The sequence below is a fragment of the Saccostrea echinata genome, unplaced genomic scaffold, assembly GCF_033153115.1.
Source record: "Saccostrea echinata isolate AGI-Se365-2 ecotype Australia unplaced genomic scaffold, CSIRO_AGI_Sech_v1 ptg000012l, whole genome shotgun sequence".
NCBI classification, from domain to species: Eukaryota; Metazoa; Mollusca; class Bivalvia; order Ostreida; family Ostreidae; genus Saccostrea; species Saccostrea echinata.
In genome coordinates, this window is record NW_026889761.1 from 19,723,471 (window position 1) to 19,795,559 (window position 72,089).

Sequence of the window (72,089 nt, forward strand, 5' to 3'; positions counted from 1 at the left end):
TTGGACACAATTGGAAATCTTTCAAACTTTAATCATAGTGCTTATTTTCAAAAAGCCAGGGCAGAAGTGCTTACATCACTTGGCATGTCATTAAAATCAAAAAGTTTATTCAAGACCAAAAATAAACTTAATTACAAAATTTACAGGTCAATATTGTACATGCTTACCCTAGTTTCAAAAATGGGTTTTGCATCGGACATACTTTATCTAGCATTGTATCTGTATGACAGTGGTAGATATCAAAGAGCATCCATGGTCCTTAACATAGCCAGACAGAAGCTCTCACAACCCTTTGTCATGTATAATGGTAAAGTGGACAAGCAGATGTATTGTGCGTTGATGGAAGGGAAATCCCTGTCAACAAAGATGAGAAATGCGTGGGCAAGAAATGTTAAGTTGTACTCATACTTTACCTACATGGATGAACTAAAATTAGAGCAGTGGGTCAGTCAGAAAAATAATGTACCTATCCTTCATGTCCCTCCTTTAGTGTTGACACACATGTTATCTGTACTATGTCACCACAGATTAGGTAATAGGTCTTTGAGTCAACAGTCATTGAGAGACCTACAAGCCCTTCTGCTTTCTGATGATGAGAAAAATATACCTCAGACTCTCAGAGACATATCCTGGCAGATACTTGGGATTTGTCAGCAGGAAGTTGGGGACTTGCATGGTTCTTTACATTCTTACCAGCAAGCACTTGGTGGAATAATGAATGTCGATTTAGTCACTGCAGTTGTGGGGAACTTACTTGAACCTTTGATGTTACAACTTTTAACGTCACTTAAGGATATTAAGGTACTCAACAGAATACAGGAAGCTACAGAGAGGAGAATAGATTTAGTGCATAAGCAACTGACTTCGTAAAGTCATTGATCTGTTCATTTCACTTTTTTGTTCAGCAAATGCAAATACGACCTAAGGCTTTATAACTTGGGGCTAATGAAATATGGAGATAACGAACAGTATTCAAGCTCAAAATCCATTTACACAATACAAATCTGGAGCAGAGCAAACACGAACCTCCAAAAACATCAGAGGTAGGATCAGGTGCTATGGAAAAGTGAGCATTCCCCGCCGACCGGTCATGCCCACCGTGTGCTCCTTGTCATGATTAGGAAATAAGGGAAAAATCCGTAGACAATTTAGTGTGTAAATAATGTTCTAACAATAAGTATGAAAAATGTCAGCCAGCATTTGACTTAATGATAGATTGTATTTGCTTACAAGGTCATTGTATAGACCATAGAACTTACGAAATGATGGCTTTAAAGGAGACTAAGTCTACTGATATACTTGTTCCGTCAACTTGTTTGTCTCGTATTAGAAATTATTCATGCGTAGAGCATGTTCTTGCGTATCGAATCAACTGGGAAACAAAAACCCCATATGCAGGTGATAAGGGTACATAGCTACAAAAATAAGGGAAGTTGACGATTGAAAAATTGAAGTCATCACGTTTATTATAAAGCTTTGATGTTAGATTACCATTAAAGTCTTTTTGCTAGTAAAAATATCCAAATATGAAACGGATGTGTCAGACTCTGTGGTATCTTTTATTTCAAGCTCACTGGATCATATCGAGTCGACATATGGATGGAAGTAACTATTGTTAATTGATAAAACGCCGTTGATATATCTAAATGTCGAGTTGAAGGCCACAGTAAGTGTTTCTTTTCAAGTAGAAGTTTTTGAATAAATTCTGCTTCATACGAATACAAAAATAGGTCTGCTAACAAGGGGGCGCAATTGGTACCTATGGAAATTCCAACAGATTGGTGAAAGACCTGATCTCCAAAAACTACATAGATATTGTCAATCAGAAACTCAAGCATCTTTTTAATATCAACTTCAGAGTACTTGTGTGTACAATCAGAATGCTTTTTAACAAATGATTTTGCAAATGACTAATGACAAGGTAATTATATATTTAAGAGTTCCATTTTTTATTGAAAAAGCAGCTGTCTATGATGTCAAAAGCCTGGACTTTAATTTATAGTGGGGAATGGTTGTATAAGTGTTGAAAAGTTGTACGTTTTGATGTTAAAATTTTGTGATTCCAAATTAATTATCAGTAAGTATTCTTCAACAAAATAAGATTTTACTAACAGACATTGTATTCTTGTTTTAACAAACAATTGTAATAAATACTTGGAATGTGCAAAAAAAGGTGCAGATGTCACTAACTGTAATATGAAAGAAAGTATGAGACCTTTCTAAAGTATTATCTCCATGGACCCAAATGCCAATATTGTCAGGTAATCAAAAATGGTGAAGATATTAAAAGTAATCGATTACAAGCTGATTACAGCCATATTTTAAAATAATCAATTACACCTGATTCCTTTTCCATCATGTTATCATGTTTGCTAATGATTACTTTGGATTACGTTATTTTTTTTTAAAGCTTTTGTCTTAAAAAGTGTTTTGTTTAATGTTCCGGAAAGAAAGAGATTTTTTTTTAACAGGACATTATATTCACTGAATAACATCCCAAGCCATGGTTTTATGTACTTCCTTTTTACCATTGTAATCATAAAGTAATCAAAAAGTAATCATGATTACAAGACTTTGATTAAATTACAATTACTTGTAATCATAAAAATGCATGATTACATATATGGAAAAGAGTATGTTTTGTTGTAGTAGTATATAGTAGTATTATGCAGTGATTTAAACCAACCGAGGAAAATTATTTTGAACCAAAAATTTTGTTCTAAGCCAAACACTATGAAGTTTTGTGAAGTCATGTGCCAAAATGATGTTGATTCTTTGAAAAAATTATGTATATTTATTACTAAAATTAATAGTATGGTCTGTTCTCCCTAGCTAGCTTAATTAATCTCACCTTTTGCTTGACCCACTGTATTATATGTATATATGTTTTATATGTTTATGCACCTCATGTACCATTTACCTGGTTTTGAGTGAATAAATTGAAAAAAAGGTAGTTATATTTATTACATTTTTAATAAAAGAAATACTTTAAATACTTCAGGTACAGTATAATTGGTCGAGAAAAGGAAATTATTACTATAGTTCATCTCTTCTAAAGTTAATTTCTAATTTAACACATTTTACCAACACTAACACAGTCAGAAAATGGAATTTTATAAAGCAACATTTAATTTTCAACTTCCATTGGAACAGAGCGAAAACTTATAGAAAGGATGTAGCACAGCAAGAGATAACTGTATCACCACCCATGCATAATGTGCATTACGGCTCTGTTATACATGCATGAGACATGCTTTACGGATCTGTAATGAATGGGCGCCAATACATCTATTGTGATGTAAGGCATATTCTATATGCAAAAAAAAAAAAAAAAAAAAAAAAAAAAAAAAAAAAAAAAAAAAATAAAAACAAAAAAATAAAACACTGTATTTATTACTAAGTATTTACTATATATTACTAAAGCAATAATAGCTGTTTATTCCACCCGAAGGTTGATGAACCTTAAAACAGTTTTCATGCAAGATAAAAGGATTTGAGTTCAGTTAGTTTCACCTATTATTGGATGAGTGTCACAAATGGTCGATTATTCATGGTTTTTTGTTTACCAGCAAGCTTTCATAATTCATGTTTTGGGGGGAAATGGGTACTAGAAAGTCACCTTTAAGAAAGCACACATCATATTTTCAACTTAAGGACATACGCAACGTACCTTACCTACTGATAATTTTTCAAGATATTCTTAATTTAAATTTATAGTGCCATCAGATGTTCGTAGACAAAAAATCAGCATGCATTACCAGGGGTTTTGAAAAGATATCAATAGTTGAAAATCCATGAATAATTCAAAGAAAAATATACAAAAATTACTAAACATATATTCTAGATGTTTTGTTTATCCAAACTTGTTTTAAAAAAGATGTTTACAACGGCATATATAGACATTAAAATGTATTGGAACTCTTCAACTCCAGGGAAAAAGACAATTAAGTTCAAACTACGTTGCGTATGTCCTTAAATCGCACTGTCAAAAATCACAGGCCATATCACTTTAAGCTGCACTTGTTCATTTATATCATTAACAAATAAAGATATTACAGATATGGTATTTTAATTCCTTTTCATAACTAGTAATATTTGAAGGTAATAAAATATGAAATTAATGTTGCCCTTACTAAAGAAATTTGAAGCACTTTTTGATGCATGCACTTTTTGACACAGGAGAAAAAAAAACCCTCACAAGAGTAATCCTAAATTCTTTTATGAATTACAAACACAAGTTTTTAAACTGCAACATTAATCTTCTAAAGATGGGCAATAGTTTATTAAGAATTGCAATGCAAGCTGTACCTTTACACGTTTTTACTTTTTCACTTTCACTTTGTCACTATACAACAAGATGAAAATTTTCCAATTTAAACAGAACAAATAATACATTCATATTTGTTGACAGTAAGAAAAAAGTAAACCAAAATATTCCTATAACCCTCCTACTCCTTACTGATCATTATTATTCAGTGATTGAATGGTGGCACTCGACATGATTCATTGTACCAATTAACAATAATTCTGTTAAACAGAATTATACACTAGTTATAAACAATTGTGTCTAGAAGTTAGACACAACAAAACATTTTATTTTTCCAGTCTCTTTCTCAGCAATTAATTCTTCCTGGTCTGCAATATGAAACCAAATTCTCTAGATGGAAAAAAAATCTGGACATGCACTTCATTTGCTCGCTTTTGTTGTCGGTTACGGTAAATGTCATGTACAGGTGGGGATGTGACCTCTGACCCCTCCTTATCACTATCCTCCCCCGTGACCTTCCGTTTCCTCCTTACCTTAAAGCGAATTAATAGACAGCTGGGTTCCAGGGTCTAATTTTAATGTGCCATTAATTCCATTTTCTGTCACAACACGAGCTACAACAAAAATTTCACCAAATGAAACATCAGCCAAAAGTTCTTTCAAGACTCTATTTCAGGTGATTCTACCTTTAATGCATACTTTTTTTTAAATTTGGAAATATTGTAGGAAGTGAAAAAAAAATACATACAGGTAAAATGAAAAATGCTCAATATACTTATCAACAATAAATTAAATCCCAGAATTACCCTTTATCTATAGTTTAAAAAGCATAACATTTTCTAGACTTCAAGTATAAATTCCTGAATTGTTTGACTTGACAAACATTGTTACTGCAGTGTAAAGACAGAAAAAGTAATAACATCTCTATCTCTTTCTCTTGGAATATACTATGATTGTGTAAGAATTATCATTTTCCTTTCTTAAATCAAAAATTGCTTCCAAAAATTGTTATTGAGTAAAAACGAGCCAAAGAGTGATTGCATCTATTACACAGTAATCTCTCTCTCTCTCTCTCTCTCTCTCTCTCTTGCAGTATATAACCGGTTGGGGTGGAAATTCCCCTCCAGGAACAGGATGAGATCCAACAGCTGTCAAAATAAAACAGTATTACATCAGGAATGTGTGCTTCATTCCTTAAAACTAAAGATACCAAACCAATTCATACTGTCACCTCGGTATATCACCAATCATTTCATTGCCTTTAAATTTTACACACGTGTGTTGTTTATAATCAATAATTGATAATTACACATTTCAACAACTTGTACATCAACATTGCTAATTCTGTTTTGTTCTTATAAGCGATTACAGATTACATAATAAACAATTACATATTACATAAAACTTTTCAGAATCCCTCAGAAGGCTTTACACTATGTTCTTTAATTAAACGAATATAAAGAATCTTGTTTTTAAGGAAGCAAAATAATTCGAAGTCCCTGTGATGACTTCCTTATAAACAATGGGTTTTTCTTCTTCAAGCTTTACAATTTCTTGCTTCACCTATCTCAAAATTTATCAAGTTCTACTTTGCCCAAGGAGACCCTACCCTCCCAAATTTTTCTTGAAATCTATTAAAAACTCTCTGAATTATTTTGTGAACAGATAAACACTGCATGTGAAATACACACTTTTTAGGTTTGAGAAACTTACCAACAATTTGCCTGGCTTTGATGTGTGCTTGCCAACAATGTTCCGTCACATCCCAAGAAATTCTGCGCATTTTCTCCGGTTTAGATTTAGACAGAACTTAATCAAAGCGCAATTAATCCTAATCTTTGATATTCCCACAAGCGCGGTGCGAGGCTATTTATATCTGCAGCTTTGGGGAAGGGATTCTAAATTTAACATGTTTAAACTTAACAGCAGGAACTGAACAATCGGAGGCTTTCAATCACTTTTCTCCATTTTTTGCAGGGGGGGGGGGGGGTTACTTTATATGTTGTGATCTGAAATAAAAATTGATAAGAAAAAAATAAAAATAAAAAATTGAAATTAAATGAATAAAAAATAGCAGGTTAATTGGTCACTGAATATTTAGAGGCTTTTCTACTTTCTAGGATGTTTCCATATAATTTGAATTGAAAAATGAAGAAACTGCAAGAAAATGTATTAAAAAAACAAAAATTCTCTTTAAATAAACATCGGGTACGGTGGACATTTTTAGTCAGCCCCCGGGCTGACTAGTTACGGTGGGATGAAACTGCAAATGCGCTTGCGTAATTTGGAATTCTGGGAAAAAGATGTACACGACTTGTTCTAAAGAAACTCGTGCTATTTGCTCCAACCAAAGGGCGTGATTCTTCACAAACACCCTCTAAACAAAGACGCGACCTCGATCTATTTATACACTGCATTGTTCTTCGTCGTTCTCGACGAAAAATTAAAGAAGAGATTGTTCTAAGTGGGAAATATGATACTATGAAAATATTTCAGTGCTTCTTATAGAAGATGAGAAGTTTATATGCAGAGCACATTTAACACTTGATATATATACCCAGAAAAAGTCAATCGCCGTTGCAAGTTCACGGATTTGTGTGTATTCCTCTGAATGCCTGATGCAAGACTCCCTCAATCAATACCTTGCATAAGACATGTACGCGTCAGATTCACACAATAATCCACTTGCACAAAGGTTCCAAAACAGTGAAAAAAAGAATCTCTTTTCACTTTAATGATGAAAGTTATGAAAATGTCAGAAGATCACTTAAGATGTGTAAAGTCTTATAATTTACACGATGATAGACATGTAAGTACCGCTTGTGCACGTGAACTGCGCCCACAGGTGAGAAACTGACCACAGTAGAACTGCGATAGTTGAGAGAAACTGCGCATATTTATAGACAGCCCCCCCCCCCCCCCAATTAGAGATAGTGAGCGAGATAGAATCCAGTATCATTTTAGGGTATACGTACTGTATGTATAAAATATTTTGAATTTTCCAGTTTATTACTTTATTTTGGAAGCAATTCTTTTCTTTCCTAATAACATTAAAATGATTGCTTAAATTTAGAAATTGAATCAAATATACATAGAGTATGCACCCCTCCCCCTTCCCATATCATGCATTGCCTCGAACATGCACGATTAAAAACTTTTATCTAATAATAATTAACACAATCTAACCCAAGGTCTACCTTCCTTTTAAGCATCATAATCTATATCATTTATAAAATTTAACAGTAAAATTGAAAATGTATACATTCTTCAACATTCAATGATTGGGATCATAGTGGCTTTGTTCATTTCTGAGACGAACTTTATCTCATGGCTGTAGGAACCGGGGGGGGGGGGGGCACGGGGGGCGTGCCCCCCATCCCCCCAACCCAATAATTTTTCCAATATATAGACTACTATAGAAAACATAGCTACTATATGCTTGTGCCCCCTCAATAAAAACGTCTGAAGACCTTTTTATTTATTAATTAATTAATTTTTTTTTGCTTGTCAAGGAATTTTTGGTAGTTAATAGTGTCCCTCCAACTGAAAATGTATGGCTGTGCCCCCCTCCCCAAACTGATTTTATTGCTTCACACGAGCCTGTATCTGATGTCCGCGCCCAAGAGAAATTAATTGGAGGTCATCATAAAGATCACGATGTAGTCTAACTAAAACGTATTCTATGCTTTATTATTTATTATGTACAGCATTATGTTACAAATAAGAAAACGACTGGGCGAATTTTAACTTAGACGACAATGACTTTTAATGAACACAACATGATGGATAAAACAAATCATATACCATCACAAAACAAGAAAGAAACATTCTGTATTCCAGTGGCTGACTCTCAGCTTTTTTTTAAAAAAGCTAACCTTGTCGTTTGTTTGTTATGGAAAGAAGTGCCGAGTAGAAAATAGCTTGTGTAATTTGATTGGTGTAAAATTAAAAAATGCCGATTTTCTAATAAACGTCTTATTTGGGTTGTTTCATATTTTAAATGAATTAAGATAATCAGTTTAGAGCCTGTGAAACAGATAAGACCTACAGAGGCGAGACTGTTTGTAAATATGGGGGGGGGGGGGGACTTAGAGAAGGTCGGGTTCGGGACTGCTTGAAATAATAGGCATAAAATTCAAAATCGTATTTGTGTGGGTTGAATTGAATACGACTAGCATAAATTGAATTCCAAATATGCATTTTAAAAAGAAAGTCCTGACAATGAAAACTTGAAATGATATTTAATAACATTTAGAAGTTTTGACTTCAACAAGGGAAGCTGAAGAACTTGAGATCCACTTCTCAAAGCTGTTGCCATCAGTTGTCTCGAATCACTCTCAGGGGTATTTCAGTGATCAGCGTTAATTGCACTTTTATTGAGTTCAAGCCAAAGCTTTACCGGACGAGTTTTCTTGTCATGTTAGAGGAACTTACCAACAATTTGCCTGGCTTCTTTCCCACAAACTTACACCTGGTTCTGTGTAGGAATTATAAATTTGGGTTGTCATACTCATACAGTCAGTGTTGTACCAGAGTTCACAGTTGTTGCAAGCCACGGAATGCCGAGTGCGGAACCATTTGCAAGCTTTCCCACAGATGTGACAGGGAAATTTAGGAGTCCTTGGGCCTTGATTTGGATGACAATCATTGGATAAAAGAAGGACTAGTAGATGCAGGTAGGAGCTACATGACTAACCAACAACTTTTCTGGATACTACTACAAATGCTCAATATGTGTCTTTTTATGGAATCACTGACTTGGAAAAGCTCAGCAGTGATGTCAAAGCTATGTATCAGTGAATACGGTGTGCATTGTTTTGGTACTCTCTGATATCTTTGGATGGTTACCAGAATCAATATCACAATTTGTAGGATGTTCACTTTCCCGGAAATATTTCGTGAAAAATGAAAGTAAAAGGAAGATATTTGAACTTCCTGGTTATGATTTTAGATGATTATAATAATTAAGTAGATATTTGAACTTCCTGGTTATGATTTTAGATGATTAGAAATAAAACTGGTCGAAAATGTGTAGGGAAATCGATATACATGTATTACATCATTTGAATGATCGTTTTTTTTTTTTTTTTTTTTTTTTTTTTTTGTGATTTGCTAAAGGTTTAGATGAGCTGTGAAAGGAGATATACATATTTACATATAGAAACAATAAAAATACTGAGAAACTTCATACACATAACGTAATATGTCAAAAGTGCCTTTTTTACTGAGTGCCATTTTAACCAAGTGCCGTTTTCAACATTTGCTGTTTTGCATATACTAGGTGCCGTTTTCACCAAGTGCCGTTTTGACTGGGTACCGTTTGAACTATAATTCCTGTGAAAGAAGGGGACTCTGCTGCGTATGCACTTCCACAAATCGGAATGGACCACAGCGGCGTTTCAGAGGTCTTGTACGCGGGATTGTGTTATAAGATAGGAACACCAGAAGAGGTAAGAGTCAGGAGAGAAGTCCTAATTATGTCTGAGATGATACAACAACCTCTGCAGATTTCTCAAGGATTGAGAACTACGGATGGCGGAAGTTACGGGGAAGGTTTTAGATTTAAATCATCTGACCGAGATAAGATGGCCTGGTCATGTGATCATAAAGTGCTATGTGATATGTCTCAGTCTGTGATTCATCATCCATCCACAGACACACTCATTTTCATGGATACTTCTGATACCCCAGGTGGTTATGCTCGCTTGAAGTTACTTACGCCCTCTAGAAACTTAATTATTAACTCTTCACTTGCAAGTATTCACAATGTCGTTTATATATCAAGTTTTTTGTTCAGGAGCTTGTGGTATAAAAAATTCTGCGGACTCGATCCACATGTCCAAAAGGAAATCTTGCACGGTCCATGTTACAGTTGCACGGTGTTTACAACTGAAAGCGACTTTGCACTTTGTTTTTACTCCCCAGACTGGCCCTCAGCAGCTTTGAATTCAATAAATAGATACAACCTGCTACAAAAGTTTCTCAGTGAAGGATGCCACCTTGTCCCAATAGAAAGTAAGCAGCCAAACGATTTTGGGGATTTCGAATGGAGAATTTCTTTTGCACGCGCGGAACGAAGACTTGTATACCATATGAACCATGTACAGTTTCTTTGCTACGGATTGTTGAAAATATTTCTGAAAGAGACCATTCGGGACGATTTGCTGTCTTCGTATTTCATGAAAACTCTTGTGTTTTGGCAGTTACAGAACAATATCTACATACCCTGGGCTCCTCATACGTTACTTCGGCATTTCTGGATATGCTTTAAGTTTCTAGTGCACTCCGTGCATACAGGATGTCTACCAAATTTCTTCATACCAGAAAACAACATGTTCCTAGGAAAAGTTGTAGGACCACAACAGATGTCTTTGTTTCAAAAGCTAGAAAAGATATACACAATGGATGTGACCTGTCTTCTTCAGAGTCCATTTCTCAGAGAAATCCTTATCCCGGCTCTTTCTGCTCTGTATCTTAAAAGTAACATCAAGTCAGAGTTAGATATAGACATTGCTCTTCAGAAAGAGATGACGCTATCAGGACTTGATTTCATTTGTACAGATTTTCAAAAGATTAAGATATATCTGGAAACAATTGGAAATCTTTCACAATTTAATCACAGAACTACTTTTCAGTTAAATGTAGTAGATGTGCTTATAGCAGTTGGCATGTCTTTAAAATGGAAATGTGCACGCAGGACCAAAAATAAACTTTATTATCAAATTAATAGGTCAATAATTCAAATGTTTACCCTAGTTTCAAAAATAGGCTTCGTTTCGGATAAACTTCATCTGGCAATGTACCTATATGACATTGGTAAATATAAAAGAGCGTTAGTTGTCCTTGACATAGCCAGACAGAAGCTCTCGCAACCCTTTGTCATGTATAAACGTGAAGTAGACGAGCAGATATACTGTAAGTTAATGGGAGGGCAATCGCTGTCAACAAAAATGAGGAATGCCTGGGCAAGAGATGTTACGATTAAGTCATGCTTTAAGTACATAGATGAATTTAATTTGGAACAAAGGGCCACTCAGAAAAGCGGAGTAAATATGTTTTGTGTTCCTCCTCTAGTGTTGACACATATGCTGTCTGTACTGTGTCTCCACAGACTGGGCAATAAGTCTCTGTGTCAACAGTCACTGACAGACCTACAGACCCTACTGCACTCTGACGATAACAAAAACATACCTAAAATTCTCAGAGAAATATCATGGCAGATATTAGGCATCTGTCAGCAAGTTGTTGGGGAGCTACATGAAGCGTTAGATTCTTACCAGCAAGCATTTGATCAACCTGGAGCACTCGATGGACTGATAAATAAAGGACTACGGTCCAGAGATATGGGGGACATTTGTAAGAGTTTACAGATTTCATTTAAGTTTGTTGAATTCGTGAGGAAATTTTTAAAAATCAGCAATATCCAAGAAGCTACACGACAAAGAATGGCTTCAGTGCGCAAACAAATGAGTTCTTAAAGTAATAAAAACGGTTGTATTAAAGAAGGTTATATTTGAATAGCATCGACTGTGAAAAAAAAAATACTTTGAAAACTTGATCATTACCAACTTACTCATGATTTAACAACCATTGTAATTTTAGGCATATTATACCTTTGATTGTTGGAGGGAAATGATGGTAATATGCGACGATAAAAGTGATCCTAATTCTTGTATCACTTCCAGTTTACCGAATACGGAAGGATAGTTAGGATCATACATAGTATGCATTTTAATTGTCCAGTACATGTATTATAACAGGTTGTCCCAGAAAAAAAGTTATCATTTCTCATCTATTTTATGTTTCACGAATATATTACAGTTAAATATGGCATGCACCACCATCAACATTTTTTTCTTCAAATTTTAATAAAAAAAAAAATCACTATAAACGGACCCTTATATAATACAGTCGGTTTAACATCGCTGATGTCAAAACATAGTTCGCAGCGTTTGCGATTTCAATTATTCAGGAATTTGTGCGTCTTACCTTTAGAAATTTTTAAAACTTCGTTTAAAGCAGCGATTGTACACTACATTTGATTTTCAGTTAGTAACTGATGTACCCATTGCACACATTAAGTAATCAATTCAATTCTTCGAATAGACAATCCCTCCCTCCTCCCCCGATCCGAACTTTTCGAATACTAGTAGTTAAACGACGGTCTCATCGTCTAGCGCCCGGCTCTCATTTATCATCTTTTGTCTACTAAGCGCCTCTTTCATATGATAATCCAGTCATTCCTGAACCTCTTTTGTCAGGTATAAACTAGTGTTCGGGATACGTTTGTGTACTTCCACCATTACCCCGACTAACATAGAACTGAATGATAATTTGGTGGGCCGCATTATCGCCCGACGTCGTCATATTTAATAAATTTTCTCACACAAATACCTAAGATCATAAGAGGGTTTTTTTTTTTATCGAAGTAACACATTATATTTCCTTATAATCTGGTAATAAAACATCGCTGATAATGTTTTTTTAGAAAAAGAGGAAAAAACGACCATCGGCATTGAGCACCCCTTTATTGCCGTTCCCACGAGCATTTGACATTACAAACTCATAATATTGTGTCAAAGTAACGAAAGCATCATTTCCCAACAGTGTGAAAAATATGAATAATTTTGCAATATTTTAAAAGTTTGCGTTCTTCTTGGACAACTCTAACAGTTTACAATTTCTGGTATGAATAGGATTTAACGTTCATCATTTCTCAGTTCAAACTGTTTCATATAAAATTTTGCTTTATCGCTATTGCTAAACGATTTTTTTTCAAAGAAATCGAATTTACGAATAAAAAACACGATTTCAAAATATTTTGTGTACAGAAGCGTATTGTCATGTAATTTTTTTAAGTTGTTAATTTCAACTTTAAAGTTGGCTTTTCCAACTTTAAAATTGGCTTTTCTAACTTTTTTTGGGCTTTGTACGTTTTATTAGTATACTTTGTAGTTCATTGGGCTCAAGCTGCTGTTTTATCATTACAGTAGAAATAAACAATTTCTTTACATGATTATGATGAAAGAAGGAATAAATTTTGTTGCATTTTCATATACAGAATCGATTCATTATGTTCAGTTAATTGTCTTTGTTACTTGAAAAATAGTGTTGATTCATCTTACAAACCATACACCTAATATTATTTCATTTGTTTAAACTCATTCTCAAAAAAATTATACATGTCAGATCTTTTAAATAGGTATGGTTGAAATGCTCTCTTTACAGTTGTATGAAGTTACTATATATCCTCTATATAATTATATGAGATGGCCCAAGTGAAATATATGAGCTTTTAAAGTTGGAAGTTATATGTAAGGTCATAGTGAAGATGAAGGTAAAAAAATAATTCACACAATTTAATTGCTCAACAATTAGTTTCAGTGTATTAAGTTTGCATTATTGAAGTTGATAATCATATTAAATGAAGAAAAAAAAAACTAAAGAAAAGATTAGAAAAGCTAAAATAAAATAAAGTTTGAAAAACTAACTTTAAAGCTGGAATTACCAAATTTAAAGTTGGAAAAGCCAAGATTAAAGTTGATAAATCCACCTTTAAAGTTGGAATTCCAAACTTTGAAGTTGAAAAAGCCAAGACTTAAGTTAGAATTACCAACTTTAAAGTTGGAAAAGACAAAATTAAAGTTGAGTTACCAACTTTAAAAGTTGGAATTATGAACTTTTAAAAAAAAATACATAGCACCAATACGCTTCCGTATTGGTGAGACAAAACATGAAAAAAAAAGTCTTTAAACTTGACTTTATTCTTAAAAAACAATATAGCTATTTATCCCAGTGAGAGTTATCTCTCTTATGTGGTCAATGAACCTTAAAACAGGTTTCATGCAAGATGAAGGGTATGAGTTCAGAAAGTTTCACCTGTTACTGGACAAATAGCCACTTGAAGTATTTGATGATATCTATAAATTCTTTGTTTACCAGCAAGCTTTTGTAATTCATGTGTCAAATTTTTTTTAAAAAAAATGGAGAAAATCATATATTAAACTTAAGGATAAATAACACAAACAATTTTTTTTCTCCCAAAAGTCAAATATTTTTGCTAAAATATGTGCCTCTCTCACTTAAGAAGTGATATTTGTTTAGATAAACAGCTTGATGTTTGGCCAAGCCACAGAATTTGGTGAAAAGTGCAAAAATGCAACTTTACAGCTCAATATATTTTTTGAAAAGTTTTAGAAGTGTATGAAGTTTTATTACTGCAAAGTTTCTGGGGATGTTTTTTTTAAGAGTGTATTTTAACATTTTACACAAATAAATTTTTTTTAATTACATTTCCATTGAAAGAAATATTGAAAAAAATGCCAGTGTAATTCTTCTGTGTTGGAGATAAGAAAATTTGTTTGTGGTATGCATCTTTAAGGTCGGACGATACATTCTTCAAATATCTGTTTTGTATCTTTTTGTAATGTACAAAAATATCAAAAATTTTAATTATCTTCTGATTTCTAAACTGGTTTTCTGATAGTCTAAAGTTAAAAAATCAAAAGGCTAAAAATTTTGGAATTGGCAATTGAAGTTATTTCAAAAGGATTATATAAGAAACACCATCCATTTGTATTTTGCATGTCTGGTAAGCCTAAAGGTACCTCAATTTTTTGTGAAGAAGCATGTTAAAGTAGCAATACTTCAGTGACAAAATCTTGGGAAAAATTACATATTATTGAGGAATGTATCAGCTGTCCTTAAATCAAATTGTCTTAAAGCACTTGTTCACAAATATTTTCAGCAAATAAAGTACAGCTGTAGTATTTTAGTTTTTTTATTACTAGTAAGTGAATATGTGAAGATGCATGATGGAACATGACAACGGATGAACTGCCCCTCCCTTTGAGAATGAAAGAAATGTAGACACGTTAGAAAAAAATACCTCACAAATGCTTGACCTAAATACTTTTTGAAATTCATGCACAACACAGGTTCTGCAACATTAATCTTCCATCAATGGGCAGTCAGTAATGCAAGCTGTACCTTTACATTCGTACATTTTCACAAATCACAATGGATCTATACAACAAGAAATTTCCTAGTTCAAACTGAACAAATAATTCATTCCTACTTGTTGTTAAAAAGAAAATAGTAAAAGTCACAAAAATTCTTATAACCCTCTTAAAATGTGCCTCTTACTGATCATTATTATTCGGTGATTGAATGGTGGCACTTGACATGATTCATTATACCAATTAACAGTAATTCTGTTAAACAGAATTTCACACTAGTTAAAAACAATAGTGTCTAGAAGTTAGACACAACAAAATATTTTTCTAAACAGTCTCATTCTCTGCAATTATCACTCTTGGTCTCAATATGAAAAAAAATCTCTGGCAGGAAGCGGGATCCGCAAATTTATTTTGCTCGCTTTTGTTGTCGACTACGATAAATGTCATGTACAGGTGGGGCTGTGACCTCTGACCCCTCCTCATCACTATCCTCCCCCTCCGTGACCTTCCGCTTTCTTCCTAAAGCAAAGTCAATGGAGAGCTGGGTCCCGGGGTCAAGCTTGAATGTGCCATCAATACCATTTTCTGTCCCAACAGGTGCTACAACACAAGTTCCATCAAATCAAACATCAGCCAGAAGTTGTTCTTTGAAGACTCTATTTCAGGTTATTCTACCTAGCACAGTTTTTAGCACTGAAATATTGGGAGGAGTGAAGAAGATTTACATAAAATGCTCCATATACTTATCAACAGTCAATTCTATCCTTGCATTAATTACCGTATATACTCGCCTATAAGTTGGTTGTATTTTTTTAAAGTTATTTTGGAGGGATTTGCCACTGACTCACTTATAAGTCGGTACAACTTTTTGCCAGAATCAGTAGACAATTTCAAATCAATGCTCTGATGTTTTAACCTGGATTCGATTAATATTCTTTAGAAATTTAATTTTAAATCATTAAGAAAAATACATAATACACACTTAAGATAAAAAAAAAAGGTATTAAAATATGTTAATATTTGTACTTTATGTATAATCTTAGAATACATGAATGATATAATATATCCTGACTTTATTCAACGATAATCGTGGGAAATCTTTATAAATTACTATTTTACAATTAGAAAAATACTAATCTTTTGGACCAAAATTTAACTCCCAAAAAAACGACTTATAGGCGAGTATATATGGTACCTTAGATCCATGATTAAAGCAAAATTTTTCATGGATATCAAGTATTATTTCCTGAATTGTTTAGCTAGACAGTTGTACTATAGTGTGAAGATAGATAAAAGTAATAACAACAACAACAACCCTCTATCTTGTAATATACTTTTCTCTAAAAAACAAATCTCTTCTATAAGTATTACCAGTTTCCTTTCTTAAATCAATCACTGAAAAGGCCAACAAGTAACTACATATATTACAGTATTCTCTCCATCCCCCCTCTCTCTCCACCCCCTCTCTCTCTCTCTTGCTGTATATAATTTACATGAAAAAAATAGATAAATATTTACCTTCAGGTAGTACCAGCTTGTTAAAATGCTCTATAAACTTATCCATTAGAACAAATGGACCCTGAAAAAAAAGTATATCATATTGCATTGCACATAAATCATAAACACTAACAATTTTTTTCTCAGTACTAACTAGATTCATAATTTTATATCCTTATAATTTCATTTTTCAAAAAGAAGTAATAGATGAAATATCAACTGAAATTGTATTTACATGAAAACAGTCAGGGGGAGGTAATTGTGATATGAGACTAGCAGCAGCAGGTGGGGGTGGAAATTCCCCTCCAGGAACAGGATGGGCTCCAACAGCTGTCAAAATAAAACATTATTACATCAGAAATGTGTACTTCATTCCTTAAAACTAAAGGAACCAAAGAAAATTATATACATGTACACTGTCACTTCAGTATATTGTCACCATTACATTGTCAATAAATATTCTGTTGTAAAAGATACTTACCCACAATCTGCCTGGGTTTGAAGGCTATCATCTGCTCCACATCTGGTTTGGGATACTGTGGCTTATTTTTACTCTCCTCGTCTTCCAGAACCACTTTAGTGACAGATGCTGATGGAAGAGTTACCACTTGCTGCCGGGCTAAATCCTTATGTATGATATATAAAATTTATGTAATAAACATAAATGCTGAAAATTCATTCTATCTGTCTAAAACATTTTGATTTATGTAGAATGCATTTGCTTTAGGGCACTGGAGACAATAATACTTAAGCCTGTGCTAAATTAGCATGCTAGGGTTTTCCAACCACATCAAATTCCTTTGGGGGAGGGGGAGTCATTTTTTCTTCCCCTTCTTTCTTTCTTTTTGTATTGTGGCTAAGGGTGGGATGGGGAAATAAAACAAGTACAATAATTTAGAGGATCCATAAACTGATAAATGAAGCTTTGTTGCCCAAAAGCAAGAAAAATACCGTATAAACTCGCCTATAAGTCAGTCCGCCTATAAGTCGGTTGTATTTTTTTAGGTAATTTTTGAGGGATTTGCCATTTACCCGCTTATATGTCGGTACATTTTTTTTTGCCAGAATTGGTTGACTATTTCAAATCAATGCTCTAATGTTTTAACCTGGTTTCGATTAATATTTTTAGAAATGACGCCGATATTTAATTTTAAATCATAAAGAAAAATACATAATGCACACTTTAGATAAAAATAAAGTTATTAAAATATGTAAGTACTTGTACCCTATGTATTATCTTAGAATACATAAATGATATAGTATATCCTGACTTTGTTCAACGATAATCATGGGAAATGTTTATAAAATATTTATATTTATATACCAAAATTTAACTCCCAAAAAACCGACTTATAGGCAGGTATATACGGTAGTATGATTAGGATCAACAAAATATAATCTTTACCCAATTTATCGCTATTACCATGAAGACTATTAACAAAATATCTATTTTTGACCCCATATTGTGACCTCTCACATTGGCCTCTCTTGGCCTTTGAGGAACATTTAAAAAATAAGTTATTTTTGTCTCATTTTTTTTTCATCTATTATTTCAAAGTCTACCTGATCATAAAACTATGAAAATACTTTTTGTATTATGCAATAACTGTTCTTGTGTAATTCTTTTATTCTATTAACCTTTCAAATACATGTACATTATTTACAGTGATTGATTATCAAATGTGAATGGCAAAGGGGAATAACTTCGCTCAGTAGAATACAAATCAATATAGCCCTAGCCAGGACCAGAACACTTAACTAAATGGTCCAGAAGTTCAAAATTCTGGTAAAAATACCCTTGCTTATTAAAAATTTTCCTCTGTTTGCCTCCAATATGCCCAGGAGCAGAGAAGATTTTCAAAGAAATAATGCACTTTCACTACAGATTTAACACAACCTTACCCTAACACCAGAAGCCATGAACCAGGGTCATGAAATTTACAAATTTGGAAGAGGAACCCTCACCATCATGTTTATGCAATTAGTTGAAGATTTTTTAAAGAATTCACACAATTTCACTATATTATCAATAGACCCCCCCCCCCCCCCACACACACACACACACTCACATTCTGGACAAGAGCTCTTGAATCCACTTGACAAGAATTTCACAACTCTAATAGATAACTCCTATTTCATTACCACAGACTATAGAGTTGGTCTTCTCAAAGCTCAGTAGAAGCTTAAAGATACAATGCATTCTAAATACATGATAAACTTTGCCCCATCCAGAGCCTGGACTCATGGGACAGTTTTAAGAATTTTGATAAAGGGTTCATGGCTCCTTGTAACATACATGTTCAAGTTTTGTAAATGTATGCTTCACTAAAAATTTAAAATGAAATGAAAAAAATCTTACTCTTTCTTAAGTTCTTAAAAGAAACTGCCTACTTACGAAGTATCCAACTGCTTTCAGCTCAGTAGTAGTACAAGGGTAAAGATCTAGGTACTTATATCTGTCTATTAATAGGGCTGTGTCTTTCCCCTCAAACTCTTGAACCTGCAAACAATAAAATAATACAAAATTTCTCTAAATCATCAGACTTAATTTTTTTTGTACAAAACTTCATCAACTTTCAGCTAACTTCAAAAAAGTAACATAATATACAAGTGTACTTATTTCAATTTCTGACTTCTATATAACATACACATATATAATATGCAATAGAAATAAGTTCTTTTTCTGCAAGCCATGACAAAGCACCTGTTCTGAGTGAACTGACACACTCACCTTTTCAATGGCTTGGGCTCGCCTCTTCTCTACCTTCTGTATACTAGCTAGATCTCCCACCTCAGACTCAAAAGCCAGAAATCTACTCCAGATCTCTATTGATTTCTCAGGAGGCACCTGTCCCGAGGAGAGAACTCGCTCATATAGGACTCGAGTATTGTTATCCTCTACAAAATAAATACTGTCCTTTATTCAATGCAAGGTGTATATTGTAACAGTATCTACTATAAAACAAGAGACTAACACTTCACAACACTCACTTGTGTCAAACAGTTCTTTCTCTTTCTCTATCCTATTTAATTAACTCTTTAAATCTTACTGCATCCCACCCCTTGACTTCATTGACTATGACTTGCATAAAATCTTATTTAAACTCTATACATATACACTGTATATGGATTATGTATATATGCAAATAAAGGGAAATTTGAATATTGTTGTTGCTGAAATATTTTTAGCAACTTTTTTCCCTATATATCACTATGTATATGAGAATTTATTTTATACTGTTTATCTTTAGAACCTTGATTTTGTCATATTGACCTTGGATAAGGTCATGACCCCTGAATGTTTTATGCAACCCTTTTAATAAGAATAAGCTTGTAACATCACTCACTAAAACAGTAATGAATTATATCCAAAGTTTAAAGAGCAAACAGATGAATTCATATTTACCCCTCCCAATTAAAAGGAGGGGGGTATGAAAATGAATATAGTTTATATCAAAATCCCCACTCTCCAAAATCCTTTCAAATGTAAATAAATCAACTTGTATAAATCTTCCAATGCCTGATAAAATTACCATTTAAATGGGACATAAAATCCATGTAACATAATAAATAATCTGGGATCCCTCCATACTTCTTCAACCCAAGCTCAAATATCTTCAAAGCTACAGTTTTTTCCTGAAATCAATTTAAAAGTAAATCAACAATTACATGTATACTTGCATATCCCTTAAACCAAATATTATTATTTGCACAATTATATAGGAACAATTTATAATAAGTGTCCTTATACTTGTTTGCATCATGTCATTAAAAAATCTGAACATGATCACCTGACACTACCTACCTTACTGCAGTAATACTCCATAAGTGCTGCAGCTACGAACACTTGGTACCGAGTCCGATTCTCCTCTCGAGCCATTTTAAAAATCTGTCTGGCTGATTTTATACCCTCAGCTCTTCTGGCAAATTTCATGTACTGTATGAATGCCTAAAAGAATAAGAATTTGATACTTGGTGACACGCTCTAGGACACTTTCATGTCAGAATAGACAGGGTACTGAATTGCAAAAAGTGAAAAAATGGAAATAAATAAGGTGTGAATGAAAATAAAGGTAGAAATTCACAGTGAAACTGACTGCACAGGTGTCAGATTAGACAGTTTGTAATCAACTGCATGAACAGAGGCCTGTTCAACTGAGCGAGTACTCATGAACCTTTCTGTTGGAGGGATAAGGAATTGTGGCGAGTGCTCGCGAATGTCCGCTCTGTTCAACAGGCCTCAGGAGTATGTACATGTATTTGAGAACAGAGAGTTGAACTACGATCTTCAGTTTGATGTACAGTTCAGTTTGATATATACCTTTATTGAAATGTCTGATGTAATATTACTTACTAATGTAGGATCTATTTCTTGAACATCTAGTAGCTTTTTATATATTCCATGGACTTTCTCATATTTCATTCTACTCTGTAAAATAGAACAGTCAATGGTCATTTCGCTGTTTTAAAAGCTTAATAATTTTAGTTTGTTCAGTAACAAAAGGATATATTGAGCAAGGAATCAACAAAATGAGATGTGAAAAAGAATGCAATGATATATGTTAATTTTTAACTAGATTCTGTACATTCTTTCCATCTGAGTTAGTTCATACTCTCAATGAAATCTATACCTCCTCAAAATCAGCATAAGCAAAGTAAACCAGCATGTTGTTTTTCATCAGAGTAGTTACAGCTCTCTCATAGATAGAACCCGCCTCATCTGCGAACATTTTACCAGCATTCTGGTCCTGCCAATGCAAAAGGCATAAAATAATATGAATATCATAATAAATTCTTTTAATGATCATCTCCCCTCAGTGAAGAGTGATAAACTGATTACTGTAAACCAACCATTATTCGCGATTTGTCAGTTTGAAATCTATCTGATTTTCCTGACTGAGGAAACATTCTTTACAAATACATAGCAAAATATTTGGTTTGCGGCGATTAATATTTGTGAGTTAAAGTAGGTCATGAAAGTCATGGATATTTCTCACACACGAATAAAAGTTGGTTTACAATAATATCCACTGGTAACAAATCACCATTTGACATGAATGAGGAATTCAATGAGATTCATGATTCAAATAGTTTGCAATGTTCATTAAACTGTCTGTAAGAGACCTTTTACACATGTACTTCTTTATGACTAAAAAAATTAATTCCATCATTTAGATCCAAATTAAGAAAAGGTAACCAAGGAAAAAGTTAACACATTTATACAATAGTATGTTTCACAGATCACTGTAGATAATTACTCTACATTACATCAGATTTAATTTTATTGTAAATGTTCAACTTATAAACCTACATTGTAGGTTAAGATTTACTGGGAATATTCACCTTAAACTGAATTTATAACAGGATGTTGGTATAAAAAATAAAGTACCCCTTTTTCTGTCAGGATTTTGCTGGACTGTTCCAGATAAGAAGCCGCCTCGTACCAAATATCCGGATGATGTCCCAGACACAGGAGACACTGCTCATAGGCAAACATCACTGGAAAACAAAAGTCCACTACTGTATAATCAGTACAAAACAATCATTACTAATAAAATACAGAACTACAATGAGACAAAGCTGTGTATTTTTTCTACAAAAAGCTTCTTTTTCCTAAAAATAAACATGTGCTAGCTTGTTAGCAATCTCTGTTATGCATAATATCTTCTATTATGATAACCTTAAATCAAATTTCACAAACTTTTAAGAAATCCCACCTTAAATTAAATCTGAGCCATCCTTGTATATACATACCAGTACATAAAATCTGATTGTTTTCATTGCTAAATGAAAAATTACGTCATTTATGAGTGTAAATGACAGCTCCATAAAATATTTTCAGAAAAAAAATAACAACAACAATCCTAACATGAGTTAATTAAAGGCACAACAGCTTGTAACTGAGAAATATGTGTGTTTTTAACAGCACATCATTTTTATGTCTCTTAAGATCTCGTGGGTAGGGAACTAATAAAAAACGTATCAGACTTTTATAACAAATATTTTTAACACTGTAAGCCCTACAAGTAAGAAACACCAGTCTCAGCATCACAAATGAGCAATTAAAAAAAGCACTGCTCCATACAAAAACAAAATGAAACAAGAGAAGCATTAAGCTTTGAGGTGGAAGCTTCCAATGGAGACAGACTATCTGCTGTCCTGGGCTCTCTCTCTACCTCGCTTAGTGATCAGGGCATGGTCTTCCGTCCTCAAAGGGTTACTTTTCTCCCAAGCAATGTACTTTTTCCATAATTCTACCTGAAATTGGAAAAGAATTTAAAATCACAAAATTTTTACAACTTCTTCCTGATTTGTCTAATATTTCAAACCATTCTTTTGAAAAATCCATAAATCTTTTCTATAATTAATCAAATATTTCATGCTGAAAGGTTATGGTCAATAGCTCTTCAGAGCTTTTTGTTGCCCTGTTACATTCCAAAAACTGGCATTAATGTAGCTTAGCTTATATATATATATATATATATATATATATATATATATATATATATATATATATATATATATATATATATATATATATATATATATATCTATATGTATATATATAGTCCAGTCTTCATTGCCCATGGACTTTGCATTTGTTAAATATATTTTGTATTAAAATAAATCCCAACAGATTCTATCTTGGCATTTTTTTTTCACATTATGTCACTTTTTTACCTGCTGAGCCTCGTCTGGGTTATTCTGTGGGGGTACAGAAGGGAGATTCTTATTCAGCCCCCTTGTGACGGCCTCATACTCTTTGGCCACTCTTCTGGCATTAATGTATTCTCGTCCTCGATCTTCTGTCATCTTCTTAGCAATTAATGGATTTATACTCTGCAGTGATATAGTAAACTTCATTATTTAATGCTTTATAAATGCCATATTCTGATATAAAGAGTAATCAACATTTGCTGTCTCTCAATACTATAAACCAAATTTTATTCGCGTGCGAGAAAAATCTGCAAGTTTCAGGACCTTATCTTGCTCATGAATATTTCTTGGTTTTGAACCTATTATTCTTTTGTGTACCAGTATTTATGTTTCATACTGTAGATCAACAAATTTTCACAACTCTTAAATTTCACGAGATGGCCATTTGGTATTTAAAAGCAAGACATAATTTTCATGAACTCTGGTTTTTGCTAATCTTTTGTACTACAAATACATGCGAGAATTAAAATTTTCGCGAGCAGACAGTCTCGTGTAATTACGCAAAAATAAAGTTCGCGCAAATAAAATGTGATCTACAGTATTTTCTCAATCGTGGAAATTAACAATCATGGATGAATTCCTGGCAGTCCATTCGCAAAAAAAAGATGATGCAAATAATAGCTGGTTTACAGTATTTAATGCTTTTTTTGTCTTAAAAACTAACAAAATCTTATGTCCATAATTTTTCTTTAATTCAATAATTGTTTAGTTACCTGTTCATACTGACAATAATCCTTCCACAGCCCCTCTATGTTTATCATAGGATTGACCACGCCTCTCTGGAATACTTTCCGTACAGCTGTTATCTGTTGGTTTTCAGCATAAGAGCCCACAGCTTCACTGAAATTATCATTATAGTACATCACATTACCTTAAACATATGACCCACTTCGTCAAAAGTCATCCAATGAACATAAAAAAACTTATTTTCAAAAAAAAAAAAATTGAAAGGGAAAATTTTATTAAGTACAAGTATTGTTGAATAACTTACACTGATTTTAAGAAGTTAATGTAGTCAACCCAGATCTGGTAAGACATTATATCCATTCCCATTTTGTCTAGAGCAAAATCATAAGCCTGGGCCATCTTTTCTCTGAAAATGGAGACATTCAGTATTATTCCAGCTTAAAATAATTGTATACAGTATTATATTTATCCATCTTTTTTTTCTACTAAAAGATTGAGTTCACACACATGAAAATTTTTTATAAAAAAAAAAAAAACAGATGGATTTCACACACCTGTAAGAAGGCAGTTTTCCTTTTGTATCCTTGATGTAATTGAGATACAATTTCCAGAGATCTATGTTCAGAATTTTCACAAGACATCTTTGGAACAGCTACAAAAAAAATGATATTAAAGTACATGCATTACTGAGTAAGATCTGTAATATATAAGTATACATTCACAACATTTTTAATGAGCTTTTCCAAAAAACTGTTAAATATGAGTTAGGTTTCTGAAAACATCTACATCCATATTTATGAGAACGATACTTCTCACAAGAGCCTATGAATCTTGACAATCACTTTAATGTTATGCAGCAACATTTTTTGCCATGCATTATCTGATATATTATATAATATCTGATAGATTATATTATCTGATACCCCCCCCTTTTTTTTTTTACTCCTTTGTATCAATTAACATTCTAAGGGTAGGTTTTTCAGCACCAAGGCCATGATTTGAACTATCTTGAAGTGAACTAATACTACATGAGGCAAGTTACAATTTGTCCTTCAACAGAAGGTTTTAACAGAATTTTTCTCTTATTATACAAACATATTCCTCAAGTTTGAAACCCTGGTCTCATGCTAAGTACTATATCCTCTAGCTCACAGGAGAGGAGGGGGAGTGAAGAGGGTGTCATTTGAATTAAGGAGATCCTAAACTATGCACTTGAGGATGTTACTAAATAAGGTTTCATTCCTGAATATACTACATGAAAATATGTCTGTTAATAAAATTGAGCTACATGAATTAAAACTTTATCCTCCCATTCTTGAAAACTCTTTAAAGAGATCCCCCCATTCTAAAAAAAATTATAACCATTCTGTGGCCCCCTCCCTGGGATTTGTTTCATGATTTGAATACTAATATAATGTAGGAATATTCTCCGTTGAGTTTTTTTTTTATGTGCAATGAAGATTTTTTTTTTTCTTCTAATAAATCCAATGCAAAATTGGCATTGTGGGTACATCAAACATGTGTTGGTCATTACAAATTTTACTTTTTTTTTAAAAGTTCAAGCATTTCTAGTGAAGTGGCTCAAGAGAAAGTATGTAAATGATACTATATTTCAGAGCATTCCTTTATTATCTCCCTTAGGAAAACCTTTAAATATTTCACAGCAAGCTTGGTTGATATTAGACAGGTGAAATTAAGAGAGGAGTGAAAGTAAATCATAAAAAGTTTGTTAACAAGATTGTATATTTACAAACAGTAATATTACAATAATTTGCTTCAGTTTACCATTGATAGAAAATGGATAAAACAATTTTAGAACATGGTTTTTGAACCAATTTAAGTTCTTTAATTTGTTTAATAACAAAATCAAATGATCCTCACCTTTTCCACTCTCTCAAAATTCTTCGCTTTCAACTGAAAAGAACATTTCGCATCAAGATTAAGTAATGGGAATGGTATTCTGTAAATTTTGTGATCTGCAGTGATATACATGTCTAATGACACCAGTCATTTTAATTGTATTAGTGATGCATTTGGATCACTTTTTTAATCTCCAAAACTTAATTGTTAGATTCATAAAATTATTTTGACAATTAGTCCTGCTTGCAATCATTTGTAACTGGAGAGAAGAAATGCATAAAGAAACAAGACATGTTTGTGAAACACTGATGCCCCCCTATGGCAACTTATAGCAAAGTTTAAACTTTCTCAAATGCAAATCAAATATATTGGTATCCAAAGTAAGGTCTAGGCTCAAGGAATATACCTGTGAAATATGAAAGCCCTCGCACCAACCATTGAATAGATATGGAAAAGGTTCAAGTTTTTCAAAAGTAAGTCAAACATCAAGGTCAAATGGTCAAAATTAATGGTGCCCAAGGAAAGGCCTTCTCACAAGAAATACACATGTGAAATATGAAAGCCGTAGCACCAATCGTTCTAAAGTTATGGCCAAGGTTAAAGTTTTTCAAAAGTATGTCACACTAAAATGTCAAGGTCAATGGATGACAATTGTTGGTATCCAAAAGAAGGTCCTGTCACAAGGAAAAGACATATTAAATATGAAAGCCCTACCACCAACAGTTCAAAAGTCAAGGTTAAAGTTTTTCAAAAGTGTGTCAAAGTCCAAGGTCAAAGGGTCAAAGTTGTTGGTATCCAAAGGATTGATTGATTGATTGTATGTTGTTTTATGTCCCGTTCGAGAATTTCTCATTCATATAGAGAGGTCACCATATACCGGTGAAGGGCTTCAAATTTTGACCTTTACTCAGCACTCTGAGCCATTGAGCAGTGAGGGATCTTTATTGTGCCAACGCCTGCCTTGACACAGGGCCTCAGTTTTTAAGGTCTTATCCGAAGGACTCACAACTTTCACTTCAAGTGTCGAGCGCATGGGGAAGGAACAGTTGCTACCCATTTTTTATCGACTTAGGTCAGTCATGGCTGAGATTCAAACTCACGACCTCCCGATCACAGAGTGAGAGTGCTCTACCAACTGAGCTACCATGAACGGAAGGTCATGTCACAAGGATTACATATCTTAAGTATGAAAGTCCTAGCATCAACCGTGCAAAAGTTATGGCCAAGGTTAAAGTTTTTCAAAAGTATGTCAAACTCCTAGGTCAGGGTCAAAGTTGTTGGTATCCAAAGGAAGGTCTTGTCACAAGGATTATATATGTTAAGTATGAAAACCCTTGCACCAACCTTTCAAAAGTTATAGCCAAGGTTAAAATTCAGTAAAATTTTGCAAAAATCGGTCAAATGCCAAGGTCAAGGTCAAATATGATGGTACTAAAAGAAAGGTCTTGTCACAAGGAATACACATGTGAAATATGAAAGCCATAGCTTCCACTAATCAAAAGTTATGGGCAATGTTAAAGTTTGCGGACAAACAGACAGAAAGACAGATGGACAGGGCAAAAACTATATACCCCCGAATCTTCTATATGGGGGCATAAATATATGGCTGGACCAGGACTCAAACCTGGGACCCCTGCATTACTAGTCAGGTGCCCTACCACTGAGCTACCCAGGCCAATATCCATGGTCCATATAGCCCGAACTGCTACACATTTTAAGAAAGTCCTAAAAACAGTTTATTTATGCCCTCCTCCCCCTTTAATCTGAGAGAAAGAAAACTGTGAAATGATGCTTGCTAATACATTGAGTATAAGGTCTACATATGAATACAGATTGGTAGTATTTTCAAGATATCAATAGAGCAAAGTGAGTCACAAGGGCACAAAATATATAACCAACATGAAACAGCTCATCAGAAATTGATTTCTAGCCAAACCCCATGGCTGATTTAACCTATAAAATGTTTAATGGTTCTAGGTCTGACCCTGTGCAAGACAATTTAACTATGCATAGCTACAGAATTTCAAAATGAGGCCAGTGACACACTTCTGAAGTGGACTGTGATTCAAATTCTTCTACAAATTCATCAGCTGACATGGTTTTTCGATTCTATGCCTAACACTGTGCAATACATGATCCAGATACTATATTAATGTATATCCGTAGAGTTACAAATAGTCATGACCAACATACCCTTAAAATATGTAAAAAAGATTGTATGGTCCTAGGTAAGGTCTCACAATGTGCAAGATACGATCCACGCACTATTCGACTACTATACAGCGGGCTATTTTAATTATTTTACTTACTAGTCTAGGTACATTTTGCAAATTTACCCTTTAATTAATTTTTAAAAATTTTTGGGATTTCTCAATTTATTCATTTGGACAAAATTTGTCATTTAAGGGAGCAGACTGGGGTTTTATTGTGTGAAAACTACTATAGAGAAACTCTTTAATTTTATACCATATGTACCTTACACTGACGTCAGTATACATGCCAAGTTTAGTGAAAATCTATCGTGTGGTTATTTTTAGGGGCCATCTCAAAATACAGGTACATTTGCTATAGGATTACATAGGAAAATACTAATTTTTCACACTTCGGAGCAAATTATACAAATGCTACTATAGACTTTTTGCTCAAATTTTATTATTTGATGAGTAATACTATATTGTACATTTTATGCAAGAAACACAAAATTCTACCGGCTGGTTTCCAGAGGGGACATCTCAAAATGTCAAAATTCATGATATTTTCCTGTTTTTAAGGAGTACTACAAAACATGACATATACCAAAAATTTATATAAAAAATGGTAAAAATGATTGTTAGATTCTCAATTTCCTATGTTCAAAATTTCAAGAGCATCTATTTTATACTTTTTATTTTATGACATAATTAATGACCCTCTTGATAAATTTCGGTTATTCATAATGTCAAAAACACACTATTACGATGTCTTTCTACCAATCATTTGGAAAATCGGTTAAAAAATCAGCTATTTAAAAAGGTAATTAGATTTTTTAACCTGAGATTTCCTAATTTTGTTAATTTTTATAAACTATGCAAAAATGAATGCTTTAAAAGCGTAAATACGCTTTATTTTACTATGCTGCGCAAAGTATTGCGCAATGAAAACCCCAGTCGGCCCCCATAATTATTCGCAACATTAACTTTTAGCATTGCCAGGATCTTTACTAATAATGCCAAATTTAGATGGTTATAAAAATTTCTGTTATACTGTTTCTATAGCCATAACATTGCTGAAACGAGGTCACATTGACCAAAAATTGGTTTTGTCACACCCTCCATTTAGTGATGCATCATTTGACAATCAAGGTTTTCCCTTCTTCATCTCACTCTTAAATATGATATGGATATGATTTGAATTTTGATTAGCAAAAACTTCTAAGAGATCACAATACTGTAGATCGCTATATTTTTGCAACACTTTATATTCACAAGATAGCTTTTGAACAAAATACTCGTGAGCTGTGGTTTCTGCTGTATATAATCCTTAACAATACAAATATGCTTGAGAATAAAATTTGGTGTAATTACACAAAAATTAAGTTCTAGAAAAAAAGTGATTTGCAGTAACCTACTTTTTGGTTACATCACACCTTACATGTATGATATTCATAAAGAGCTTGGATACTCATTAAAAAGGTAATCTTATATTAGAAAAGTATCTTATATGTGGATCATATTTTCAACACTTTAGTTATATAACATATATTTAAATTTTTCAGCATATTTAAGATATGGATGAAAAACATTGTTATGGATAGAAATTCTGTTAGCTTTCAAGATTTTCCTTGTTCAGTATACTTAGATAATCGATATTTATTTGCTGACATTTGTAATTTGTTGTTTGATGAATGTGAAAATCTGAGGAATTAATGTTTGATGTGGATGAGGCAGTAACAGTAATGCAACATGAAAATTTGTATTAGTGTATGAAGTTTGATGAGAATATTGATTAGTTTCTTTAAAACTGAAATATAAAAAATTGGATAAAGATAATAAATTCTCACCGATATAGATAATAAATTCTCGCCAAATTATGTAAAGTGCTTAAGCTTACATAAAAATATCTTAAATGGTTTCTTTAAAACTAAGCAAAATGCAAATTCAAGAAAAGTGAGGTCAAGGTCACAGGAAAGTTCAAGGTCAAAAGTTTTTGATGCATTTGATTAGTTTTCACTAATATGTATCAGCATATGAAGTTTGATAAAAATATCTTGAAGAGTTTATTTTAAACTGAGCTAAACACCAACTTAAGAAAAGTGAAGTCAAGGTCAAAGGAAATGCCAAGGTCAAAAAATGTTTACGTCGTTGAATAGTTCTCATCAGTATGTATCAGAATATGAAGTTTGATAAAAATATCTTGAATGGTTTCTTTAAAACTGAGCTGAACACTAATTTAAGAAAAATGAGGTCAAAGGAAAGGTCAAGGTCAAAAAATGTTGATGCAGTTGAATAGCTAACTTCAGCATATGCAGTTTGATTACACTATCTTGAACGGTTTCTTTAAAACTGAGCTAAACTGTAATTTAGAAAAGTGAGGTCAAGATCAAAAATGTTGATGCAGTTGAATAGCTAACTTCAGTATGTATTAGCATCTGAAGTTTGATTACACTATCTTGAATGTTTTCTTTAAAACTGAGCTAAACACAAATTTAAAAAAGTGAGGTCAAGGTCAAAAAATGTTGATGCAGTTGAATAGCTTACTTCAGTATGTATCAGTATATGAAGTTTGATTAGACTATCTTGAAGGGTTTCTTTAAAACTGAGCTATTAATTTAAATCAACAATGTGGGGTCAAGGTCAAAGGAAAGGTCAAAGTCAAAAAACGTTGATGCAGTGGAATAGTTTTCATCAATATGTATTAGCATATGAAGTTTGATAAAAATACCTTGAATAGTTTCTTTGAAACTGAGCTTTGAACTGAGCTAAACGCAAAGCACGATGAAAGGAAAGAAGGACCAAAGGATGGAAGACGGAAATGACAAACACTATATGCCCACGACCATATTCATGGCGGGGCATAACAAATGAAACTTGATTTGTGTTGTGTTTGTTAATTTGATTTGTTTCTCCTTGAATAGTTTTTTTTCAAACTAAGGTAAAAACAAAACTAAAGAACAGTGAGTCAAGGTCAAATTGATGGCAAAGGTAAGAAAATAATGACAAAGATCAATTGTCATTACCAAAATCTATTAGTATACGCACTTAAATTGTGAAAAATAATGTTCAAGGTCATAAGGAAGGTCAAAGTTAGAAAATTATGACAGAGTTGAACTGCTCTTACCAAAGTGTATTTTTGTACGAAGTTTGATGAAAATATCTTGATAAATGAAGTTCAAGGTCTTGTGAAAGGGCAAGAACAGAAAATTGTGACACAAATTAATTGTTCTCACCATTTTGTACCAACATATTAAGTTTAAATAAAATATCTTAACATTTTTTTGGAAACCCAAGTAAAATGCAAAACATTAAATTGTGAGGTCAAGGTCATAGGGAAGGTAAATTTTTTAACAAAGTTGAACAGCTCTCATCAATTTTTATCAGTGAATGAAGTTTGGTAAAAAAAAAATATGTATCTTCATATAAAATTTAATTTATAAATCATCTTTAAAAATGAAACTCAAGATTTTATGAAAGGTCAATGTCAGAAATGTGACCCATTAAATGAAACTAATTTAAATGCAAAACAATGAATAGTGAGGTCAAGGTCATGGGAAAGGTAAAAATAAAAAATTGAATTGCTCTCATCAATTTGTGTAAGAAGTTCGATGAAAATATCTTGAAAAATTTCTTTGAAACTAAGTCAAGACAAAAAAAAACATGAAGGATTGAATAGTTCTCACCAATGATTCAGTGTTTGGGCTTTGATATGTCATTTAGATTCTCCAAAACTTAGCTAAAAAAAAAAGCAAGGTAAAGTTAGGTGGTAAAGGTCACAGGAAAGGTCAAGGTAAAAAAATAATGACACAATTTAAGGACATACGCAACGTAGTTTGAACTTTATTGTCTTTTTCCCTGGAGTTGAAGAGTTCCAATAATTAAAGGAACTGTGTGCTACAGTTGAATGTCTATATATGCTGTTGTACACTTCTTTTAAAACAAGTTTGGATAAACAAAACATCTAGAATATATGTTAAGTAATTTTTGTGTATTTTTCTTTAAATTATACAAAAAATTTCATCAATTGATATCTTTTCAAAACCCCTGGTAATGCATGTTGATTTTTTGTCTATGAACGTCTGATGGCACTATAATCTTAAATTAAGATTATCTTGAAAAATTATCAGTAGGTAAGGTACGTTGCGTATGACCTTAATATTTCTTTTCAATATGCATCCATGTATGAATTTCGATAAAAAAAAAAATCATTTAACATTTTTAACCGAGCTCAACACAAAATGAGACATAGGGAAGGTCAAGGTCAAAAAATTATGGACAGTTCAAAAGCAAGGTCTCACCAATATGTATCAGTGTATGAATTATAATGAAATATCTTGAACAGTTTCTTTGAAACTGGGCTAATTGCAAAGAGTGAAGGAAGGTACCAAAATGGATGGAAGGCAGACATGACAACACTATAAGCCCCTTCCATATCCCAAAAAAAAAACATGACAGAGTCCTCTGAATTCGGCAAAACCAATTGTTTTCATTAATTATCCATACAAACTAAAGCCAAAGAATGACCTTCACTGCTGCTTTCAAGTCAGCATCTACCCATGAATGTTTTCTCCATTACAAACCTAAGCTGGTCAATTGCCAGTCATTGATAAATTTAGTAATCTTAACATAGTGGGTTCAAAGTATCACATCAAAAAAGAGGAGTGTAAATCTAGTTTTGTTTCAGAATCTGAATCAATGCCTCCTTATCATAAGCATTCCATTTTCATGTAAGAAGCTTCTTTATTCAAAATAAACGGTACAACTCTTTTAAACAGTCTTATGTATGCCTTATTTTCGGGAGTACATATTTTGATTGCAGGACTCTTGACTTGTGATGTTTATACAGACTTTAAACAGAATACAATGTGCCTTGAACTTTATGCCTCCATTTTTGTATGCAAAAAATAAACAACAAAACACATTTCATAAAAGACAAAATACATTTGTTAAAATTTGGGAATGTTTATTAGATATGAAACATTACCCAAACATTTTTCAAAGTATTCATCTACAAATCTAATACATCCTGAAAAGCAAGTGAATGTTAATTAAAATAAGTACCCCCATCTCATATTCATCACACATTTCATTCACTATTAAATCTATTCTGGCCTGTTTATTCTTTTATATTCTATATATCTTTTCATCTGAAGATATTTGTAAATTTACTGTTGGGGTATAATGCAAGATATTGTTGAAATAAGTTAAGTCTGTAATAAGGTTTCCCTGTGTTTTAAATGTGAGTGGTAGAAATACTCGATAGCTATGAAAGGTTTTGCTAATGAAACTTCCATGCAAAATGTTTTCATATCATTGGATTACTGATTTGAGTGATTTCTCATTAACCTTCTTTTTGACAAAAGAAAGACCCATGGCTTTGTAAAACTATAAGCATGAGGAAAGCACCATTTATCTTAAAAATTCTGTATCATTTAAAACCTCTCAAGTAATTCCATAATCTCACGTGCACTGACAGATAGTTAATAATAGTTAATATCACGGTACACTAAAATAAGATACCTCAGATTTGTTTTACCTGAATATAAAGAATCATACATTTTGTAAAAGGGCAATAACTCTATCACACTTTTTAGTCCACTCTTGCTCGTTCACTCACACCAGGGGAAGAAACAACACAAACACCACAAAAGAGCCAGAGACTTCAAACTTTTGTAATGATTTTATGTCAAGCATGAAAACAAAAGATTGTGATGCTCAACTTCATTACAGAGAATACTGTAATCATTCAGTCTCTAATACATAGCAGTATTTCTTACCTTACTACCAAAGATCAGTGCATTTACATATTGCTTTAATATCACACATTTTCACATGCCATCCAATGTCTGTATATGTGTTCCAATTAAGTAGATTAAAAGAAATATGCAAATTACCTCTTTCATAAATGGTGTATACTGGGATATTCCAATATACCCTCAAAAATTTCACAAATATTATGAAACACATATGACCGACATTTATGGTCACTGCCAAGAAAACTTAATTTTATCAACAAAATCAATGAAACCAAAAAATTATCATTTGCAATGGACTTTTTATCATGTTTATGACTACTTATGCATAAGTGAAATATAACTGAATAAACCTCTTGTTCTATATAAATCCTCCAGTATTTGCCTGCATTGGGAAATTGGGCAACCAGTCTCTCATATACTTGCCGAGCTATCTCTATCGGTTTCATCTACAAAACAAAATTATTTCATTTTAGACATAATTCACATACATTTCCTGAATAATAATTTTTCCTTTTTTTTGGCAAGTCTATAGGCTATTGAGTCTCATGCTGTCACAACTCCAAAAAGCAGGAGATTGAATTGTGACAATGTGTTAAAATGCTCTTTTAACAAAGTTAACAAAATAATATGCAATATAACAAATATTTGAGAAATGTCTGTCTGACATACATTTCCAACTTGAAAATAAATAATATAATCCTTATTGTTCTGACACGGGTCTCAATCTAGCCATTCTAATCTTGACACTCAACAACTAACCTGCGCATCTCGAATAAGAACACTCCATGCTTCCGTGTCATAAGGAAATGCTTCAATTCTTTTCTCAGCTTTCTTCAGCTTATCAGGAATATATCCAATTTGCTGAAAAAATAAAAATAAATGAACTGCAAGTAAATTCATACTTATTCTCCAATTAAAAACAAGCTTATTTATCAAGATCATGCAAAAAGTGATATTTCTGCTATATGTCTTTTAATATATCTACTTTTAACAGTTCAAAATAATGTGTAGGCCTATGTATGTGCATATAAAAAGTACAACTCTACTCTTTCAAAGAAATTGTTGGAAAGACTATGATTATATTAATATCCAGATTTTTATGTGAACATGATACATTGTCCAAATGTGTTTAGGACAAATTGTTAAAAAAAAATCTCTTTAAGACATAAAATTAGCGTCATTATCACAAGACACAAATACCGAGGAAATTCGGATTCCTTGGGAGGAAAATGGTTTTTCGATCCGTTGAGGAAGACGTCAGTTCAACGACTTTATTTTCCTTTATGTTTTTTGTTAAAAAAGTCTACACAATTATCATACATAATCTTACCTCTGGCGGCAGCACGCCACCGGCGTGGGAACCTGCCGACATCTTGTACAAAAATTTCCTAACACCGCGATATATCAAAACACAACAATATGTAGCAAATAAAAGAACAAACAACTTTAAATAATAAGCAACTTATTCCCCAGATTGCATATTATTTATTTATGGTGGCCATTGCGACAATGACCGTGCAGGAAATGACATTCAATATACGATTTCATATCCACTCTTTTCACAACACCGCCATTGCTGTTCTCTGTTGTCGCCAATGTTCGACTATTTCCGTATATAATCCGGAAAATGACGAAAGGAACGATAACTCCCCTTACCTCATTTATAACATTATATTTCATCTTAACTTTGCACGATGCATAAATTCATGGAATTAATAGCATAATGTGTAATTCATTAATAAATGATTAACATTTGATGTTCAAAACGTTCTTTATCATCATGAAAGTTAATTTAGAAATTTATTTATTAATAGATAAGTTATCTAAATATGTTTGAAATTTAATATATATAATTAAGTATAAATATGTGACCGGTAGAAACATTTTTAAATTTAAGGCGGACCAAACCGCATTAGTAGGTCCATTAAAAATAATGAAGTTGAATTGTTCTCACAAATAAACATCTTTGATTTAAAAAAAAATTCAAAATATTGGAGTGTTTACAAGGTCATAGGAAGGTCAAAGACATAAGGAAGGACGGAAAATTTTAGCACAATTGAATAGCTCTCACCAAAAAAAAAAAAAAAAAAATGTGTTATTGTAGGAAGTTTGTGAAAATATCATGAACAGTTTCTTCTGAACTGTGCTAAATCTAAAATTATTAAAATTCAGGTCAAAGTCATATGGAAGGTCTAGACCAAATTTTTTTTGACACATTTGAATCTATAGATACAATCAATATGCATCTTTTCTGAAGTTTGATAAATATATCTTATACAGTTTCTCTGAAACTAAGATAATATAAATGCAAAATGAGGAAAAGTAAGGTCAAGGGCATAAAGGAAAGGTCAAAGTCAAAAGGGTATGACACTGTTGAATTGCTCTTATGAATTTGTATCTTTGTATGAATTTTGATGTAAATATCTTGTACAGTTTCTCTGGAACGAAGATAAATGCAAGCTGACAAAAAGTTGAGGTCAATGTCACACGAAAGGTTAAAGGTCCAAAATAAATACCACAGTTGAATAGCTCTCAACAAAATATATCAGTGTAGGAATTTGGCTTTAAAATATGGTGAACGGTTCTTTGAAACTGAGCTAAATGCAAAATTTGATGGATGGAGAGACAGAAGGACAGATGACGGACATGACAAATACTACTGGGAGTATATGTCCTGGCCATTTTCATGGCGGGGCATAAAAAACAATAATTTTCATTTCAAAACTGAGCCATTGTTAATTTTCAGGTCTGAATAATGATAAATACAAAGTAAATACATGTATCATAAAATTTATTAACAGCATATTTTACCTGTATCATAAAATTTATTAACAGCATATTTTACCTGTATCATAAAATTTATTAACAGGATATTTTACCTGCAGTGAGGTTCTTGATATAAGAAATAGTTATTTTTTTTCAATAAACAACAAAAATCGTCAATTCTACAAGGTTTCCTTATTTCAATACTTTAATTGAAAATTTTTTTTTTATCAAAAATCAAAAATTTATGATCTGGTACATATATTCATTACATAAAAAATATTTTATTCCATTGCTTCCCTTTAAAGATAAAGCAAAATGGCTTTTAAATGATAAATATACATTGTATTACCAAGGTACTCTTCATATGAAATATTATCACCCTCAAAAGCTCAGAGTTTCTATTAACCATGACCAATCTCAAAGATGCATAATAGCTCAGTACTACAAATATAATTCATTCACAGACATGTGATTTCAATGCAACATTTCCCTATATACATGTAGTCCAGATGGTCTGTTTTTATGGAACTTTCATTTTGTAGTAGCATATTTAATTTCATCAAAGGCCTTTCTTGCTTTTCTTAGTTCTTCATTCATCATTAGAAGTTCTTTCACACGCGAGTATTTCTTTGGGTCTTTTCGGATCAGAAAGATGATGTCTTCTACAGAAATTCTACCTGGACGCCCGACCTCCATAGCTTTTTTTGTCTGAAAATTAAATTATTTAGCTATAGAAAAAAATTCATTGTCAGCTCATTTTTTAATGAGACTAGTGCTAATTGTAACGGGAACCGTTACAGATGTTCCCCAAACGGCTCCCCAATCCCTTATGATGCCCCATTCCCTACAAGCTTCAATTTAGACAATACTTTTGTAATATAGATGGACACTTTACTTTTAAGGGTTTTTCATTGGAAAACTACTCCGATATAGCCATATGGGTATTAGCCAATCAAATTTCAGCGCATGTGCTTGCACATGATTTCTACATTTTTCACATTAATTTTCTTATAGTGTCTCACAATACATACATTTGTGTTAAATATTAAAGAATCTCATCGAAAAATAAGAGAAATGTAACTCTTTAAGTATTAGCCAATTAGAATTCAGCATACGCGCATGCATGGCCTTGCATTCAATTTGATAGTATCATAATGTAGGAGCTCTATGTGCCTATCCATGTCATAAATTTCATCCTGTTTTGTTGAAAACCAAGGGAGTTATAGACATTTAAAGTTTCAACCAATCAGATTGCAGCACACCTGCATGTGCGTGTTTTCAAGAAATTTCCTATATAACATGTTGTAACATCTTACAATATATACCTATATTCTAAATTTCAAAGTATTTTGTCAAAAAACAAGGAAATTAATGAGATTTTTGTATCAGCCAATCAGAGAAGAGCGCACGTGCATGCGCGTGAGTTCACGCTAATTTGACCATGTTATCTTGTCTAGACTACTAATATATCTTTACATTTTGAGTTTCAAAGCAATTCATTAAGAAATACAAAAGTTACGGCTTCATCAAGTATATCAGTCATTTCACTCATTGCACGCGCGCACATGCATGCATGTGGGCGCAAAATGACCTTCGTTCCGAACACCTACACAACATGCCTATTAACCCTAAAAAGGTTTCATGTCAATCGGATGAGTGGTTTTATGAGAACACTCCCGGACAAAAAAGTACCGGAGAAGAAAGTAGAAAAAAAGAATAAGAAGAAGAAGAAGAAACAGAGTAAAAACAATATGTTCACAAACTTCGTTTGGGGAACATAAATATGGAAGATACATTTTGTGTACAGACACTGTTGCAACAGTGTGTGCAAACAAATTTTCATAATATGTTGATGCATGTTACTCAATTTGTTTGCACACACTGTTGCAGTAATGAGACTAAATCTTTCAAAAAATAACAATTCAATGCTTAATACATGCCTGTTTATACCATTTCTGTTATGCACCAACATGCCTTTTTACCATTTCTGTTACACAGCTTTATGCCTATTAATGTTACCATTTTGTTACACAGCTGTATGCCTATTTTTACTTTTTTTGTTACACAGCTGTATGTCTATTTTTACCATATCTGTAATAGAGCTTTATGCCTATTTTAAGCATTTCTGTTACAAAGCTATATACCTATTTTTAACATGTCTGTTACACAACTACTGCCTATTTTTACCATTTCTGTTTCACAGCTATATGCTTTATATATTACCATATACCATATCTGTAATCCAGCTATACATGTATGTCTATTTTTACCATTTATGTATCCATATCTATTTTTACCACTTCTGTTTAACAGCTAAATGTATATTTTTACAATTTCTGTAATATACAGCTATATGTCTATTTTTACAATTTCCGCAATACAGCTGCAGTCTATTTTTACCATTTCTGTAATACAGTTATCTATATCTATTTTTACAATTTCTGTAATACAGCTTTATGTCTATTTTTATCATTTCTGTAATACAGCTATATATCTATTATCACCATTTCTATTATACAGCTATATATGCCGATTTTTACCAATTCTGTTATACCGTTATATGTCTATTTTTACCATTTCTTTATACAGTTATATGTCTATTTTTCCCATTTCTGTACTACGGCTATATGCCTATTTTTACCATTTCTATTATATAGTTATATATGCCTATTTTTACCATTTCTGTTATACTGTTATATGCCTATTTTTACCATTTCTGTTATACAGTTATATGTCTATTTTTACTATTTCTGTAATACAGCCATACGTCTATTCTTACCATTTCTGTAATACGTACAGCTATATGCCTATTATTACCATTATATACTTATATGGCTATATGCTTATTTTTACCATTTCTGTTATACAGTTATATATGCCTATTTTTACCATTTCTGTAATGTATTCAATGACAAGATCCTCCAGCAGCTCTACACTTTCTGTATATGGATTCCTGTCATCGCCAAAACCATACATCATACAGCGCACTACAACAGGAAAAAGAAATTTAAAATGAAGAATTTACCAATCAACAAATTTTGTACTGTAGTTGATTTCAGTAAAACATTTAGCTTGGTCATTTCTTCACATGTATTTAAACTGGAGGGGATTTTCAAAATGATCATACCTGGAAAAATGCTTGGTGAATTAATCATAGGAAATACAACTACTATTCTTTAGCTTGATTGCATATGAAAAGTTTATTTTGCTACGTCTCAGTGCTGAGGTGCAGTAGATCTTTCTATGATTCTGAATTTAATACTTTGATGAATATAGACATTTCATTTTCATAAAATTTTATGAAGTTTTATTCATGCCCACCAGTTTCATCACTGATCGTATGCATGGCCCTGCCATTTCCATGCATTTTTCTATCACAGGTTTCACTAAATCACGAAAATGTGTTTTCTTTTAAAAAGCATCTGAAATCATCCTAAAATCTAATTACTGACTTAAATTTTTGAAAAATTAATTATAGACTGATCTTTGAAACAAGTGTCATTTTAGTGGTATGTTCATGCAGAAATATGTAACTTGAATACCCTGATAATGCACATGTACTTTCGATTTTCTACAGCATGTGTCATAATGATTCTTACTATCAAACTGTGATGATTTTTCTGTATTTTCCATGCATAGAATTTTATGAATTGTAGCATGTTAAGATGGTTTCCTATTTTAATACGGAAATTTACACATTTTTCGTCCACATTTTGGTCAGATTTCTAACCTTGCGTCATGAAATAAGGTCTATACTGTAAATACTTGTAGGGCAAGATCAGTGCCACTGAAAAAAAAAATATATTGTCATACCTTCTAAAAAAAGTTTCAGTTTGTTTCCAAAAAGTTTTGCTTACAGAAAGATTTAAAACCTGTATTGATTATACTGTATTGAATTCTTTTTTTAAAAAATGCTTGTGAAAACGAGAATGATATAGGTTTTAGTTTCTCAAACATGACACTGACAACAATTTCATACTAAAAAGGAAACATTAAAATCTCTTTGTAAATGTTCAGTTTTTCATTAGCTTTGAGGAAAAGCTGCATGCTTACCCTAAACAATGGACAGTTTAACGTTAAGAAACCAGAGTTTGACATTAGTTTTTATGATTACTAGACCAGTTAGGCTACTTCCCATAATCTTTACTAGCCCTGAACGTAAAATCACTAGCTCTGACCAAACCTGCAAATTTAATTCTTATAATCACTAATTTTAATGATGTAATTTTGAAATCGTCTCTAGCGCATGTCAAGAAATTGACTGACTCGCAAATTGAGTGTGTTCATCACGACATGCGAATATCCTAAGCTTTAAAGATAATTCAATGAACTTTCAATAAAATTTAATCCTAAATATTAAAAATTAATTACAGAATATATTTTTTTTGGTAACTATTTATACCATATTGATACTGAATGAAGCTTGTTTCTACCGCGACTTTTCTATAACAGCCGTGGCTGTATTTTCATGACCATTCTCTAAACATGAGAAAAAGTACAATCTGCTTGCATGAAACAAAATATGGGTGTGATTGACGGGAAAATATAAATTATAATACTTTTGAGAAATTATAAGCTCTTAGTATTTTTTAATTAATGTGTGTGTGTTTGTGTGCATGTGTGTGTGTGTGGGGGGGAGGGTCAATGCAAACTTCAGGTGCCTATGGCTAAAATAGCGATTGTTTCATACGGGATTTTTTTCTTTACCATGTATTTACAATCGGACAAATAAGTAAATTTCTTTTAAGTTTTGTGAATATTTATATGGAAGACTGAAATAGAATTTAACAGTTATTTTATCAACACAACCAACAGGTCCAGTTAACGTACATTTTACATGAACGGACCACTCATTTACTAGACTGGGTCGGTCGTATATACTTTAGTGTCAAACCCTGGTAACTATATTGAAATAAATTCATTATTATATATACATTATACTTATACAAAATTACCAGTATTATAACATTTGAGAAAGATATACTTAAAATATAACATCGATGAACATTCGAAAACGAACAGAAGAGTAGTCTCGAATATTTGAATATTGATTTTTGGTATTCATTTCAACTCTATTATAAATCCAACTCCATTGTTAATGTAGTATTAACATTTAAACAGTGGCCTTTTGTTTACAAAACTTTGTTTTATCTTTATTTATTTTTAATTTTTGGCGGGGGGGGGGGGGTGACCAAACATACGTCGAGTGCCTAAGGTTTGACCAAAAAAAAACACAAGGAGGGATGTTGTAAAAATGACTTCTGATATGCTATCTTTTTTGTAAATACTAAATAAATGTATACTTACATTCTTTTAAAAATATTTTCTTTCTCTTTTCCAATGGAATATCGTCTTCCACTTCATCTTCATCGAACTAAATAAAAGTTTATTTTAGTAAGACAAATATTTTCTAATTTTGAAGAAGAGCTTCCACCTGACCACAGTGGAAAATGTCTCCGGTAAAAAAAAATGCGCCATGTACAACAATTGAAATACCATATTTATGAATCCATCGACGTTTTAAATTATTATGTAAGCCATGCAATAATCTTCGATCAATAATTTGAGAATATTTGCGCAAATTAAATGTGCACAATACCTGAAAATCTCCTCCTTCCGCCATGTTGATTTGGCTAAATCAGGTAAATATTAGTATGTTAAATTTTGATATTTCAAAAGTGAATCAATTAACATTGAGATAAATATTTACCGTATTGATGCATAATGTATAATTTATCATCATCAATCTTTAACAAAATTTAGACAATAAAATAAAATAGATTTATAGTAAGCTACGCCTATTAGTTTGTGCCAATGAACTTCCGGTTTCACTTTCAATCGAAGGTCGCATGCTAGTTGGACAAACACCACCAAATGTTTTCCCATAGACTTCCATACAAAGTTGAGCCCCTGTCACTGATTCATATATTCAATTTTGGGCAAATGACTTTCTTGCCGTGAAAGTTCGAGATCTTGCAAAACAAAACATGCCAGAAAAAATATACCGTGCCGTTGCACTTTTACTTTCAAATTCCATTTGTTTACAACTAGGTGCGTTCAGCACCAAATGAAAATCTCTAACCAAAGTGCACCCCTCCCTTCAAATTTTTACCTGTATCTCCTATATATCTCAAAGAAGCTTAAGTCTTGATATGAGATTTTTATCACCTTTATTTCACTTGTCAAATACATAACAAGTCTTTTCTCTTAATGACCAATCATGTGCCGTGTAGCATTTTCTTCTCCGCACAACTTTGGGTGTCCAAAATGTCTGCGCCCATGTATAAGGTTATGTAGGTGTTTTTCCAGTTTCATAATTTTCACTATGGGATCTTCAGAATCAACTTCTAAGGAACCGGAGAAGTCAAGTGAACCAGACAAGAAGCTAAAACCGTGTTGTGCTTGTCCTGAAACAAGGAAAGTAAGAGATGAATGGTAAGTTCAAATACTTCATTACAAAAAAATTATTGTTTTGCAATATTTATTTTCTCAATTTCTGAGTTATTTTATACTCTGACTCCATTGACTATTCCCATTTCTAAGGTTTATGTTCATCTATCCTTTATTGCCAAGCTTGCCATTGAATTGAATTATAGATGATGGATAGGGTGATGATAAAAGGTATCGATGTCACAAACCTAATGCAAACAGCAAGTCAAACTGAATCATATAAAAGGTCCTCTACCGAGCATTACAACAAAAACTATTATGATATAAATTCTATAATACACTTTGTAAAAATAATTTTCACTTACTTAATAGGTAGACCACTATATGTCGAGTTTGGATGATGCAATCCAGTTGTTTATTACGCATAACTTCTACAGTTGATATGCATTAGCCATAATAAACAACTGGATTACATTGAAAGAATCAACTTCTATAGTTGATTACAATACACATAATAACAGAGTTAGGAGCTATCCCTCCCTTCCCATCCCTTTCCTTCTCTTTCTACACCGCATTTCACGATTTCAGTTTGACATAAAAGCAAAAAAGACACATAGATGACTTTTATACTTTTAAATATTTAATAAGAGATTGTTCATAAATATTTTATTCTTATCTAAAAAAAAATTTCTACCAATTTTATTATTTTTTTTTTTTGATTTAGTATCATGGCAAACGGAGAGGAAAACTGCAAAGAAGAAATTGAAGCACATAAAGAGTGTTTAAGAAAACTAGGTTTTAAGATATAACTAGAGGTACAACTTTACATATACTTGAATTTTTTCTTACAATAATTTACTACATGTGCTGAATATTAAGAATGTTTTCTTTTTCATTTACTTTTAGTATACTTTTGGTTTGGTTGATTGAATGGAGAATATAAAAGCTGTGTACAAGTTTGCATCTGTCCCAAGAATCTACAGAGTATTTTATATGAAGGACTGTGTGAATTGTGATATTTCTTATGTATATGTATTTATATTATTTTGATTGTGACTGTGACTTTTTTCTAACATCAATAAAACAAGATTAAAATTAAAAAAAAAAAATTATTTATCGTTATATCAGGCTCGTAGGAACCGGGGGGGGGGGGGTGGGGGATATGTTACCAGTATGTACTTTTCAATAGAAAAAGCTACTTTACAGACAAATGTGCCCCTCAGTAATTTAGCCATTATATACTATGCAAAAGAAAACAAAGCTAATTGCTATGAGTTAAAGACAAGATCACCCTTGGATATCCCATGATGATTGCTATGTCACTTCTCCCATTTAAATGTTAAAAAAGGATGAAAGACGTAAATTTTTTACAGAACCAAAAAATAAATAAATAAAATCCCCTACCTACTCTCCTTTTGGCATTATAAAATTAACTTATGCTACCACAAACGAAATGTAGATGTAGTTATTGTCTTTGAACTGAAAGTAATAATATTTGGCTATGTAGAATAAACATTACACACGATTTCATTTTATTGCTATAGTTCATCCTAAAGCTACGGAAGCCCATGTATTGAGCTCGTTTTCTTTGGTGACTTTTGCGAATTATGTAACTTTTAGCAAATAAACGCATATAACTTAAGCAAATATACGCATAATTTTAAAGTAATATTTTGAGTATAGAAGCGCATTAACCCCCCCCCCCCCCCCTCATTAAATGTCATAATAAATATATTATTAAGTTGTATGACCGTATATATATAATTTCATAAAGTACATTTTCAATCATTTTCCCAAGATTATTCACTACACAGTTATTCAGTACATTTGATAATCAAAACTTCGTTTTGTTGGCATAGATTGATTCAGAACACTTTTGCTGCGAGTAATTAAGTTTCAATATAAGAATCCTCTCACAGGAACCTGACGTTACTTATTTTTCTTTTAGTAAAAAATATACCCCCTACCTAATAAATATTAGGTAGCGGGTATTTTTTTTTATTAAAAGAAAAATAATAAGTAACATCACGTGCCTGTGGACCCTCTATATATATATATATATATATATATATATATATATATATATATATATATATATACATACACTAAAGCAATTTTTTTTGTCATTGAGGAAGTTGTACTATAGTAATACGAGTAATACATACTCTATAAAGGTGCATGTAAATATTAGCCAATCTTTTTCAGTTTCAACATATGCTACCTAGCTGGCATTTACTCCAAGGAAAAGTGTTCAAAGACAACGAAATTAATGTTTTTTACTTAATTGAGGGAACTTAAAAGTGTTTGATTTCATCTTGGCCTATTGAAATGCTTAGAATGTGTTAAATAATTGAGTAATACACTGCAGATATTAATTATATTTCAGAACTAAGGGCAGATTACTCTAAATCAAAATACATCAGAAAAAGAACTCTGCTTACAGATGGTTCTTACATTGATTTAGAGATGAGTGAAAGAATTAAATGTTTTAGGAAACTCTGAACATTTTCATGGCCCCCCAAACCATAGACTTCACTAGAAAGGGGAAAGATCTGAAAGGGGTTAATCCACCTTCATCCACCCCTATCCAGACTTTTTTTTTTCAAATTTAAAAGAAAAAAAAACACCCAGAAGCATTGCTTTAAACAGATGACAATCGAATTTATTTTGTACGATAATTAATTTCCCGAGTTGTTTCAAACGGATGGGGTCTTATCCAACGTTCTCCCCATCCACCCGTTCCGATGGCATGAATCTCCTCCATCTGGCCTCCATCATTAAGTTGAATATTTTGTCAGTAGTGTAGGTATAAATATTAAATTTATATATTTTGATATCAACATGGGGAAGCAGCAATTTTTCCCACGGACAAGATGTTCATAGATAACTAATTCAAGTATCGATGAACAGAAATCAATGTGGTAACATAAACATGCAAAAGAAAGTGTTTACTTGCAATTAAATTATATTTCCTAACAAAATGTTAAAAGAATGTTTGAATTGATTTCTGTGATGGCATATTTCTGCCCCCTATATGCAAGTTATTTATCTATAGATTATGTCGACATGTAAAAAACTATATCAACTTGAAGCCTAAATACGTCAAGATGCAGTATAACTATGCTGACATGGAAAAAAAATGTGATAAGAATTTGAAAATTTTCAAAAATTATCAAATATTGCCTACATGTGACTTACAACATGCTAGATGCAACTTATTTATGTCGACACGCAACTTATTGATGTAAACATCCAAATAATTTAGGTTTACATGCGAGGAAAATATGTTAACATGCAGCTTATTTATGTTCACAAGCAACTTATTTATGTTGACATGCGAGATAAGTTGAATGACCATCTGAACAAGTTGCATGTCAACATAAATAAGTTACATCTAGCATGTTGGAAGTTTAATATGAACGATATTTAATAATTTATGAAAATTTTCTGAATTCTTATCTGATCACCTTTCCCTTGCATTTCAACATTTTTATGTTGCATGCCAACATAGTTATGTTGCATGTTGACATATTAATGTTTCAAGTTCAAATAATTATTTTGCTTTTCGACATAGTAGAAAGAAAAAATAACCTTCATATAGGGGAAAGAAATATGCCACCATAATTTTCACCATTTCCTCAATACAGCTCCGCCCTAGACCAGAACTCCTGACTCAGGGGCCATGAAATTCACAATTTAAGTAAAGGCATCCCTGCTCGTTATACAGTGTTATAACCATGCATTTAGTTTCTATGCTAAATTGGGAGCGGAGATTTTTAAATAATTTATGCAGTTTTATTATATCGTCGACAGACAGGAACCCCTAATCCAGGGGTCATGAATTTCAAAATTTCGTAGAGGGCTCCATTCTTATCATGCCAACGGATTGACTACTTGACCACCCCTCAGGCCCCGGGAAGGCAGAGTCCAATGAAATTCACAATTTATGTTTCCATTCACCGATAGATGCTATATTGGTTCAGCGTTAATGATATAAAAGAAGGTAAAATATTCAAAAGTTTACGACCGACGAACGACGACGGACAAAATCAGATAGCAAAAGGTCACCTGAGTGACTCAAGTGACCTAAAAATAAGATTACCATCAGATACTGCTTAATTAGGAAAGAGTAAACACAACAACATTTGAAGTTTATTTGTTCGTTTCTTTATCTCTTAGTTCAGAGGTATTACGCCTATCTAGTTGATGCTCTTCTTATTTTTTTTTTAATCCAAAAACTTTTATGTGAGCAGAATGTGTGATCATCTGCCTACTTACTTGTTGGTATCGCTTCTCTTTTTCTACACAACTAGAGGACTTCGGCTGAACGAACAATCGAATAACTCCTCATCTACCAGTCTCAAAGGAAACCAACCCGACTGTAACTTAATGAATCAGAATGTTCGAAAAGAAATCACGGAACTAAAAAAGGAAATCGATGAGCTGACACAAAAAGTGCTTTCACTGGAAAAAAGTCAAAATCATCACGACACTTCTTTGCAAATTATACAGGTTTGTCGTTTTACTAAATTAAGATGTTCTAACAGAGTTGTCTATAAGACAACAGCTTTAATTGCAGTATCAAAAGAAGATGGGCGATCAAGGCGAGCGAAGTGCCTATATAGTGCGACAAACATGAAAGTGAAGAATTAAATCTTAATATAACAGCATTTTCTTTGACATTTCATCTAACATTAAAGTATCATAATACTTTGTGTAAAATCTCTAACATTTGCAAAGATCTCACAAAGATTGAAAGATTTGCCTATGAAATAGCACCCACAGACTCAAGAGGGCAAAATGATCATTTTTTCATACTATGATAAAATTTTTCGATATGAGTGAGTCTTCGCTTCATTTTTTTTGAAAGTTTATCAAAGTTTGCGTAAAAATAAAATATGAAGATAACGAACTGTCTTTAATCTCGAAAGTCCAATGAAACAATACAAATCATCAGTTTGGAGCAGAGCAAACACGTACCTCAAAATTTAGAGGTGGGATCAGGTGCCATGGAGGAGTGAGCATCCCGTGCCGACCTGTCACAGCCGCCGTGTGCTCCTTGTCATGATCAGGGGAAAAACCCAGAAAAATCAGTAGACAATTCAGTGTATAAATAATGGCCTAACAGTTAGTATGAAAAACTTCAGTCAGCATTTGACTCAATGATAGGTTGTATGTGCCGATAAGGTCATTGTATCGACCATAAAACTTGCGAATGGATGACTTCAAACGATAATGTTGATATCCTTGTTTCATCAACTTGTTTTTCAATAGCTTGCCTCGTTTTAGAAATTGTTTATACGTAGAGCATGTTCTTGCGTATCGAATCAACTGAGAGACATAAATCCCAATTTTCGGTTAACAAAAACATTGAGCAAAGACCCATTATACCTTAAAAATACACCTTTATGACACAAATTTCGCATCTTCCGAGAAATACCTGAAGTCCATTTAGTCAAGGGTTATATCACAAACATGATTTAAATGCTACTTTTCATCAAGAGCGGTGTAGCTTACCAGGCGCGTAGTCAGAATGGAAGTGTAGTGTACGCAGAGAATGACAGGGTAAAGCCCTCCCTGGTGGGGGCCCAGGGGACGAAGCCCCTGGAAGCTGCAGGGTTTTCCAAATATTTCAATCACTTTCTTGCAGGAAAAATGATGCTTCGCTTTACTTTAGAAATAAAAATACTTTGTAATATTGTTTTTAACGCAAAGTTCAACTTCCACGGAAACTTATTATACGTGTTCTTGTGGCAGGGTATTTTACCGATACATTGGTATCGTCTGCATTTTTTAAAAAGTATAATGTTCAGCAACGAGTATAATAAATGTTAGTTAAAAAAAAGTTGTATTTAAAATATATACTATTTGATCAAGCCATTCAACGATATGATTAAAATTTTATTTCTCAACAAATATCTTTAAAAAATGTCAATCTATTATAGAACACTTACAAACCAACGAATAATTTATTTGGATTTAGTATAATTTAATAATACATGTAGATTTCAAATTTGATTTTTAGATATGACATCGCAATAATTTATTCGAAATAATATGACAAAAATAATTTGAAAATAATTTGAAACAGAAATATTTGCTGGTTGATATTGCGATTCTCTCTCTCTCTCTCTCTCTCTCTCGTAGATTTTTTTTGTTGTTAAAATGATGTGTACGCAATTGCGTATAGGCAGCTACGCGCCTGCTTACTGGTTATCGCGTTAGTTTCAAAGGAAAATAATACTCAGGATTTTTATTGCTAGGATTCCAACCCCACGAATACCACATTATTTTTTAATAACAGAATAATTTTTGCCTAGAAAATTTGCTCAGAAAAGTTAATTTTGTTTTAACATAATTTCATAAATTTCAAAAGATAACTCTACTCTAAATACTAAATTCACAAATTGAATATCATTTTTACATATCTGAAACTATAGGCATTCTGCACGCCCTGTTCACCTATCTCCTTTCCTACGTGTTCATACCACCTGGATTCACTGAAATTTCTGGAGATGTCCCTGTCAAAACTTGCTGTGTAATTTGTCAGTATGAATGCTGTTTTGTACTAAACCTGATAAATCATTCGATAATGCTCATCGATTTCTTTTTTTCTTTTTTTAGTTAGGAATGGTCTTCAGATGTTTGATTTTTAATTTCAGAGAAATTTCAGCAACTTTCAAAATATTGCAATAAGCCTTAACAGAACGGTTGCCAATATTGCTATTGGTAAGTACAATATTGCAATATGAATTTTTAATCATTTTCTTAAGGAAGTTCGACTCTAAACACTGCACACTGAAGAGTTCTAAATCCATGTTGTTGTTTTTTGGGGGGAGTGGGGGGGGGGGGGTGTAGTTAGTGATCTACCCTTTGATGTAAAATGTTTTTTGATTGTTTAACGTCCCTTCGAGAATTTTTCACTCATATTAAGACGCCACCACATGCCGGTGGAGGACTGCAAATTTAGACCTGTACTCGGCAGTTTGGGCCTTTGAACAATGAGTGATCTTTTTCGCGCCAGAACCTACTGCGACACGGAACCTCGGTTTATGCGGTATCATCCGAAGGACTGGTCTCCATGACCCGCAGTGGGATTCGAACCTGCGACGCAAGGATTAACTCCTTTACTCCGCGACTCTAGAGCAAACGGTCTAGCCACTGCGCCACGCGGACGACTTTGATGTAAAATAAATGGAAATCTACGGTAAAATGACACAATTTGAAATAGATGAAAGTGCTAGTATTTTAAACATTATATTACTACAATGGAGTAATTAGGAAACGATTTCCATTTGTTTTATTTTTTAATGTAGGTAAACAACTGTAAATTCTGTTCACTAATACTTCACTGTCTTTGAACATTTTTTCCTGGAGAAGTATGGCAGGTATTCCATATTGAAAATTAACTAGATAGACTCCATATGTACACCTCTATATAAAACAATTTTCTCAAAGTCTAAAAAAACATTTTCCTAAGTGTTTAGAGCTTTCTTAATTCGTTTGACGAATGTTTAACTAAGACACACGTGCTCTATAAGATCGTAAAGCGTAACTAAAGTTCGACTTTATAGAGTTCTTTAACCTAAAATGTGCTAACGGTTATTCAATTTTATTTGTTTTTAATTTTCATTTTTATTTGTAAACAGAGAGTATGTATCCAGTTTAAAATTTGTAGATTTGTCGACGAAGGTTGCCTTTTCTGCTGGGGCAACTTCAGTGAGTTCCACATGGAACAAAGGGGTGTTGATATTTCCCAGAGTTATCAGCAACGCGGGTGGCGGATACAACCCGAGTACAGGGGTGTTCACCGCTCCCACCACCGGGCACTACGCATTCTTTGCCAATGTCCAAAGTTATGGTTCTAGCAGCATTTTTGCAGACATTGTGCTAAATGGACTTTCTAAAGTTAGGACAGTGGCTTCCAGTAATGGGAACGAGTCTTATGAAGCAGGTCCAAATATGGTTGTGTTAGCACTTCAGAGAGGGGACAGGGTGTGGGTGAGACGCCACAGTGGTGCAGGTTATGTATCGCATCAAGATGCCCCTGTCACCACTTTTTCAGGATTCTTAATATAAGGGTGGTTTATAATACCTTAATTTATGTCCCTCATATTTACAGTGGTATGGTTCACAAAAACTTTTCTGGGACAATAGTTAAGGTTAAAAATATTGTTACAAAATACTTTCATGAGAAAATTTTTATACGTATTTCGAGAATATTTCATGAATATCCATTATGGTAAGATCTCCGTTGACCACATATGATATTCCCGAAAAATGCATCTGTGTCCTTAGTGTTTTTTTTTTTTCTATCAAAATACACGTAAGTAACGGACCATATTATTATTTTCACAATTGACTAATGTATATATTTCAGTAAAGTATCAAAGATAATACATTTTACATTAATGTCTAGAAGGAAAAAAAGTATATAAAAAAATTATTTGCAATTGATTTATATACGTTAAATGACAGACATTTGTTATTTATTTACGATGGTGCGCAAACAAGATTGGTTATTACTTATTAGAATATTTTACTTGATGGCCCCCAATTTATTCCATCGAGTACTCAACACGTCTTCTTTGTGGCGGCCAATTTTATAATCTCGAGGGTCGTCAACTTTTGAGCTCACCTGAGCTAAAAGCTCGTGTGAGTTTTTCTGATCACATTTTGTCCGGCGTCCGTCCGTCTGTAAACTTTTCACATTTTTGACTTCTTTTCTAGAACCACTAGGCCAGTTTCTAGCAAACTTACCTCAAAGCATCCTTGGGTGAAGGGGATTCAAGTTTGTTCAAATGAAGGGCCACGCCCTCTTTCAAGGAGAGATAATTAAGAATAGTGAAAATTTGATGGCATCTTTTAAAAATCTTCTCAAGAACCACTGGGCCAGAAAAGTGTAATCATATGTAAAAGCTTTATTTCATTGTGTAGATTCAAGTTTGTTCAAATCATGACTCCTCAGGGATAGGGAGGGACCACAATGGGGAATGAAACAAAATTTTACATAGAAATACGAGGATTGTTAGAAAAGTTCGCAGTACTTTGAAGATTGGCCTATGTCTGATTAAATTCATTAGTATGTAAAAAAAAAATCAGGCCCATTTACTAATATTTGGAAATATACAAAGATTTTCATTGTGCAGTCATGGGATTCACGGAGCAGTCACTTGACGTTTTATGACGCTAGGTGACGTGACAACCTGATTCCAAACCTGTTGCTTTTTCACGGTTCTAAATGTCTTTCAGTTCTAAACTTTTCATGTCTTTTACCTACTTCAAACTTGAATAACTATAGAAAGACATGTTACATTATTTTCTAAAATATGTCTTTTGTGGCATATCGGATATTAGTGAGATATGAAAAATCAGTGTCTACTCAGTTAAACGATCAGGTATGAAAACAATGCAAAATCCATAGGCGCAACGTCCATGCGATAACGGGGTACTGGGGTATCGCAGGAGTTGATCATCAAAAATGTCAATTTTCCCATTCTAAAAAAAAGTTACCACCATCGGACACTGATCCTATATCCGTGTAGGTTATCCCCAGCAGCATCTAAAAACATTTTAGTCTCTTTCGGGCATTTTACTCTGCAGACATAATTTTTTAATAGCTCGGTGCTCCAAGACGTTCAATGACGTTGCCATTCTTGACTTTGTTTTTATGCATTGATCTTCTATAATTGGCGATAAAAACAGTCCTTAACCCTCCAATTCAAATTTTTGCCAAATGACGTTTCAAGAGTATTGATGAGACAGGTGAAATATTACTTATCTTTATGCGCTGTAACAGTGTAATTTTTAATTTCGAAAAAGTGTCTATAATGAAATGTAAATTTGCGAAAAAGTGACATGCTCCGTGAACAATTTTTAATAAATGATATACCTGTATATTTTTTTAAAGATCATTGGAAAACACGAAATCTTTGTATATTCATTGGAAAATACATATAGTTTTTATTTGCAGAGTTATCCATCAACTATGGGTTGATGGCGTGATGGTAAGATGGTGAACTACGTGGCCCTATTCGGATTCCATAAGTTTCAGACCCTAAAATCTAACAGCTCAATGCAGAAACATGTTTTTTTTTCCACAAGAAAAAGAGAAAAAGCAGTGTAAGATGTCCATGGCTTGCCAAAGTATGCAGTCTGGACTGGGCCAATGCCGTACCATCACACCATCGACTCATAGTTGATGGTGCGACGGTGCACTGACGATTTCTCGTCAACGTCATCGCACCTTATGTCATCGCGTTAACTACGAGGATTTATCCGGATTCCATACATTTCAAATCTTTTATAATGGATTTAAAATTCATAGAACGAGTTAAATACCGGAAATGGGGGGGGGGGGGGTAAGGGGTCGTAGAATATTTGTAGTATTGGCATGTTATTCAGCAGTACGTCACAATACATGTATGTGATTTAAGTTTGGAAACTAAACTTCAAATAGAGAAAAGAGAGAAGACAGTGAAAATGTTTTTATTCACATATGAAAAAAAGATCAACGAAAAGAAAAAAAATACATAGTCATACATCTTGTATTCACACAATATATCATTCAAATATGAACAAAAAACAAATTAAAAAAAAAAAGTAGAAACAAATGCATATGCCTGACTGAAACTAAATTCACTTGCACCGATGATTTAACTTGTGTGTACGTTTCATATGGCGTAGTCATTTTTCCATAGAATACATTGCTGTCACCGGAAAATGATGACGATGCCAAAGAAACGGGAAGTCAAACAAGTATAGTACCTCCACAAGTGTATGCCTCGTTATTGACTTTCTGAATTTTCTGTAGACACCACTTTTAATTTTTGGTCCTCACATCAAATCGCTGGAGACATTTAAACTATCAGAAAGTATACGATTTTGTGACGTATTGATAGCTGCAATGATGTAGCCCTCTCTGGGTTTTTTTTTATCTGATGCTAGTTAATTCAGAATTAAGATGAAAACGTAGTTACTTTTTTCCATTAGTATACATGTCTATCATGGGTAAATTAAGAAGATGGGCGAAGAAGGCAAGTGAAATGCCTATAGTGCGACAAATATGAAGGTGAAAAACAAATCTCAATTATAACAAACATTTCTTTGATATTTCTTGTAACATTAAAGTACAAATTTAAACTTTATGTAAAATCTCCACAATTTGCAAAAATCTCACAAAGATTGAAATTATTTGCCTATAAAATAGCATTCTCTTACACACACTAAAGAGGGCAAAAAGAATTACTATAACACGATTTTTAGATATGAGTGGTTCTTCGCTCCTTTTTAGCTCACCTGAGCCGAAGGCTCAAGTGAGATTTTCTGATCAAAATTTGTCCGTTGTCTGTCGTCGGCGGCGGCGGCGTTGTCGTTGTTGTCGTTGTAAACTTTTCACAATTTCATCTTCTTCTCCAGAACTACTAGGCCAATTTCAACTAAACTTGGCACAGAGTATCCTTGGGTGAAGGGAATTCAAGTTTGTTCAAACGAAGGGCCACGCCTTCTTCCAAGGGGAGATAATCATGAATTCATGAAAAATTAATGGCATCATTTAAAAATCTTCTTTGCAAGAACCACTGTGCTTGAAAATATGAAACTTATATGGAAGCATCCTCAGGTAGTGTAGATTCAACTTTGTTCAAATCATGACCCCCGGGGTTAGGGTGGGGCCACAATGGGCGATGAAAGTTTTACGTAGGAAAATATAGGAAAACTCTTTAAAAATCTTCTTCTCAAGAACAGCAAAGCCATGATTGGTCATATTTATATGGAAGCATCCTCAGGTAGTGTAGATTCAAGTTTGTTCAAATCATGACCCCCGGGGGTAGGATGGGGCCACAATGGGCGATCAAAGTTTTACATAGGAATATATAGGAAAACTCTTTAAAAATCTTTTTCTCAAAAACAGCAAAGCCATGATTGGTCATATTTATATGGAAGCATCCTCAGGTAGTGTAGATTCAAATTTGTTCAAATCATGACCCGGGGGGTAGGGTGGGGCCACAATGGGCGATCAAAGTTTTACATAAAATGCATAGGAAAAAATCTTTCTCTCAAGAACAGCAAAGCCATGATTGTTTTATTTTTTATGGGTGCATCCTCAGGTAGTGTAGATTCAAATTTGTTTAAATCATGACCCCCCAGGGGTAGGGGGGGCCACTATGGGCGATTAAAGTTTTACATAGGAATACATAAGAAAAAGCAAGCCTTTTAAAATCTTCTTCTGCAAAGCAATAATTAGTCATATATAAATGCAAGCATCCTCAGATAATGTAGATTCAAATTTTGTTCAAATCATGACCCCCCAGGAGAATATAGGGGCCATAACAGGGGATCAATGTTATACAAAGGAATACATATGATATATCAATAAAAATTGTCTTCCTAAGAACAGCATAGCCATTATTTGTCATAATAATTCAAAAGCATCCCTTTGAAGTATAGATTCAAGTTCAAATTAAACCCCAACCCCCCCCCCCCCCCCGAACCACTTTTATATCAAAACTTTTCAAGACTGAACTGATTTCTGCTTTTTCCTAGCCAGAGTGCTCAGGTGAGCGATGTGGCCCCTGGGCCTCTTGTTTTAGTTTATCCTCAAAGTTTGCTTAAAAATATTCATTTGGTTAACAAAAACATGAAGCAAAAACCCACTATACCTTAAAATTAACTTTTATGACACAACATTCGTATCTTTTCGAGAAATATTTCAGTCCATTTAGTCAAGGGTCATATCAGAAACATGATTTAAATGCCACTATATATTGATCAGGAGTTGTGTAGCGTAGTGGTTAGCGTGTTAGTCTCAAATATTGTTAATTTTATCTACTGCAGTTATGAAAGTGTTCTTAAATCTATAAAAAAAAAATCATTCTAGTAGTTTCTATTATTTTAATTATACATTATAAATTTGAAGAAATTTTAATACATGTGGAAGTAAATGTCACTTGAACAAAAGCTCTCATTTATTATGCGTTTCAAGCATTTCAAGCAAATTGTGTCAGTGTTGAATTGCTGGATATATTATTGAATGGTAGTATTTGTAAAAGTTTGGCCGTCGTTCGGTAGTCTGTGTCAAATTATCTTAGCAACTCTAAAGCGAATCCGAAGTGTTTTGTTTCGAAGTCACGCTTTGTTTATAAATGAATAACTGTGTCCTGTATACTTCATGTTAGATATACGATTCTTCATTAATTATGAATTCTAAAAGTGTTCAATGAAGATGCTTAAATCATTTGAACTGAAAGTAATTGATTGTAATAAAAGATAACAGTTAAGTTGTATTTTACGAATGTACAGTATCAAATTGTCGTTTTCATAAGATTCAAGATGAGGCTTTGTTTTGTTTTGTTTTGTTTTTGTTTTTTGTTTTTTTTTGTTTTTTGTTTTTTTGTTTGTTGTTGTTGTTGTTGTTTTTTTAATTATTTTTGTAGTTTGCACATTTCTAGGAGAGATATCCCTTTCTCGTGTGAATTCATAGAGTATTTAACGAGTAATAAAGTGTATTTTTGCATCGGAATCATTTAATAAATAATCTATAAGGGCTGTGCTTTAGAACTAGCCAGTATTCACGGAATGTCTTCTCTCTCCTCGCAAGTAATTCTCTTAGCTGTCCCATAATAAACAACTGAAAAACAAAGAGAGCAAGTTTCTCTTGTACTTCATGTCTAATCAAATAGAATCAAAGAAAGCTTATTCAATCAATTATATAGAATATAAGCACGCTTTATCAGCTACATATGAATTAAAATTGACAATATGTTTATTGTTCATGTCGTTGGTCATTTTTTGTGCTTGGTATATATATATATATATATATATATATATATATATATATATATATATATATATATATATATATATATATATATATATATATATATATATTATTTTCTTTTTTTTCTTTCTCTGTCCTGAGAAAGGGACGGTGCGTCCCGAAAAATTAACAATATCTATTGTTCCTGTCTGTGGTCTTGTCTTGTTATTGACCTTGTATCTCTTTATTTAATAGATCCGACATAGTAGGATATACTGTGTTGTTGGTTTATTAGTGATATGTACATAGGGAAATTTTCGCCCCCGTTTTATATTAGCCCTCTTAATCGAGTGCAAATTCAAATAAGGCAGTTATCTCTGTTAAAACACAGCTGTGTCTGGGCGAATTTTAAAAGAGTGAAATCATTTGCGAGTGCGAAAAGGCGAAAATAACGATGGGCGAAAATATATCTGTATACAGCCAACCAACCCCTCTTTTTCCCAAAATATGTTTTTTTTTAAAATTCATTTTTGAATTGTAAAATACCGTTTTCAAATTTATAATCAATAACCTTATTTTCATATAACGAAAAGGTCTCACCTGATCCATAAATAGGTTCCACTCTAATGGTAGTGTTTGGAAAACATTCTGCACAAAATCCAAACAAATAACAACTCACTTTTGTAGAATCTGGAGATCGATTCAATTCTAGAACTTCTTCGTCAATTGCATGAATCTTCCATCCAGTCTTTTGAAGAAGAAAAAAAAATATTTTTCTTGAAATGAAAAATTAAAACATGGCAGAAAACAAAAAAAAAGCCATACTTTTGAATATTAGTTTACATCTAAGATGTAAACAAATCCAAATTCCACTCTAGAGAGTAATCATCATTTTGCTAAAGCCATTATGACTGAAATCAAAGACACAACAAGACTGATTTTGATATAATTGAAAAAGAAATTATCCACCCATTTGATAGGTAAAAAAAAAAAGGATTACCGATTTTGAGATCGCTACCCCTGTTCCTTGCAGATCTATTTGAAATCTTGCAAAAAGGTCGCATGGTTGATTGTTTTCATAATACCAGGTCTTGGTTGCGGTGCAATCATAAGTCGTTCCAAATGGTACATTCTCTACTGCACTAACTCCAGTAGTATTAGCGAATGTGAAATCATCCTCCTTAATTCTCAATGACTGCATGGAAAATTTATTGGTATATATTTTATTGAACTTACAGATCACTGTAAACCTATGCCAAATATCATAAATTACATTATTGTATTATACTATTTGTTTCATATGATCGGATTTATGTATCAAGGTTCAGGAGAATGAACTGTGACAGTCTTAATTCACTGGGCTAATTTCTAGGAATATTTCAGAATAAAGTAAATTTTTCATATTTGTGATCGTTTGATAAGTTCACATCTTTGTCAAAGAAATGCGTTTTTTTATGCTCTCACCGTGTTTTTATACTTCCCAAACAGATCTAAATCACTTTGTATAGATGGAAGTTTTATTCTTTTAATTATAATACATGTAATTTACATGAAAACGTTCTGGGGGCCTGTGGATTTAATTCGGTACATCTGAAATTCGTTGTATCCGTGTAAAGAGTTCGTAAAAGGATATGTAGCAAATTTGTAACATACACGTTTCCCTTTTATGACCTCCAAATATGCTCGTTGAAGTATTAAATGCAAAATGTACCTTGGAGAATAATTTTTATTTTGTTGTTGTTGTTAAATAACGTTTAATAAACACTTTCGAAAAATAATGTCAGTTCGATATTTTTAGCTCACGTGAGCTGAAAGCTCAAATGAGCTTTTCTGATCACCCGTTGTCCGTCGTTCGTTCGTCCGTCTGTACACTTTTCACATTTTCAACTTCTTCTGAAGAACCACCGGGCCAATTTAAACCATAGTTGGTATAAAGCATCCCTGGTTAAAGGAAAATTTTAATTGGTAAAACGAAGGGACAAGCCCCCGTCCAAGAGAGATAATCAAGAAAAGACAAAAATAGCGTGGGGTCATTAAAAAATCCTCTTAAGAACCACTGGGCCAGAAAAGCTGAAACTTATATGGAATCTTCCTGAGGAAACATAGATTTTAAATTGTTCAAAGCATGGCCAGTAGGGAATCAAAGTTTTATATTGAAATATATTGAAAAAAATTTAAGAATCTCTTTCTCAAGAACCACTGGCTCAGAAAAAACACAGGTGAAAGTTTCCTGCATGAGGTAGTGTTAATTGTAAATTTATTTATACTTTGGTCCCCGGGGTAGGGTGGGGCCACAATAGGGAATCAAAGTTTGATATAGATTGTATATGAAAAAATATTTTAAAATCATCTCAAGCACAACAAAGCCATGATTAGTCATATTAATATGGAAGCAACTTTGCCTAGGTAGTGTAGATTCAATTTTGCTCAAATCATGACCCTCCCCTCCCAGGAATAAGGTGGAGCCACAATAGCCAATCAAAGTTTAAAAAGAATTTTATAAGACAAGGTCTTTAAAACTTCTCTTCTCAAGAAAAGTGAAGCCTTGATGAATCATATTTTTAATGTGGAAGCATTCTTAGTTAGTGTAGATTCAAGTTTGTTGAAATCTTGAACCCCAATGGATAGTGTGGGACCACAATAGAAGATCAAAGTTTTACATATTAGGAATTTATAGGAAAAGGTATTAAAAACCTATTCTGAAGAACAGCCAATCCATGATTAGTCTTATTTATATTGAAGCATCCTCTGGTAGTGTAGATTTAACTTTATTCATATCATGGCCCCTGTATATAGGATGTGGCCACAAAAGATGAATCAAAATTTTACTTAGAAATACCCTCGTATAGAGGGGACAAATCTGATGAAGAATAACAGGGCCAAAGTGACTCGGGTAAGCGCTGTGGCCCATGGGCCTCTTGTTAAATTTCGGTATTCTTAACCATTACGGGACACATAAACAACTCACTACATTCGTCGAGTCGTTATATCAGAGTTCTTTATAATCGTAAAATTTACAAGGAATTATTCAAATACATTGCCTGGAACCACAAAAACTTTGCTGTATCTGCTTATTTGATATATCTGTGTTTGTACAAAAGAAGTTCACTTTACACTAAAAAAAAAAAATAAAGCAAATACACATGTATTTAATTAGCTTCTGTTTTTTTAACAGAATCACGATTTCTGTCAAATAAAAATTACTCTTTAAAACTGAATTTGCTTTATTCATTAATTTCAAATATATTTTTGTTTCAGAATATGTGTGTGTGTGTGTGTGTGTGTGTGTGTGTGTGTTTTGTTTTGTTTTGTTTTGTTTTGTTTTGTTTTTGTTTTGTTTTGTTTTTTTTTTTGTTTTTTTTTGTTTTTTTTTTTTTTTGAACAGATTATTCTTGATACCTGTGTTTAAGAAGAAATCCTAACAACATATAATAGTTTACTGTGAGATTACTTATATTCCAACCGTATTATTTTTTCAAATTGCCGAATAATTTTTTAAAAAAAAACATAGTACATGTACTTCAAAAATTTATTTATGCCTCCCCATATAACATGTTTTTAAACCTTAAGTTTTCGAAGCAATTTTGTGAAATATGTCTACAACAAATGCGCAATTAATATACTTTGCAAGCCAGATGCTCATCTAATGTACGTTTTGCAAAAAAAAATAAATAAATAAATACAAGTATTACTAAAGACATGATTCTATATAATTAAAGACTTTTACTTGAATTTTATTGTAGTTCTGAAACTTAATCATCACAAAAAAACCATGTGCTTTTGAATATAGGAGTGATTTAAACAATGAAAAAGTTCAAATATAATCAAATATATGTAAATTCCCGTCACATTTAACCCCAATAAGTGTTAACTTTACCTTAATATTTATTTTAATCTTAGAAAAGACAGTCCTCATCAAAGGTTTGGAATTCCTGCTACACATTTGCATATCTTCTTTCCAATGGGTTTTATCGTGCCTTATAAAGTAGTTTTCTCTGGGTAGTGAGAGGTACTCTGTCGCTGTTTCCTGAGACGTCATATTATGACAATAAATCTTTAGGGGTATCTGTCTATCATATATTTCTGGGAATAACCAATATTCGCCGTCGTTGGAGGAAGGAGAACATTTCTTGATCTCAGAAACAACTGGCAGGATCTACGATAAATATTTATTAACTTCAATTCTTTATTAGCACTAACACACATTATAAAACAAGAATGTGCTTTAGCCATATAGAATGTGTAATACAGTTATATTTACGTTTCAGAACTACCAAGGTTTTGTTTCTAAGATTAAAAGCGTCAACGTCTCTGATGTTTATAGTTTGTTTTGCAGTTACAAGGTTTAGTAGATGAAGTAAATAAGATACGAGATAAACATTTAATAATTCTAAACACTTTTTTTCTTAATTACAGTTTGACCGGGGATTTTCCACTGCCCCATGTAGGGCCGAATATAGGCGGCATTCTCAATTGCAAAAATCCCTCCCTTTTTTCCAAAAAATAAACTTTGTCTATCCTCAAATGCACAAAAAATAAAACAAGCATTACTGGACCAGAATACGTGAAAAACAAGCATGATATTAGTCTAAATCAATGGAATGACTAAAATTTTAAGAAGCATGGTCCTGTTAATGATGGAAAGTATCATTTGTGTTTATTTCCTTAAAATTGTCATGCAATATAATCTCGCAATAAGTAATCAACTGTTAATTCCTGGCCCCTTTCCCAAAATGAAGTGGAAAATCCCTCGGTCACCGTTCGTATACAGGACAATCAAGTAAAAAGTGTTTTATGGCCTATAAAACGTTGCTTTATGTTCAATAGAGTATAAAAGAAAAATTCTGAATGATCTTGTGATATGTATGCAAATTTGATATTCATAATCAAAACATTTGTTTGCAAAAACTTGCTTTTATATGCAATATTCTGTGAAAAAGTTGATATTAATATTCGAAAGTTTGTTACATGTATTCACAAAATCTTGTGATTCATATTCGATACTCTTTACAATGAAACACTATCGTGTAAATTGCAAAAAGGGGCCTCAAAAGGTTTAATTCTGGAACTCTTTCTCTAGAAAATCATATACCTCATAGTTTTACATGATATCACTGTTGATATGATATACTCACTGAATTGTCTTATTCTTTTCTCAAAATTTTCAAAGAACATGGCGTCTGCATCAATCTCTGTCCCCGTTCCAGAAGACGATACCCTCTGTAGCCGACATTTCTTAAAAGTGTTAGAAAATATGATTCCAATGCAGGCATCATTTTCGAAACAGGCCTGGGTACAAAGAGGGAAGGATGCATTCCGGATTTCAGCGATTGTTTCAGTCAATGTAAAGTCTACAGTTGTCTTCCGAAAATCCATGCATCGGGTGCCTATTCAAAATTTCAAAAGTCCACATTGTAGGTAGTGTATTCCTATACACGGATGTATTAAAATGAATAATAAATATTCGCAGTTTTGTCCTGCTTATATATAGATAATAAAATTACAAGTTTTATCAACATTGCATGGTCTCGATTGTGGATCATCCAGTTTTAGGACATGCTCTCAAGGAAAAGAAAAAACAAGAAATCTTCTGGGGGAGGATTCTATAAACAAATATATACCCACCGGATCGTATGCGTTTTTATTAAACTGGACTTGGTCAACACCAGTTTATTGATGTATAAAAGGTTTGAATATTTTTTAAATGTGTCAGAATATCTTTATGTGAATCTCTGAATTATCTCAACGAATTATTGTTGTCGACAAATCGCATACATTATACATTCGTCTCAGGCCCGTTGTAGATGGGGGGGGGGGGCTTTTTTTCTGAGAAAAGTCTTTTATTGTAGTTTTAATCTGTAAATTTTGATTTGGATGCTGCTTCCCCCCCCCCCCTCCCAACACACACACTTTTTGTTAAGGTCAAACATACGCACATTCCAGCATTTGAAAGAAAAAATGTACCAAAAGTTGGATAAATCCCCCCTCACATACAGGAGTTTAAAGTTTGGACAGTTTACGGGGTTTTTTCCTTGTCAACTTTTTTTCTGAGATCCCCTCCCCCAATACCAATTTAAAAACCCTTGATTCCGGCCTGCGTCTTATCATAAGCTATTATGATAAAGGAATTTTCAAATTATAACAGTGAGAGGTGAAAGTAATTTAAGGTTGGATTGGTCAGGTTTAGGTTAGCTTGAAATTAAATGGCCCATCTTTTCCTGAGTAGATATTTGAATGGATCTAAAGCTTGCCCTATGCCAATTTAAGGCACATTCGTGCCCCAAGAATATCAAGCATTTTTCCTAAGGTCAAAAGAATGATAGTCTTAAAAGAACATCTCTATCAAAAATATGAAGTAATTATTACTAAAAATATATTTAAAATCATGGTCCATTTTTATATCCTTACATGTAGAACACTTCTTTTTTTAATGTTTCATTCATTTTATATTACAAATATAATTGAGTTGCAGATTACCTGTGAGGATATTATTAACTGTAAAATCCAAAATAATTAATGATATAATCCACAATGGTAGAAAGCTCTTCATAATTTATTTCCAAACAACGACTAAACCCATTACAACGAGCATGTGTACATGTATGTGTATAAAGTGTAACTATGGTCGATCATATTTATAAAGTCCGATGATTATTGATTTATTGTCAATTCTGCTCACATGTTCATGGATTCATTAGGATTTACATCAGAATAATTCCGAGTTTAAAAATGCACCCTTTATTTGACTCTTACTCTATGTTCTTATTCGTTTCTACTCAAGGGAGCATGAATTATTTATAAAATGTTTTCATCCACTGAATATTATCTCCTTTATTTCTTAAGAAAACCATTGCCGTTTATCAGTCAGTATGGGCTTTGCATTTTTTCTGAAACAGTTGCAACATTAATTTAATATTACAAAATATACAATTCTAACTTTCCTTCTTTGAATTGAAATCCTTATATCTACAATGACAAAACACATACAATCAATAAAAACAAAGATGATATTTGTGAGGGTGGGTACGCAGGGAAACGTCTGACTGCACCAGTGGCGTAGCTAGCAAAAAAATTACGTATTCAAAAAAGACAAGGGGTCTGGGGGCCGCCTTGAGGCCCCCAGTGGGTCCAGGGCAGGACCCTGGTGGGCACTCAGGGGGCGAAGCCCCCGGAAGCTCATGGAATTTAAGTTTTAAATCAGAAAATTACCTTGAAATATTTTATATTCTACCAACGTTAGTTCAACTAAATGTTAACAAAAATTAGCTAGTTTTGACAATACTTACAGCTCCACAAAATCCTTTTCCTCAAAAGCATTTCTGGCCATGGTTATCATGGATAAAGACATTGTTAAATAAACCTTTACATTAATGGCAATATTATTTTGAATGAGACAGCTACTCAGTATTATGGACTGATGAAAAACCAAAGCAAAGGCTTTAAACAGAAAATTCAATGTTTTGGTAGATGTTATAGAATTTACAAGTAATAGTTTTTTTATTGTCATATATGCGAATTAAATTCTATATATATATCCAACTACAAAAAATTGAACATTCTCTATTTGAAATGCTGTTACATTTTACTTATGAATTGTTTTGAAATTATAGTAGTATAATGCAGTAAATTTGGGTTTTAAATTATTAGGGGAATTAGTAAATTGCTTATGATTTGGTATTGCTTTGAATTGACAATATTATTAAATTTGTCCTTGAAGTACTAAAACCATTACATGAAACGAGAAGTACACCAAATCAAAGATCTTACATAAAAGCTGCAAATATTATAGTTTTTACGTAGGGACAAAATACATTTAGAGTTTTTTAAAATGCAAAAACCTATTTTATTTTGATCATTATTGAACTTTTGACATCTTTTTTAAAGAATTTTATTTAATTATTTTTGTTGAAAAATCTGTGTATTCATTTGCGTTGTTGCGTAAAGGGCGCTACGCCACTGTGCACTACGAAGAGGCCTTCGAATGGCGTTAAACTTTTTACATACTGTTAAGCGGACCCAAACTTAATTTCCGGTTATGGTATGACAATCATTGAACCATTTAATTACCGATATTTGCAAAGTTGAAGATGTCCTTACCTTTTAGGTACAAAATTATATCCTGTATACATGTGTATAATATTTCCCCCTAAAATAGGATGTTGCGTTTCAGTATATTATTTGAGTTTTGCAATGATGCTTCCTTGTACACTTTGCGTCCAGTACTTGGCAATCAGAGGGCTTTTTTTGTTTCAGTAATGTTGACATTACCTCCACCCTCGACATCAATAGAAAAAAACGCCTCGGCATAAGCATAACAATGTTAACAGAAATGGTCTAAGGCATCGCTAGATATAAAACTTATTTCAGGCAACACAGAAGTGTAGTGTCATTTCTGACATATTTATCTGCAACATGTCGTAGTCTCAAGTTTCCCAATGCAATGGTGTCAGTGCAGTACGAAGCAATTTTAGGTAGGGAAGGTGGGCAACCTGATATAAATTCTTGAAAGCAAAAAAGAAAGGTCATCAGGCGTTTTATGCAAAGACCCTCTACGCACTATTACAAAAAGCAGTCAGGAGTATCCGAAAACCCTCTGACGCATTATTACAAACAGCAGAGAGGAGTATAAAAAACCTTTGACGCACTATTATAAACAACAGTCAGAAGTATCCAAAACCCCCTGACGCACTAATACAAAAGGGCAGCTAGGAGTATCCAAAACCATTATAAATAGTGGTTCCCAATAGCTAGGGGTATCACTAAGACCTCTGTCACACTATTATAAACAGCAGCCAGTAGTTTCGGGGAAAAAACCTCTTAGGTGCTATTATAAACAGCAGCCAGGAGTGTCCAAAAACCCTCTGTCGCACTATCATAAACAGCAGTCAGGAGTGTCCAAAAAACCTCTGACGCACTATTATAATCAGCAGTCAGGAGTGTCCAAAAACACTCTGACGCACTATTATAAACAGCAGCCAGGAGTATTCAAAAACCCCTCTGACGCACTATTATATACAGCAGTCAGGACTATCCAAAAAGCAGTCAGGAGTATCCAAAAACCCCTCTGAGGCACTATTATAAACAGCAGCCAAGAGTATTCAAAAACCCCTCTGACGCACTATTACATACAGCAGTCAGGACTATCCAAAAAGCAGTCAGGAATATCCAAAAACCCCTCCGAGGCACTATTATAAATACCAGGTCAGGATTATCCAAAAACTCTCTGACGCACATATGTACATGTAATAGCAACTAGGAGTACTAGTATCTAAAACCCCTGGTGATAATAAAGAGTAGCGAGGAGTATCCAAAACCATCTGACGCATTATTATAAACAGTGTCTCCCAGCAGCTAGGGATATCCCAGAAACCTCTGGCGCGCAATTATAAACAGCAGCCAGGAACCTAAAAAAATTCCTCTGACACATTATTATAAACAGCAGTCAGAAGTATCAAAAAAAAACCTCTGACGCACTGTTATAAACAGCTGCCAGGAGTATTCAAAAACCCTCTGACGCACCATTATAAACAGCAGCCAGAATTATCAAAAAAAAAATCTTTGACGCACTATTATAAACAGCAGCCAGAAATTTTCAAAAACCTTTGACGCACTATTATAAGCAGCATCCAGAAGTATCCAAAAACCCTCTGACGCACTATTATAAACAGTAGTCAGGAGTGTCCAAAACCCTTTGGCGCACTATTATAAACAGCATCCAGAAGTATCCAAAAAACCCTCTGACGCACTATTATAAACAGTAGTCAGGAGTGTCCAAAACCCTTTGACGCACTATTATAAACAGCAGCCGGAAGTATCCAAAAATCCTCTGGCTCGCCATTCCAAACAACATCAGGCGCTTGAAATATACCAAGTTGTGCTTCACTGGTTTTTAAATTTTCCAGCCCGTGAACTTTCTATTGACATCACTTTTTAAGTATGATAAAAAAAACAAGTAATCATTTTTATAGTAGTTTGAAATTTATGTTTTTCCCCTCTTTTAGCTTCAATCGTAATAAACTATCATTGGGGTAAAATTTTGAGGTGCGTGGAGTAAACCCAACGCATTCAATGTATTATGTCGACCAGTTTGGTATACCACCGACAGGGTACGTTTCTGCATCCTCAAAATTTAAATAAGATTTTGGATTCTTATTTTAAATATTTTTATTTCTTTCTGTGAAGTGAAATGTATAGATTTATAAGTATGGCATGTCAAACGTCGCAATATTTGATCCTTTTCCATTTGTATTGTATAATTTCTCATTCGTATTGTATAATTTTCCTTTTGTATTGTATACTTTTCCACTTGTATTGTATAATAATACAATACAAATGGAAAATTGCACAATGCACATGAAAAATATCGAACATTGCAACGTTTGACATGCCATATATGTAAGGGTGACGACAAAAGGTAGATTTTTGAATATCATAGAAAATTCACAATTTCTTTAATATTTTAGAAATTTAATATTTGCATAATATTTGCATAATTTACAACTCAAATAGGTCCAAAAATATATACATGTATCAATCCAGGCATCCATTTTTTTCTCTTTTCTTTTTTTGTATCATCTGTCCTTAAAACATTTCAATGTAATTCGTGCCGAGTGTTGAATTGCTGGAATAAATTATTAAACGGATTTTTAAAAAAAATCCTGGTTATTGTTCGGTAAATACAGAGTCCGTGTCAAATTCTCTACGCAACTCAAAAGCGAATCCGAACGGTTTTGTTTGGAAAGCATGTCACGCTTGACTGGCTTCAAGAACATAAATAATTCAAGAGTTGATTTTGTTAAAGTAACTGAATAACTATAATACATTGTATATACGTAAAATATATGATTCTTCATTAATTATGAATTCTGCAAGACATGAATCTCAAAAATGAATTCACAGATAAAACTATTGCAGTGCTCCCTTAAGATGCTTTGCACATTTGTACCGACAGTGTTTAGGTTGAGATGAAATAGATCATTTTGGGTGTACATGTACTTGATTAAGTCCAGCATCAAAATTTTCTTTTTCATAAGTTTCAAGACGAGACATGTAGTGCATGACATACATGTATCATTTCCTATGACATACATGTATCATTTCCTATGACATCCGGTGACAATTTTTTCCAGCTTCCCATCATTTCTACAGTAAGCTCGATTTAACAATAAATTTTTAAAAAATGGAAATTGATTTTTTTTATAATAATGACCTTTATTGATTTTTATTTGGAATATAAAATAAGTACTCGTATAGTCGTATATTTATTTTTATTTTCAAATAAAGATCAGTAAACGACAATAACATTTCATGAAATATTCCTCATCGACTAAATTTTAATTTTTGATTGCTAAATCATATTTTCTTGACTTTTTGAAAGAAAAGCGGAATTGAATATACAAGTATATTTTTAAAGTCTGACGCCTGCTCAATAGTATCTACATGTGTGTAAATATATAGATGAATTTTATTTTGTGTTAAAATGTGTTATTATGATAAATTTGTTTGTAATTTAAACGTTTTTGATCAATTAGACAGAAATAAAGTATCAAATTGTTTTAGAATAAAGGATTCTGTTCAATAAAATATATATAGTGTTATATAAGAAATCAATATTGTACCGGATGGCAATAATGTAATTTTGCTTCAATCAAAGCTTATAAATAGTTCTTCCATCGCAAATATGAACAACAGAAGTTTATAAACGTTCGTTTTTTCTGTCATTGAAATAGTTGATTACAATTTTGCAACAAAAATTTCTGACATCAAAGTTGCAGCTCATATTGCTTTCAAAGTTTTATAATATATACCGGGTAAATCAAAATTTCAAAGTAAAGTATCAAAGAATCATAGTTAAAATATAAAAATATGTGCAGCGTACTTTTAAATATAAATGTATACATATGTAAATATAATTCATTTTATTTGTTTTTTGTTTTTTTTGTTTGTTTGTTTGTTTTTTTTAGTATTACATGTAGTATTACATGTACACATATAATTTAATTTATTTGTTAATCTATTTTAATTTATTTCTTAATTTGTTTGGGATGGATGGTATCCCAGAACGTTGCAAACTACAACAATTGTGCAATTCTACACTGCACCTATTTAGAACGTCAGACATTTTACAGGTATTTAATCAATGAAATACATGTATGCTTTAAGAATCCACATACCAATATATCAGAATGTTTACAGTTTAGAGGGCTGTCAGAAAAAAATGAAAGCATGAATAAAACACCAAATGAACGTCTAAACGAACATTTAAAAAAGCACCTGTTAAATGTAATTTTATAGAACTGACTTTGGAATATTTTTCTTTTAAAGTCGATTTTTAAAAATTGCTTTCCAAAGCATATACATGTATACTATTAAAGAGGAAAAACACTGATATTGTGGCCTTCATTACATTTTACATGGAACTAATATCTACCGAAAATATATTTCCTATACTGAAAACATGCATATTTTGGGCAGGGATTTATTTAAAAAAATATTCTGTATGTAGTTTTAATTTAAAAAAATTCTCTTAGAGTTTTTTTTTTAAATCTTCAAGTCATATACCTTCCGTGAGCTTGACTTTTGACACGTGTACACATGTATGCTTTTCTAAAAAGCCACACCTTCTAAACTTTATCTTAAAACAAGAATGAACAGCTCAATAAATAATCAGGTAACCTATTCGTATCATTTAGATAAAGGGTATATCTTTATATAAATGTAACAAAGGTTTAGGGGAAAAAACATGACACCCTGGTTACTCATATTTTTTTTCTTTATCCCAACTGGCTGCATAGGGCTTTTATTCCATGGTCAACCAAGTGCTTCGAACTCATCAGCAGACAGCCAAAATGGAAATAAACTCGATGTTTCTCTAATTCATCAACTGCTGGCAAAGGAAATTGCTGCTCTTGAAAATAAATTCTCAGGACTGGCTCAGAAGGTTGCCACTTTAGAGCGAAATATCTACGACAATAATGCAGATAATTTCACACAGGAGTTAAATAATATCAGAAAACATACAGAACTATGTGAGCAAAAACTTCAGGCATACGAAAAAAGAGAAACAAATGACACAATGAAGTGGCAGAATTGTGACTGTCGTAGACAAACTAAAAGACCAATTCGTTATGCAACTTTGTCGTCTCATTTGGGTGTGAGTGCGAAAACCATAGAGATGAATTCTTCATTGGCGCAGACTAAAAACAGGTATCCAGTGTTATCGGTAATCTTACAAACCTACAAGGGGATGTATCTACTTTTCATTACAATGTATCCAGTCTTTTCAGCAGTCTAAACAACCTTCAGAGGCAATTTTCAGGTCAGTTCAATAAATCAGGTCAAAACATTATAATATTTTTCTACAGGAAAAAATGACAATAAGATATCCTGGCATGTGTTAAGTTTCACTTTAGATAATTCACTTCCAGTACGACTTTGCCTCGGGAAAAAAGATCTGATCTCGGATAACCAATATCATTACTACTGATCATGTTGAGATTAATATTATACATTTATTGACTGGGTTCGAGGGCAACATGCGTTTTTGTCGGACCCAGGAACCAAACTGTTTGCCTGAAACCGTTAGGCTGAAGGCAAACAGTTTGGTTCGAGGGGTCGACAAAACGCATTTTGCCCGAGAACACAGTCAATAAATGTTTTGTTATACCTTTTATTTATTTATTATTTGTTATACGTGTATATTTTGCTGGCTTCTATAACAACGAATGCAAATAAGATTTTGCTGATCCCGCCCACAGTGTGACGTAAGCGGTCCAATATTTCGTCCACAGGTCCAATATCTCACTCTGCAGTCAAACATCAATTTTTTTATGACCGCTCAGTAAAACATTAGAAATGTTAGACTTTTTAAGGATAGATTTTTAAAGGAACTAATTTTTAAAGGTATAACCATAGTGTTTGTTATATCTTTAAAAATTGGTTCCTATATATAAATCTATACTAAAAAAGGTCCAACATTTCCAATGTTTAACTGAGCAGTCAAAAAAAAAAATTGATGTTTGACCGCAGAGTGAGATATTGGACCTGCCGATCAGATATTGGACCGCTTACGTCACACTGTGGGCGGGATCAGCTAAATCTTAGTGAATTGACCGAGTTTTACATGTTTTAGTGAAGGTAAAGGGAATTAACATCATGGAAGCCAGCACAAGATACATGTATGTTAAAAAAGGTACAACAAAACATTTATTGACTGTGTTCTCAGGCAAAATGGGTTTTGTCGACCTCTCGAACCAAACTGTTTGCCTGAGGCAGTTAAGCCGAAGGCAAACAGTTTGATTCGAGGGGTCGACAAAACGCATGTTGTCCTCGAACCCAGTCAATAAATGTATACTATTATACTCTTATTATACGAACATAAAGATGTTCTTCACAGTTAACTCTTTGAAATTAATCTACTTATTGGTCAAAATCCTAATTAATAGAAACTATATGATAATTTGTAAATTTTAAATTATTTATATTAGATTCTTCCAAATAAGTTGCCTTCAGCGCAGGAATGAGTTCTACTAACACTACTTGGAACAGCGGTATTTTGGTGTTTGATGAAATCATATACAGCGTGGGAGGAGGGTATAACCCGACTGCAGGGATCTTCACCGCCCCGACCGACGGAACCTATGCTTTCTACGTTAAGATTCAAGGTTTTTCTGTCTTCGACGTTCAAGTGGATGTAGTCTTAAACGGGATTAGTAAAGCCAGATTAATGGTCTATAACCATGATTCTATCAAAAACGACTACGAGTCAACGTCGAGCCTGGTTTTGCTTGGTCTCCAGCGTGGGGACAAGGTTTGGGTGAAGCATTTCTATGGTCAAAGTTATCACACGCAATCCATTACTCTTACTATATTCTCCGGTTTCCTCATTTAATTAACAGTTTCTTGTCAATGTTTAACATTCGAGGCTAACCTAAAAAGTTCACAAAAAGTAAGGTGTGTTACAACCGACACTGTGGCAGTAAAGCATGGATTCTTACTGCAGATCGAAATTGTACATTATAAATGGAAAGCGAATGACTCTACCCAAGTGTGATGTATATAATCGACATATTATTGGGGAAAAAAAACAAAACAAAAACAAGAGGCCTATGGGCCACCACGCTCACCTGAGTAACTTTGGCCCTGTTGTTCTTTACCAGATTTCATCCTTGTAATACTTCTTGTTGCCCCACCCTATTCCTGTGGGTCATAATTTGAACAATTTAGAATCTACACTACCACAGG

The 72,089-nt window shown here is 33.0% G+C and overlaps 4 protein-coding genes across 5 annotated transcripts; 2 read left to right on the top strand and 2 right to left on the bottom strand.

Annotated features, from left to right (window-relative positions):
- The first annotated feature begins 9,648 nt into the window (after nucleotides 1-9,648).
- LOC133185101 (uncharacterized) lies at nucleotides 9,649-11,745 on the top strand. Its single transcript, XM_061320160.1, has one exon. The coding sequence runs from the start codon at nucleotides 9,649-9,651 to the stop codon at nucleotides 11,743-11,745; it is 2,097 nt and encodes a 698-aa protein (XP_061176144.1).
- Nucleotides 11,746-14,012: 2,267 nt separating this feature from the next.
- On the bottom strand, nucleotides 14,013-35,512 carry LOC133185497 (cleavage stimulation factor subunit 3-like). 2 transcript variants are annotated; one of them, XM_061320761.1, is made up of 20 exons: nucleotides 35,265-35,512; nucleotides 34,694-34,795; nucleotides 34,285-34,380; nucleotides 26,008-26,040; nucleotides 24,681-24,778; nucleotides 24,431-24,532; nucleotides 24,153-24,279; nucleotides 23,404-23,562; nucleotides 22,899-22,980; nucleotides 22,112-22,221; nucleotides 21,354-21,470; nucleotides 21,077-21,151; nucleotides 20,528-20,671; nucleotides 20,256-20,358; nucleotides 19,454-19,620; nucleotides 19,118-19,222; nucleotides 17,204-17,348; nucleotides 16,958-17,052; nucleotides 16,744-16,804; nucleotides 14,013-15,825 (listed from the first exon to the last, which is right to left on the bottom strand). In XM_061320761.1, the coding sequence occupies exons 1-20, from the start codon at nucleotides 35,304-35,306 to the stop codon at nucleotides 15,632-15,634; spliced, it is 2,157 nt and encodes a 718-aa protein (XP_061176745.1). In that variant the 5' UTR covers nucleotides 35,307-35,512; the 3' UTR covers nucleotides 14,013-15,631. The 2 variants fall into 2 exon arrangements, with proteins under 2 accessions (XP_061176745.1, XP_061176746.1); XM_061320762.1 differs by lacking the exons at nucleotides 34,285-34,380; nucleotides 34,694-34,795; nucleotides 35,265-35,512 and having other exon boundaries at nucleotides 24,431-24,530; nucleotides 24,679-24,778.
- A 1,196-nt stretch (nucleotides 35,513-36,708) lies between these two features.
- Nucleotides 36,709-42,355, bottom strand: LOC133185501 (transcription initiation factor TFIID subunit 13-like). Its single transcript, XM_061320770.1, has 4 exons — nucleotides 42,300-42,355; nucleotides 42,008-42,074; nucleotides 39,590-39,687; nucleotides 36,709-37,408 (listed from the first exon to the last, which is right to left on the bottom strand). The coding sequence occupies exons 1-4, from the start codon at nucleotides 42,321-42,323 to the stop codon at nucleotides 37,232-37,234; spliced, it is 366 nt and encodes a 121-aa protein (XP_061176754.1). The 5' UTR covers nucleotides 42,324-42,355; the 3' UTR covers nucleotides 36,709-37,231.
- Nucleotides 42,356-45,794: 3,439 nt separating this feature from the next.
- On the top strand, nucleotides 45,795-51,169 carry LOC133185102 (complement C1q-like protein 2). Its single transcript, XM_061320161.1, has 3 exons — nucleotides 45,795-45,837; nucleotides 45,988-46,011; nucleotides 50,769-51,169. The coding sequence occupies exons 1-3, from the start codon at nucleotides 45,795-45,797 to the stop codon at nucleotides 51,167-51,169; spliced, it is 468 nt and encodes a 155-aa protein (XP_061176145.1).
- The last annotated feature ends 20,920 nt before the right edge of the window (nucleotides 51,170-72,089 follow it).

What these genes read in the sequence shown, in the direction of transcription:
- LOC133185102 (XM_061320161.1), top strand. Translation starts at nt 45,795, where the DNA reads ATGGGGTCTTATCCAACGTTCTCCCCATCCACCCGTTCCGATG. An exon ending in CCCATCCACCCGTTCCGATG is followed by an intron (nt 45,838 to 45,987) that starts GCATGAATCTCC and finishes AACTAATTCAAG; the next exon opens with TATCGATGAACAGAAATCAA. An exon ending in GATGAACAGAAATCAATGTG is followed by an intron (nt 46,012 to 50,768) that starts GTAACATAAACA and finishes TAAAATTTGTAG; the next exon opens with ATTTGTCGACGAAGGTTGCC.
- LOC133185497 (XM_061320761.1), bottom strand. Translation starts at nt 35,306, where the DNA reads ATGTCGGCAGGTTCCCACGCCGGTGGCGTGCTGCCGCCAGAG. An exon ending in GTGGCGTGCTGCCGCCAGAG is followed by an intron (nt 34,796 to 35,264) that starts GTAAGATTATGT and finishes TTATTTTTTCAG; the next exon opens with CAAATTGGATATATTCCTGA. An exon ending in ACCCAGACGAGGCTCAGCAG is followed by an intron (nt 22,981 to 23,403) that starts GTAAAAAAGTGA and finishes TTCCAATTTCAG; the next exon opens with GTAGAATTATGGAAAAAGTA.
- LOC133185101 (XM_061320160.1), top strand. Translation starts at nt 9,649, where the DNA reads ATGGACCACAGCGGCGTTTCAGAGGTCTTGTACGCGGGATTGTGTTAT.
- LOC133185501 (XM_061320770.1), bottom strand. Translation starts at nt 42,323, where the DNA reads ATGGCGGAAGGAGGAGATTTTCAG. An exon ending in CGGAAGGAGGAGATTTTCAG is followed by an intron (nt 42,075 to 42,299) that starts GTATTGTGCACA and finishes ACTTTTATTTAG; the next exon opens with TTCGATGAAGATGAAGTGGA. An exon ending in GAAAATATTTTTAAAAGAAT is followed by an intron (nt 39,688 to 42,007) that starts GTAAGTATACAT and finishes TTCCTGTTGTAG; the next exon opens with TGCGCTGTATGATGTATGGT.